Source organism: Sminthopsis crassicaudata, chromosome 2 (assembly GCF_048593235.1).
Source record: "Sminthopsis crassicaudata isolate SCR6 chromosome 2, ASM4859323v1, whole genome shotgun sequence".
NCBI lineage: Eukaryota > Metazoa > Chordata > Mammalia > Dasyuromorphia > Dasyuridae > Sminthopsis > Sminthopsis crassicaudata.
The window spans coordinates 147930737-148001999 of record NC_133618.1 but is presented as its reverse complement, the minus strand read 5'-3'; the positions used below and the strand labels follow the sequence as shown (position 1 = coordinate 148001999).

Sequence of the window (71263 nt, the reverse complement as noted above, 5' to 3'; positions counted from 1 at the left end):
CATTTATCCTGCACATATCTTAGACTTACATGGTTGTCTACATATTGTCTCCCTCATTAAAATGTGAGTGCCTTGAAAACAGGGACCATGTTTTTGCTTCTCTTTATAGTCTCAGTGTTTAGTGGAGTGCCTGGCATATATCATGTTCAATTCAATTAAATAAACATTTAGTAAACACATACTATGTGTCAAGTACTGTGTTAAGTGCAAGGGATACAGAAAGAGGCAAGTGAAAGTCCCTGCCCTCAAGGGGCTTACAATTTTAATAAATCTTTGTTGGCTGAATGTGAGATAAAGAAGAAAGTATTGTTAGTCCCCTGTTCTTGACTGAGAAAGAATGGCCCACTGAGGGATTTGTTCAGTGTCATAAGCCTAAAGCACAATGACAATTCAGAATCCCTGATTTCCAGTCTGATGCTCAAGTCACTCTACCTATTTAATTGATAGTCCCAAGACATGAGGGTCTATTTAAAGTCATATATTCATCTTTCAAGGCCCAAGTCAAAACACCTCCTACAATGGAGCCTGATTTAATTAAGCTCAAGAACCTCTGAGTACTGATAATATTTATAATATATACCACAATTTGCCATTTTCATAAATTTATCTTTCATTGTTTTCCATTGGTATGTGGCCTTTTCTTCTATACTCCAAGCTCTTAAAGACAAGGGTTATAACCTCATACTTTTATGGATTTAGATCTCAGAAGTCACCTAAGAGGGGGAAAAGCATTTACATTGTACCTACCATGTGCCAAACACTATGTTAAGTGCCTTACAAATATATTTTAATTTATTCCTCACAACAACCCTGTGAGTAGATGTATACCCCATTTCACAGTGAAGAAATTGAGGTGGAATGAGGTTATGTAATCTGCCCATGGTTACACAATCTTCTATCAGAGAAGAAGCTTATAGCTAACAAATGTATGTGGATTGGAACTCAGATCTTCCTAACTCCAGGCCCAATACTCAATCCATTGCACCACTTAATTGTCACTCAGAGTCAGAGGAAGGAGCATTGGATTTGGAAGTGGTTCAAATTCTGTTTCCGTTACTTTCTATCTTTGGTGAAAATCTCACCTTCCTTGGCCTCAGGTTCCATATTGTAATATTAAGAGGTCTGCACTAGATAAACTTTAAGGTCCCTCCAAGCATTGGATTATGCAGTCACCTTGGTCTTACCTCTTCCAATCCATTTTAATATACTCCAACAAGCATTTATTAAATGCCTACAGTGTTGCATCTCAGCTTCAGAGGCTGCATTGAATGCAAACAAAAAATCACGCACCAACACTCTTTCTACTTTAGTTTTGCTTTGTAGCTTATTCAAATTGAAGAATTTACCATCAATTCAGTAGCTGACTTTGATGCCATGTTCATTCTCATCAAAGACATTTAACATCATGGCTAAAAACATTATGCTAAATAGGATGGGAGCAAGCACCCAGCCTTGTTGCCCTTCACTGGTGACTGGGAATTTTGAGAGCATTGTCCATTGCCCAGAACCCCGGCAAGCGTGCCATCTTGAAATGGACCACTATACTGTTGAACTTCTCTAGGCAATGAAATTTTGACATAATTTCCCATAAGCCCTTTCCTTAGTGCTAGAAACACAAAGGCAATAATGTTAAACAGTCTATGCCCTTTATCAAGGAACTTATCTTCTAGTAGAGAATACAAATATAAACACAGGCAAATACTAGATAATTTGAGGAAGAAGAAACACATACCATCAGAGGGAATGAAGGCAGGCTTGCCCTGTGAATTGGCTTCCAAGTTACATCTTAAATGAAACTAAGTGCATTAATATGTAAAGATGAGGAAGGGGTGCGTTCCTAGGCAGTAGAGGCAGTTTGTGGGAGACATGGCAGTAGGAGATATAAAATTCAGAGCTAAGTAAATTGGTTGATTTGTCTAGAATACTGAATGTAAATAGTAACAGCAAAAGATAAATATTGAAAAATAATCTAGAGACAGAGTAAGAAGGGGGCTTTAAATGTGAGACAATAGGGAGCCATGAAAAATTCTTGAACAGCAAAGCATAACTAACATTTTCAGCACATGGGGCCAGCAGCATAAATTAGGAGAAGCAGAATTAAAGGAATTCTCAAATCAACTTTGTATTTTTTAATACAAGTTATTAAGACAATATCAGTTGAATGGGCTGAAGAATTACTCTAGTGATTTAGGATGAATCTACAAGTTGAAAAGGATCTTGGAAGGCATCTAACCCAGTCCTTGGCTTTTGGATCCCATGGGCTTTCATCATGTTCCTTTAAAATCAATTTTACTCACATCTTTTGGTTTTTACATCACAGTCACTTTAGAATATATCATGCCTTTCCTCCCCAATACCTTTCTTGAATCAAAGATAAACAGTCAAAGAATAGCAATTAATTGTTTGGTATTGTGCTTCATTGTCTTCTGCCTCTCTGCTTTGAGAAAGGAAATGTCTTTATTTTTTTTATTTATTCCTCAAAGTTGGCTTTATTTTAGTCATCTTTTCATTAATATTGTCATAATCATTATGCATGCTGTTCTGGTTTTGCTTATTTTATTTTACATGGTTTTAAAAACTATAGATATATTTCTCTGAATACCTCAGATTAATTATTTTCCATCATATTTAGATATCACTATTTGTTCTGCTATTCTCTAAGGATCAGCTACTTTGTTTCCATGTCTTTACTACCACAAAACAAATGCTACAAATATTTTTCTCGTATATTGGAACTTTCCATTGTTGCTATTGTTTTCTTGTTGTTTTTTAAATTTAAACTTCTTTGTGTCATATAAGCAGTAGTCCTCTGGACTTACTTCATTTAGGGGACATGAACATTTCATTATACAAAATAGAACAAAATGAGATTTGCATATGAAGTTGTGAATCTTTATTAATAACTTATTTTAAGAATTTATATTACATTTAAGATGATAACAAAACTGCACTGCTTTTGTGTCCTTCTGAATTTCTTTCTACTTTGTTTAGGTGGTTTTTAAATAAATGTTTCATGGATGTTTCTTCCTTTGCTGTTTTTACTTTACCAGAGAGAGCATGGCTAGAGTCTCTAAAATATAGCACTTAGGAGGGAAGCTATCATAGGATTGCTTACCTTATTTAGTTCATAGAGAAGTATCACTGTTTACAAAAGAATGGGAAAGAGAACTGCCTGTTGCCAAAGGTAAGTCCTGAGGAAGAGGCAAGTGAATGAAGGAAAAAGAAGGGTATAAACTGTCTGTTCTTGACACTGACACCCAGAACTCTAAACTCCTCTGTCCTGTTCCTCACATGAACTTACACTCCCCTTATCTTCCACTCTGCTGGAGGAGTGCAAAAGATAAATTTCTGGACTCTCAAGTTTGTGTCATTTAATTTCTTAGGGCAAAACCCCAGTTATCTGCATTAGTTATATCTCTGTTGAATAGGAGAGTGATGTGTGCTTTCAGAAGATCATTTTGGCAGCTGTATGGAGGATGGACATGAGAAGGGAGAAACTGGGAGACAATTTAGGAGGCTATTATTGCAGCAGTTCAAGCAAGAGGTGTTGAAACCTTAAGATGGAATGATTGTAATATTGTTCAAGAGGATATAGCTGTGAGATGTTATGAAGGAAGAAATGAAAAGACATTACAACTGACTGCTTTGGCAGGGAGAAGTGAAAGAGAATGCAGAATCTAGGATCAACTAGTCAGTCAACAAGCATTTAAGCATTATAAAGACAGTCATTCCCAGTTATAAACTTGGGTGAATGGAAGAATGATGGTACTCTTAACAGAAATGTGAAAGGGCAGAAGAGAAGTAGGTTAGGGGAGGGGAAGATAATGAACTCACTTTTGGATGTATTGAATTTAAAATGTCTACGAGCTAGTCATTGGTATTTCCAGTAGAAAGTTGGTGACTGGAACTGGTCATTGAACTGAGGGAACTGAGATTATTTTATCAAGAGAGATTGTGTAGAGAGAATAGAGGGGCCTAAATAGATCCTGGGGTACACCCAGAGTTAGAGAGTGAGATCAATGAAAAGTGAAGATCAATCAAAAGAAGGTAAGGAGTGCTCAGATCAGGAGAGCAGCAGCATGAAAACTCAGTAATGAAAGGCTTTGCAAAGGAAAGGGTAGTCATAGTCAGCAGCTTCAAAAGTACAGCAAAGTCAAGTTCTATCCTATTTAATAATTAAAATATCATGGAGAGAGCAATTTCCATTGAATGGTGAAATGAGAAACCAGATTATAAGGGCTGGAGAAGTAAGAGGTGACAAAATGGAGACAATAAATATAAATGGCTTTTTCTATGACTTTGATGAGGAAAGAGAAGTGGAAGAAGATATCAAAGTCAAGCTTGTTTTTAAATCTAGAATGATCCTAGACTTGCTTATAAGCAGCAAGGAAGCAACCAGATAGGAAGAAATTTTTATCATTTCAGTTCCTTATGATACACAAATAATGAGAAGTGTCTGTCTTTCCTGAGTAACAGCTCATCCCTCTACTCAATTGGGTTATCATGTAAACATTAGTGTCTGAAAGTTGGCAATAGTAGAGTCCATAAGCTCCTACTTAAAGCACATCCAACAAAAGAAAAACAAAGAAGAAAAGCTAGATGTTAATCTGTCAAATATATAGAAAACTCAAAGGAAAAAGGCTATACATAGTAGTTTGAATGCTATTCTTAAAATGAGTTGATGCTCTTTTTAAGATTATATCATAAACTTAAAGCTCTATATAATAACAATAACAATTATTATTATTATTAATCCTTGGTAGTGGAATTGCGAACTTATCTCATTAGAGATCAATTGGTGGTACCCAGTAAAACATTGTGTCAAAAAAAAAAATGAACATACCATTTGACCCAATAATTTTATTGTTGGAAATGTTAGTGTTATGTGTTAGTGAGGGAAAGATAGAGGAAGGGAGAAAGAAGAGAGATTTGTACAAAGATTTTAACAGCATTATGGATAATTGCAATAAACTAGAAACAAATTCCCAAAATAAGAAACAGTTAAATATATATTGGTACTTTAATGTAATGGAATACTAACCAATTCTGACAGGTAGAAGGACCAGAAAGTAAGTATCAAAGTGCCATGTGAAATAAAGGAAAGTGAAAAGGCAGAACTAGACAAATGGTGTATGCATTAATTAAGACACTAACCTAAGAGAATGAGAATAGACAAAAAAATTTTATGAGAACTTAGTGACAATGACTTGAAACATAGTTATAATACTTTATATATTGAAATTAATTTAAACATAATCATTAAGGAAGTTTAGTTGGTGGTACTAATGTTCAAAGTAAATATGTTAAGAAAGAATTTTTAAAAGGTCAAGGATTTTGTGAATATTTTCAGCAATGGGTGCTTGACAAATATGCTTACCGAATATAAAAATAACTATTGTTTGTGTAATGCTTTGCAATACACACCCATTTCATTTGATCCTGACAATAACTGAGGTATTATTTCCATTTAATAAATGATGAAACTTCTGAAAGGGTTACACAAGCTTACACAGCTGTTAAATGTTTGAGACATTTAATATCTTCAGATTATAAACCATACTCTATCCACAGAGCAGAAACAACCCCAATACTATTCTTGTGAATAGAGCGATGGTGGGAGGCTTGGAGTATATCACAGATATCATTAAGTATCTATACATATCATAGACAGGAATAATTATAGATAGCATTTTACAGTTTTAGAAGCATTTAAAAATATCTCATTTTCTCTTTGCACAAATCCTAGGAGGTAGGAGCTATTATTATCATATTTATTTTATGAATGAAGAAACTGAGGCATAAATTTGAACTTGAATCTTTCTGACTCCAAATCTACTATTCTACTCTAGCTGAAAAAAAAAAAAAGAAAAAAAAGCTCAGAATATTAAATAAATCCTTTTTGCCCCTTTGTTACAACACAATGTTATCAATAAATAGTCATCTTTAAGTATATGAAGGATTGTCATTTTCTCTAGGAACAGGTAGGTGGTGCAGTGTACAGAGCACTGGGTGTCTGGAGTCAAATGAAGCCTCAGATACTAGCTATGTAACCCTGGTTAAATCACTACACCCTATGTGCCTCAGTTTTTTCATCTGTAAAATGAGGAGAAGGAAATGGCAAATCTTTCCAGTATCTTTACCAGGAAAACCCCCAGAAGGATCATAAAGAGTCGAACACAACTGAAAACAACTAACCAACAAAAACATATTCTAAAGGGATATAAAGGTGAGAGGTTATTAAATTATTAGGTTTATTTTAAAATCCAACCTCTAGGCTTAACTGTAGAAGTACTGGGTGAAAGCTGCAGGAGTAGATTTCAGTTCAATATAAAGAAAAATATTCTAATTAGAGTTGTCAAAAAAACAAACGAACAGACAGAAGAGGCTGCCTCAGAGGATACTAGGTTTTCTATCATTAGAGATTTTTAAGTGGAAGCTGAAAGATTATTAGGCATGTTGGAGTGAGAATTCTTATTGAGGTAAAAATTAATCTGGACTTGATTTTGAAATATTTAAGTATCTACTTTATGCAAGATACAATGTTGGAGCTATAAAGTCAGGCTTCATGCTCTTGAAGAATTTACAATTCATTTGGGGATTCAAGTTGCCTGTATTTGAAAAGATTTCCAACAATAATACAAGGCGGCATATGACTGACCAAATTAAAGCTATAGGAATTCAGATGAAGGTGAAACTTGCTTTAACCTGGAAAGTTTTTGGGAAGGTGAGGCTTGAGCTTGGCTTTAAAGCATGGGTGGGATTTGGACAAGGCAAGAGGAGAGGGCAGCTGGTGAGAGACAAGAGATGGAAGGAAAAGAGGTACCTAAGAACTTTAGTCCAGTTTGGCTGGAGTGAGAGAAAAAAGCATGGGAAAATAGGAAAGGGTCAGGTAGTGCAGGGATCTGAATATCATGCTAAGGGATTTGGACCACATGATGCAGTGGAAAGAGCCCTGGAGAAGCATCAGATGGCCTGGGTTTCACATCAGCTCTCTGTGTGATCATAGGTGAGTCACTTTCCACTTGTCTAAATTCCTCATTTATAAAGCACAAAGTTTGGACTAGATGCACGCAGAGAGCCATTCCAATTCTAAATCTGTGATCCCATGAGATTTGAGAAAAATTAAATATCTTATTCAATATCACATAGTTCCCAGTTTCAAATCCAGCCTGATCTCCTCAACCATAGTCCAGAGAAGCTGCTCATTATCCCTTCCACTACCCTCTACCAACTACCACTGCCAAGGCAGGAATAGCAGAAGCACCAGGGTACCCTGAAGGAAAAATAGGAGACAATATGTTCCAAAGGAGTCAAACTGCCTTGACCACCATATCTCCTCAGAGCTTGCTGGGAATGGCCTAGCATCTGAGTCCAAGAATCCCAGGAAAAGAAATAACCCCATTTCCCACTTGTTCTGCTTCCAACCTGACCCTTGCAGCTATCCTCATGGGGAATAGATCTTGCAGATCAAGGTCCTTCACCAATACCAACCACTGACCAACTTCCACTAATGGACAAATAAACCCAAGAGCTAGGTCCCCGAGACCACCAGACCTGTTTCCAGGCTGGGCCTCTCCTACTTCCCAACATACACAGAGCCATAAGCCATCGAAGAGTAATTTCTTGCAGAGTCACCAGCTGTTGAATGTTTCCACAGGTATTGTGGGCCCCATCTCCTCAGCAGCCATGTCTGCTTAAGTCTGAGAAATAAAACTTTTCATCACTCAAATCCTTAATACCATCAGATTGTTCAATATCAGAAATCATATGATTTTATTAATGGAAATGATGTTAAAGAAGATGAATTATCACTTATTTTGCTGCTATATTCTTAGAACCATGGGGTCATTCCATGTGATTTTCAGAGGTGAATGAATGAAATTCCTCTATGTGTTCTGCTACTAAAATGTGAGTTCCATGAGATCCAAGTCTGTCTTGCTTCTCTATTTGTATTCCCAGTGCTTTGCACTTTATTTTTTTTTTTTATTCACACACATATTCATTCTGTTGCCAAATTTAGTGTAGTGGAAAGTGGAAAGAACATTGTCTCTCTTGACAAAGTTGACTAACTCTTGTAGGAACCAGAACCATAATTCATCAGAATCAACAGAGGACTATAATAAGCACTTAAAATATTTATACCTAATTTAATTAGATGCTATATCTATATATCTTACCTATACCCAGCTAATCATGTAGCAAGAGCTATTAACTGATATCTGATGGATGGTAGGCTGTCAGTATGTACATAAACATTAAGAGAAGTACAGGAAGGCCCTGAGTATTATGAGTTTTGTGGTGGTTTCATGAGTGGATATGAATAAATGTTATATAGGATGGGTATCTTGGGAGGCAGTACCTGTATTAAGAAGACAACAGGTTCAATGACATCTTAGTAATAAATACCTAAATATCATGTCAAACAGAACTGATACATTTTCCATTTCAGAGATTTAGAATTGGACATCAAAAGTCAGTCTAACTTGCTCATTTTACATGTGAGAAAACTGAGGCGCAGAGAAGACTTATGGGATGGTTAGATCAGAATTTGAAGCCGGGTCCTTCAGCAACAAACAAATCTAGCATTTGTTCTATTGCAGTTTGGGTGTGAGACAAACATCTTTTTAAAAAAGCCAACTTCAGTTTTTGCTATGACATCAACTGTTTGTAATGGCTAAGGCTTTTTTGTGTTGTTGCTTTTTTCTGTATACATTTGCTTACAGCACAATATATGTAAAAAGCTATATGAAGTTCTAGGATCCAGGTTGTCGATCTTTGGTATATGATGTGAAATAAATACTCCTTAAATTACTACTATTACTTATTGAGTTTCCTATTCTTACTCAAACTCATAATTCATTCAACAAAAATTTGTTGAATACTCAATTTGAGGATGCTCAAGGATAAGATTCTGGGAAGAAATCTTCCTTTAGCAATTTGAAGTGGGGTTCGGCATCGAGTATCTGCTTTTGTACCAAGAAAACTTTTCAACCCATGATTCACTCTAGTCCCATCTCCTGGTCTCATCCATTTTTGAGAGATCCAATTTATGCTCTTGCCTCCAGCCAAAATTATGTCCTAATCTTGCCTCCAAAAGATGTTTATTTTGAAATCACCAGATATAATAGCAAATCTTCCCTGTAATTTGTCTTGAATTGTCTAGTGCTCTGAACACCAACATGAATAAATGATTGTTGAATTGTTTCAAACATTCCCCTGGCCTGTCCTTAGTGGAAATCAAGATGAGAATTATGATCAGAGGATCATAGTCTGTTTAAGCAGGATGGAACCATAAGAGATCTTCTAGTTCAACTCCTTTTACAGTTGAGGACACAGAGTTTCAGAAAAGTTGTGATTTTCTCAGGGCCACATGGCTAAATAATGCTAATTCTGTCCACTGTACACTGAAGGATTTCCATTTCATTTTCATCCCAGTCTTTTGTAAACAAGTACTTTAAGCAGTTCTGAGCTGCCTAATCTTTTCATCATTTTCTGATGCTGTTTTCTATACCTTAAATTCTCTCCATACACCTAAAGTTGTGTACTACTATAGTGATCCATTTTTAGGTAAGATTAAATAAAGTTTCTGAGGCAGAAAAATTACAAATTTCATGGGTGACATTACATGGTGTTGAATTTCAATAGATCCAACTGTCTCAGATGATATGTACGATGGAGTAGTTGGAGTTTCTAAATAAATGAAAGCCACTTCCCTGTCTGGCCTCTGAAACCTCACTGGCTTTGGTTATGAATTGGAATTCCTGTTCCACTAATTACTATCTTTATGACTGAACTAGTCACTTAACACCTCTAGGCTACTTTTCCTCTCTGAAATGACTTACCCACCTCAAAGAACTATTTAAGGATCAGGTGAGATAAACTATTATTATTGGCCTCATCAATCTTCATTAAAATGCAAACATGTAGACAATCCCCAAATCTCTATTTTCAGTACTCTCTCCTCTAGATCTACAGCTGCCTTTGGATCATCTCTACCTGGATGTTCCACTAGTATCTCAAACATCCCCAACAGCTTATTTCCCACTAAAACTGCCTTTTCTTTTTAACTATAATTATCTCTTACTATGATATCACCAGTCACCTAAACTCTCCCATCTACAAAATTTTTGACTATTCCTTCTTACCACTGATATCTAAATGACTATCAAGGCCAACTTGCAGGATCTTCCACATTCATCTACATGTCTATTACCACTGCCAACTCCTTAGGGCAAGCCTTCATAGTACTACTAGCCTAGATTTTGGTTAAAAGCCCTAGTTTCCTTCACTCTCTGGCTTTCCTTTGGAATAATCTTGTGTGTGTGTGTGTGTGCGTGCGTGCGCGTGTATGATTATGCCATTCCTTTGTTCAAAAATGATTTGTTTCTTCACAAATTACTATTTAACTGAGGAGTTTGCATTCATGTGGCAGACACAGTGTGTCTGCATTTGCTGTGGCTGCAAATACTAGCAGCTGATAGCTAAAGTGTGAAGTCTATCCCAGGGGAGGAAGAAGCAGACATGATAAATGACTTTTAAGCTTTAAAAAAAGAGATTATTTGCTACTACTAAGTTCCAAATGTTCAGTTCATTTGTTTATTTTTGGTGACAAGACTCCTACCTAACAGCAATGGGCCAAGTATAAACATTGTTCCATTGTTTAAAGAATTTAATTTTTCAGAGGTCTCATCATATATAATTACTGCATTATGCCAAAATGAGACCAGGACAGTAAACTTGCCTTCACCAAGTTATTAGTGAAGAGACCAAATCAAGCAGCTGCAAAGTGGCTTGGGAAGGCTGCATTTGGAGCCAGAAACCTGACTTTACCTCTGCCTCAGCAAGTCATCTTAGATTACTATCTTCTGCAAATTGGATGCAGTAACAGCATCCCTCATAGGGATGTGTCAAGATCAAATGAGACAAAATGTAGTGATTAATAAACCTTAAAATAAATGTAACTGCTACCTATTGCTATATATGTAGGAAAACAAAATGGATCATTAAGAATTCAAAATGTTGGTACGAGAAAACTGGTTTAAGTGCTAAGATTCTGGTGCTCATTTTCAAATTTATTCTCTGCCAAAAGTTTTTCTTCTTAATTGTAGGCATGAATGCAGTAAATAGTCATTCCTATGCTCTTTCCTTACTTATTGCCAAGTTCCCACACCTCAAACCCTAATTTAAAGCATACAAAGAATGGGAGATTGGGGCTATGCAGTATGCTAAACATCAAATTCTTAATACTGCATTTCAAAAACTTGTAAAATTCTCTATACTTACTTCAAGAATTCATAAATATGCATACATGTAGGTATGGTCCTAGAGACAGTCTGTGGGGGGTATTAATTGAAAACATTATTACCCCAGTTAGTTACCTTAAGAAAACTGGACTGCACAAGATTGCACATCATAGATCTCCAATCTCTGGGTTGTGGCAACACAGTAGTGCCACTTGGGGTCAGAGGACCTGAGTTTGAATACTAACTCTGTTTACTAGTAGTCTAATTTTGGCCATGTCACAAGCTCTCTAAACCCAAGTTTTTTCATCTATAAAATGTGGAGCTTGGATGTCCAGGGTTCTCAGAAGAAAAATTGCATTGAAGGGGGTGCTTCAACAACTCCAAAATGGGCTTTCTGGCCTAATGACAAGCATTAAATCTTAGCACTTGCTCTGAATTCTATCCCAGTCAAGGACCCCCATGCTAGGCCTGATCACTGAGATTACATTTAGCTCTGACATGCATTCAATAGTTCTGCCTCTCCTGTTGGGCATTTCACCTTGTGGTTTCAAAAGAAAATTAGACTTCTTTTAAAAAGTTCAAAGAACATGTCTCTATCCTGTGAACATAAATCTCCTTTGTATTGAGCTTCATACGGGACTCTCTTAACTCCTATCAGTGATTTACAGATTCTTCAGAAATGGGGAACAGACAAAATTTGGAAAACAAATCATGAAAATATGGGGGTACCTTTTAACATTCTTGTTTGATTTTTTTTTTATTTTTCTTTAGAAAAAAAAAAAACATGGGAGGAATTTACATGGCAAACCATCAGTATTGGGTATCAGAGTAAGAAGAATGAGAATGCATGGAAAATTAATAAAAAGTGGACCACAGAGAAGATTCTATGAGGTTCATGCCCAAGATCTTAGGCATACTGATGCTATCTACACCAGATTTCCTAGGCTTCCTTCTCTAAAATGGTCATAGAAAGTTGGCCACACTCCAGAAATGTGCCAACAACAATGAAAGTACTTGACAGAAATACAACACTTAATACAGTTCCTCTGTTTTATGCACAGGCTATTTATATTTAACTTTTTCTTTCATAAAAAAGTCCAATGGAGTGTGAGAGTCACCACTGCAATTACAATTGAACACCAGACTAAGAAACTCTAGGCAGCTGGAAAGCCTGGATGTAGGACATGATCTTCATCATCAAAACAAGTTCTGATTAGCCTGCCCTCAGTTCATTCCAGGCCGAGGGGACACCCAATGCTGGAACGGGCTGGCATTCCTTTTGCAACCAAACACCGAGTAAAGCTGGACGTTCCCAAAATCCTTTGCTCTGAACTACCCCAAGCCTTAGGCAAGGAAGAGGCAGGCAGACGGCAATCTGAATGTTTCCCTTTTAGGACAAGATCTAGACACTGATTCCAGAGATGCCAATATATTAAAGAAAATAACTTGGTAATCCACTCTGAAAGCTGCCTTCATTATCCTCCTGACAAGCTGGGCTGTAAGGAAGAAACACTTGAGTTTTCCCCATTTCATGCTTTGGCTTTCTGGATACTAAATTCAGCCAGAGCCAAAGACATATGTGTGACCAGCAGTGGCCAAAAGTAAGGGGCAGAGCAAGAAAACCAGTTGTATAATGCAAAACTAGTGGTACATTCAAGAAGGGGTGAAGAGTGGGCATGCAGCAAGCTGTAGTGCCTCCACCCCAAATTGTAGTTCCGGTAGCCATATGTGACCCCGAAGGATTTTAGCTATCAGCTCCTTCATTGGCCTGGTCTTCCACAAGGTAGTTCTGCAACTTTATGGTCTCCCACTGGTTTCAGTTCCTATGTGTAACGTGGTGGGGGAGAGTCTGGTGGCCTTCTGATGTCATTGTTCCTGATGTGAGGCTGAGTTAAACCTCACGGAGTCACGAGGAGCACCATGGCCAGGTCCCTGCAGCTGCTTAGTCCTTGGCAACCCGCAAGGAAGGCAGAGTATCTTATGTCACCTAGTAATAACTCAACCTCCTCAAAATAGGTGAAACAATAACAGAGAGGGTGGAAGGGTGGGTGTTGATGTGAAAGATTACAGGAAGAAGGAACATGAACTTACAAGGGGAATCAGGCCTGAAACACTGTTGAGGCCAGAGGGACCTGGATAAAAATCTGAAAATTTTCAATTTTCTTGTCCCTACTTAAAAAGATAGTTTCCCCACTCCCTGCTTAAAATCACCACATTTTAAAAGGTAGGAGAGACTTGGTCCAACTGGCTCTTATTCTCATAAGAGGCAGACTCCCATCAGTTACATCATTGATTCTGCTCTCATCTGCTCAGCTCCTGCACCTCTGTACTAAAAGGTACAGAAGGACTCTTATGTTTCCTGCTACTGTCTCACCTTCCTCACCAAATGCAGTCAAAAAGGAGGAGGAAACCCAAAGACTAAAGTGCAAAGATCTCCATCATAGTGTGCATTATAGATTGGGGTAGATCAAAGGAAGGAAGAAATTTGGGTGGGTTGACAGATAAGAGTTGATCCCAAAGCTACAGCTGTGGGATGGGGAAAAATATTTGTAGCGAGCATGTCTGTTGAATGCATTCATCTTTGCTCAGGGGTTACTGAGCACATTCTCTCTTTTCATAGAGGATCTCAGGGGCAAATGCTGGGAGCCACATGAGGAATATCTCAGTCCTGCAAATGTGACCCAAAAGGGGAGAAAACTGGCATAATCACACCAGTGGTAGTGGCTATGGTGAGTAGAGAAGGCTTGGATTTGGAAGGGGAAGGGAGAAAAAGAGGACAAGATTTCAAATGAATGAGTTTGTTTTCAAGAGTAGAGACTGATGAAAAGTCTTAGATGTAGTATCTCTCATTAAGAGGAGATGGTGAAGACTCTCAGGACATCAGAACTAAGTGCTATAAGAAGGGAGTTCCTCTGTTTATAGGGGGAAGTAAAGATATGGGATCAGAGAAATAGGGTGCTGGAGAGAGAACCCCAGCCAACTGCATTATGGTGTGTAGGCAGGGGGTGGTTGGAACTGATTGATGACTTCATACTCGGCCGGATATGGCTCATTCTCTTCCATCTCTGAGAGTAGCTCCAATGCCTGCTCCTCTTCTTCAGTGGGATAATGACGCAGAAGGTTGGCAGCAGTGGCCAGGATGGAGGCCCCTCCGGCTCCTGCCACCAGATAGAAGCTGACAGCAAAGGTAACATAGACCTGGGAGCCATGGTACTTCTTGTGCTGCTGCTGCTGAGCCAGGATGAGCTCTGAAGCCCAATAGCAGAAGCCAATCACTGTGGCACACTGAAGGACTAGATAGGAAGAGAAAAGAAAATGTAAATGTTAATGCCCATCCTGGAGCTGGTAACAACTGAGATCTGAGCTGCTGACTAACAATAATACCATGTGAGAAGACAGTATAGTATGTGACCTGGTGACCAGCACTGGCATTCACTCATTAAGAGAGGCAGTAGGTATGGAAAGCTCTTGATCTCTGCCATTCAATTACTCCAGGCACCATTCAGTTCATCATCTGATTTTTTTTTTTCCTCTGAGGCAATTGTGGTTAAGTGACTTGCCCAGGATCACATAGCCAGGAAGTGTTAAGTGTCTGAGGCCAGATTTGACCTCAGGTCCTTCTGACTTCAAAGATGGTCCTCTATCCACTGCACCCCCTCACTGCCCCACTTTGTTCATGTTTTGTTAGCTCCCTAGTCCCTTCTTCTGTCAAGCAATAGAGTTACCTGTGAGGATGTGGGCAAAGGCATAGCGGCGAGTAATCTTCAGAGCAGGGTGCTTAGGCCCAAAGACATCAAGAAGAAAGGCAGAGAGGCTGCACAGGATCCCCAAGAAGCAAAAGGCAGCAATGACACGGAGTAGTAGCACCGTTTGGGGATTCATGCAGAAATCTGTATAGGGAGAAAAGTGATTTGAGAATCAAACCCTTACCTCTAGGTTCCCTCTTTAACTTCTCTGTAAAATTTTTTAAAGTTTTTTTCTTTATGATCTGGTTATTGTATTTTCTTTGGCTGGCATGCTCCCCATCCTTTTCTCCACCTCTTCATCACATTTTCTATAGGAATTCTTTTCTGATCTTTCTTAATTTTAGTACCTTCCCTGTGTTGATTATTCCCAATTTATCTGGTACATAGCTTGTCTGTACAGGACTGTTTGCATGCTGTCTCTCCCGTTAGACTGTAAGTTCCTTGAGGACAGGTATGTCTTTTGCCTTTCTTTGTATTCCCAATGCTTAATGTGCTTGGCACACAGTGTATGCTTAATACATGCTTACTGACTCACTGAATTGAAATCATTTTCCTGGTTTTGCTTACATCATCTGTTGTCAATTCATGCATGGCTTCCCAGGTTTCTATGGAACTATCCCTTCCAGTATTTCTTACATCATGATAAGCTGATAGGTGTACAGTAGCTCAGATCTTTCTCAGAAGACTTCCTGTTCATTCTTTGCCCATCAACTCCATCTTTTACCCATTTAAGAAACTGAGGCCCAGACCCATATAGGTAGCAAGCGGTAGAGGTAATAAACAAGTACAAGTATATAATTGTAATGTACACAAAGTTAACTTCAAGAGAAAGAGAATGAAAAGGATGGGAAGCTTCCTTCATCCTGTCTCTGAGCCTATGCTCTGTTCTGAGAACCTCCACCTGGCCCAGGCTATCCTTTCTGTTGATAATTTGCACTCCTACTGCTTAGTACTGTGCCTGGCACATAGTAAGCGCTTAATAAATCCTTGCTGACTTAACCTGAGCTGGGCTTTGAGCCATGTATTCTATCAGGAAGAGGTAACAAGTATAACAAGGTATAAGAGTATAACAGATATGACAAGAGGGACCCCCTATGCAAAGATAAAGGTTGGAGATGGAACATCATCAACAGTGGACAGCTAGATGGACAGTTTGGATGAAATGGAGAATACAGGAAGGAAAGCAAAACAAAGACAGGACTGAAAAGGTAGATAAAAGCCTGACTGTAGAGAGCTTGAAATGCCATACTGAAGGCTTTAATTTTATTCTTGACAAAACAATCAAATTAGTTTAGGAATATCAATTTGAATTTGTCCTAATGGTCTCTAATTTCTCATCTTTCATCCATGTGATAACAACTCTGCAGAAGCTTTGAGTTAGCATTTTATTCTTTCAAAATCTTCTTTTCTCTAGGCTAAACAGAGAGAACTCCGTCCAAGAGATATGGAGGACAAAGGTCAGTTTCTAACTGGCCTTGCTAATAAGCTTGATCTAAATATTCCAGCAGAGAATCTTTAAAATAATAAGCAGTCCAGGTGTCCATAATCTGAAATACATGTGATCTTTTCAAATGAGGGGACTTACAATAAGTGGATACTACCCAGCAAACACAGCAATTCAATATATAAACAAATCAGCAAATCCTTTAAAGCAACTTGAAAAGTTGTGTGAAATTTAGTAATTGTTAATTTAATCCATTTTTTCATGAAATTTACTTTACAACTACAGAAATGAATTTTTAAAAGTGGCTATACTCTTTACTTATAGGTGGCTTTATAATGCTTTGGTCAAGCTTTATTGTCCTTTCTCTTTCAAATAATTAATAATTATAAAGAGGATGGGGAATAATATCTAAGTGTATTAGAAAAGAATCAGAATCTCTGGGTAAAATTCTTATCCTTTTAAAAATGTGACTACTTTTGAACAGATGTAGTTTGTAAATTCAAATTTTGAATTAATTTTCCTTAAAGCAGAATATTCCCATGGACCAAGTGTGAGTAGGCTAGCTTCCGTTGAACTACGAATGGTTTTTGCATTTTAAATTAAGTTTTGTTGTAATTAAAAACTCAAAAAAACCCAAACAAACCCCAAACCCTCAACATTTTGTTCTAGCTGTACAAAAATAGGCAGCAGGCCAAACTTGATCCTATAGGTGAAATTTGCTGACCCTTATTTTATATATTTTTCCACATTGTGGGCCTGTTCTAAGAGGCTGAATTAACCTGGAGTGTTATACTTTAACTCAATTGGCAGTCTCCAGGTGGTGTAATAGCTTAAAATGCTAAGCCTGGAGAGAAGGAGACCTGATATTTACTACCTGTATGATTCTTCACAAGTTACTTAACCCTGTTTGTTTATCTTTGGGGGTTGCTGTGAGGATCAAATAAGATAGTCTCTCTCACATAGGAAGTGGAATATAAATGTTAGCTATTATTAATATCATCCAAGATGCTTGCATGCAACTTATTCTGTTCAGATTAACATGACCTGTCATAGTGACATTTCAAATTCAAAAAAAAAAAAAAAAAAAAGAATGAACTTATGCACAAGGTGGTAAAAATAGTTCTTTGATATTGACTTATATGTTACATTTTATGTTGAGCCGACTTTCTTCCTTTAATGAAGTGTCCTCAACCGAGTAAGTTTGTCAATTGGGTAGCTGAAGAGAAAATCTTTAAGAATATAGAATGACAAAGATTTGTTTTTAAGAGGGTTTGGAGAGGCTAAATTGTCAGGAGGGCAAATAGATGTAACTTTTATTGCTGCTGAAGAGGAAAAATTAATTTCCTAGACCAAATATTTTTAACAAGACGTTAAAGAAGAGTTTGGTATGTCAGCAATCTAGCTAGCATTAAAAAAAATACATCTTCCCTCCCCCAACAAAACAAACAACTTTTTGTTCTCAAGGAGTGAACAATCTAATGGAGGAAACAAAATCAAACAACTTTGTACCAACCAGCTCTAAATGGTGATCTAGAAGTGTTCTCAAAAGGAAGACACTAAAATTAAGGAAGTTTGAAAAAGTCTTCTTGCAAAAGAGGGGACTTTAGCTCTAATACGAAGAAAAGCAGGGAAGCTAAAGAGGTGGAAAGGAGAAAGAATATCCCAAGTATGAGACAGCCAGAGAAAAAGCTCAGGCTCAAGAGATGATAAAGGCCAGTGTCATTGGAGAGTAGAGTACATGGAATGACAAAATGTTAAGAATATAAAGGCAGGAAGGGACCAGATTAGAATAGATTTTGAAACCCAAACAAAAGATTTTATTTTTGATCCTGGAGGTGACAGACAGCCATTAGTTTATTGAAGGGGGGGTGGAGGAGATGAGGGATGTGTATGTCACAGGACAGACCTTCAGATCTATTCTTTGGGAAAATTGCTTTGGCAGCTGAGTTGGGGATGGAGTGAGGGATCAAGAGATCTGAGGCACAAAAGATGAACCAGAAGGTTATAGCATTAGTGCAGAGGTAAGGTGATAAAATCCCACACAACAGAATAGTGGCAGAGTCAGAAAGTGGAATATATGAGAGATGTGAAGGAGGCAGAAATGACAGGAGCTGACAACTGGTTGGATGGGGGTGAACTGTGACAGTGAGGGGCCGATGGTAATGTCTCAGTTTCAATTGTGACTCGCTACAAAGACTGTGGTCCCTTTGGCAGTATTAGGGTGTAGTGAGCTGTTGTCTCTAGAAGTTGCTGGATCGCTCTCTGGGAAGAGATCTGCTGTGTCTTCTACTCAAATCTCTCCGACAGATTCTTCTTCCTGTAATGAACCGTTGTCTCCAGGCAGTTGCTGTTAACTCTTGTCCAAAGAAGTGACTTCCCTTCCTGCAGAGAGCCCCGTCAAGCCTGATGCAATTCAGAGTCTTCTTCTTTCTCTGAGAGTCCTCTCTTTTATTCTCCCAGAGAATGGGTGTGGGATAATGCAAGGGCTTCTGGGAAGAACCACCCCAGCCAATGAGCTTGCCCCCTCTATCAAGTCAACCTGAGTTCTCACCTTGTAATTGTCCAGAAAACCTGAATTCTCACCTTGTCACTGTCCAGACAACCTCAGTTCTCACTTAGTAATCCTAACATTAGGGAAACTCAGAAGGGAAGTAATTTGATGGGAAAGTTCCTGAGTTGTGTTTTGAATATGTTGGGGTTAAGATGTCTTGGGAACATTTATTTTGAAATGACTAATAGGCAACTGAAGAAGAAAAGGTCTGGAATAGTTGTGGTGATTTTTCATAACTTGGAGATAGCTAGCCTAAATTTATAGTGGACTCAGTTACCAGTTGTTTTTTTTAATTTCTTTTAGCTCTATTCTGTAGCAAATGAACAGACACAGAAGAGATAGTCAGTGGGAGTAAGCAATCTAAAGTTCAGATCTGGAAGGGAGTAATTGGTAAAAGGACAAGGAAGTGAGAAACACAAGAGCAAAAGATAAAGTTAAACTGGTTCATTAAGGGCTAGAGATTGGGAAGGGAGGACCATGTGGCCAGAGCAGGGGATATAGCCTGGGATGGAGTGACTGGATATCATGATAGAAGGAGTGAGGCAGAGGAAAAGCTGGAAAAATAAAAGAGGATCAGATTAAGGAAATTCAGAGTTCCCTGACATGGAGGATGAATTGTGGATGATCACAGTCAAGGAGATGCTGCTGTGTATAGCTACAGTGAAGTAGAACAGGTAATGGAAGCTGAGGAGCCTGACAAACTGAGAAGTGAGGGTAAGGGAGGAAACATTAACGAGCATGATGAAGTTCCCTAAAACAGGGAAAGGAGTTGGGGTAGAGAGGAAGACAGCAAGCCTGCAAATGAACTAAGAAGAGAGGGAAAATGTCCTCGGCATATGCAGTAGGTAATAGCTACTTGAATCTGGATTGAATAAACCTCAAAAGAAGAAAAATTCTGTTTCTTAAAAGTTGTGTGACCTTGAACAAAGAACTGCTACTGCTTCATGGAATTAATCTCTGACCTATTAGTGATACAACAAAATCAATTTAATTAAAATTTGAAAGGAAAGAATTAACTGGGAAAAAAAAAATCTTTGTAGCAAGTTTCTTTGATAAAGGTCTGATGTCAAAGATCCATAAGACACTAATTCAAATGTGTAAGAATGATAGTCATTCCCCAACAAATAAATGACCAAAGGATATATAATCAGTTCTTAGAAGAAAAAAATCCAAGCTATCAACATCCATATGAAAAAATACTACAATTCCCTAATAATTAAAGAAATGCAAATTATAACAACTTTGTGGTTCCAGCTCATACCTATCAGATTGGCTTTGAAGTCTACAAGGGAAAATGACAAAGGTCTTTGGGGGAATAGATACACTAACATGCTGTTCATATAACTGTGAATTGCTCCAACCATTCTCTAAAGTTATTCAAAACCATGTCCTAAATGCATTTTGTACTGTATACACTCTTTGATTTAGCTTATTATAACTCTAAAGTCTGTATCCCAAGGATATTAAAGAGAAAAAAGACCCATATGTATGAAAATATTTACAGCGGTTCTTTTTGTTGCAGCAAAGAACTAGAAACAAAGTAGGTGCCAATCAATCAGAAAATAGTTTACCAAAATATAATATGTAAACATAATATAACATTATGGTTTTAGAGAATGTGGGAAGACTTGTATAAATTGATACAAAGTAAGCAGAACCCAGAAAATAATTTATACAATAAAAACGTAATAAAGAAAAACAACTTTGAAAAACTTAAAAACAGCTGGGACACAGTGGATAAAGCATCCACTCTGGAGTGAGAAAGACCTGGGTTCAAATCCAGCTTCAGACACTTATTGGTTGTGTGACCCTGGGCTTCACCCTGTATGTCTCAGTTTCCTCATCTATAAAATGAGATGGAGAAGAAAATGGCAAACAACTCCAATATCTTTTGCAACAACAACAAAAAATCCCAAATAGGGTCACAAATAATTGGAGAGGATTGAACAACAAATAGTCAGCCTGATAGGTGTAAGGTGGTATCTCTAAGTTGTTTTAATTTTCATTTCTCTATTAGTGGTGTAGAGCATTTTTCACATAACTATTGGTTTTATTTTTTCCTCTGAAAAGTACCTATTTATATCCTTTGACCATTTTATTATATGTTTTTAGAGAATAAGCTGTATATAATACATATTGGCATCTTTACATATACCCCCCTCTCTGTTTTGTATATGGAAATATTATTTTTTGGCTTTTGTTAAATTCAGAACAAAAGTATTGTAAAGAGCTGTTTGGGATTAAAATAAACTCATGAATGTGAAAATATTATGAAAATGTAAGACAGCATATTACTGTAAAGTCCATTCCTCTCAGAAAAGGACAAAATTAGGACAAAAGATTACTTTAGAAGGGGAGAAAAAAGAAGAAATAAAAATTTGATTTTAAAAAGGAGAGAAGTGGGGATTTAAGGAGGCCTTTTTATTTTCATTTAAACTAATTGTTTTATTCCACTTTACTCTGACAGAGAGACAAGTTCCTAGTGAATGTCATCAGATTTTGTTTTTAAATTCTTTAAGTTGGTGGGTATAACTAGACTGCCACCTCTGGCCACACAAAAAGGTCTGTTGTCATCTGTAACAGGATCCTGGGGAATTGACTTTGCCCAAGGTCACTGATGAGTCACCAATCTGGCCTTGTTTTGAAAGCTCTGGCTCTTCCTGTCTGCCTGCTCATCACTCCAACCACTGCCCTACTCAAGACAGGCTGCGTGCTAAATGCCTAACTTTGCTTCAGAGTGGTTCCCTTTTCTCCCCTGTCTTATTGAAGCCTGTCAATTCCAGGTTACTTTCTGACAGATGGGAAAAGCTTCTGGCAGACCCAATCCCTATTAGCACTACCAAGACCCACCTGCTTAGTGTTTTTTCTCCACCTTGGTTTGTCTGATTCCATGACAGGCAACTGCCATCTGATCCTAATAGTTCTCTGGAGGAGGCAGTCACCATAGTAACCAAAAAGCCAAAGGGAAATGTATATACTGGATCCTGAATGAACTAAAGACACCTGGAAAGATCGAGCTACACATACGCCAACTAAACCTCAGATGCACTATCAAATCCCTGGAAGATACTTGAAATTCCCATGATTGTTCAACAATGATTCATCAAGCACCAAATCTTAACCTTCCACATTCCTAAAAGATGATGTTCCTGGAGCTGCTATACTATATCCATACAGACATGGAAATTTTAAAAAGGTTTTTACACTTGAGAGTTATCATCACTTTAGTCTTTCTTTGAAGGAAACCATAACCCTTTCAGAATACAGGAAAGCTGAAAATATCCTTTGAGCTGTCCTAACCTTGATTTCTCTAAACAAAGCAAGCCTTGTGACCTGAATGAGATCAAGCTAGCTTGTATTTGCTAGTCTCCAAAACTGCCTGCACCATTGCTAAAAGCTGAATACTTCTCCCCCTAAAATACTAAGCCTCAAAATCAAAGTATTAAAGAATGATAAGGAATACAATCATGGCTGGCTCTGGAAGGTACTAAACTTAAAAAAGAAAAACTTTGGACAGCTCTAATTTAATGAAGAATTCCCTTTTGACTCAATTCTCAGGCTATAACTGTCCACATCTCTCCCCAATCATCTACAAAGATTTCCTGGGGTATCTTCCTCCTTCAATTAAATGAAAATAAACTTTCAACCAGAGGCTTTAATAATCGTGCTTTTTGTTGGTATATTCTGGATCTCTAGGATATATCAGGATAAATTTTCAGAATCCACAAAATAGATGGAAACAAGGCTAGATTATACGGTCATTAATCCAATTCTCCTATTGGTTATACAGCCCCAGAGTAGAAAGGAAAAGGAAAACAAAGAATGGGTACACACATTGCCAGATATTCATCCCTTCTGGCTCCCTTCCTTTTTTTCCCCCTAGTGTCTATGAGAGGATATACGGATATTCCCAATGTCAAATTTATTAACCGACGTAGGCCTTGAATGATTATACCATAAAGAAGATAAAGAGGTGGCCATATTTACCAAGTTAATATATAGAGAAACTATAATAAAAGAGAAGTTTACGGCATTGGTCTTTAATATTGCTGTTCAATATTGAACCAATTTTAAACTGATAGTCAATACTGAATTTGTCTTCAATATTTCAATAAATTTGTAATATCAACACTGCAGGAAGCAATACAACCACACTTTTTATCCTGTGGGACTAGCATTTATGACCTCATATATATCTTTCATAGAAAATCTACCTAATGTACTGAAGGCCTTTTTATGTCTACATCTCTTAACATACTGCTGGGATCGATGAAGCCTGGAGGCTCTCCATTCATGATTTTTATTATCCAGATGTAAGTGAACCACTCCTTTTTATGAAATCATACTTGTATTATATATTTCTTTTTTGAGGAGACAAACATGCAAACAAGGGAAAATGTATATATCCAATAGAACTTCGGAATATATGTGACAAGGATCCACAACCACACTGAATTACCATGGAATTATTGGCAATAGGAACACTTTGCTTTTGGCAGGGGACACTTAAAAAATAATGAGAAATGGATTAAGAAATGTAAAAAAAGAGGACATAAGATACCATAGTATAAGAAATACTGGAGTCAAAAGACCTAGAGGTTCTATTCCAGTCCTAATTATATAATTTCTCTTGGTCTAAGTTTCCTCATTTGTAAAATGAAAAGCCAGGATTAAAGTATTCACATCACTTTTACCTAATATCTAATGTCACTTCTGGTACTAAAATTTTCTTCCATAATTCTCTCTTAAATCATGGTATACATGGTATAGACACTAAAATTTCTCAATTAATGAAATATAAAACAATAAACTACAGGAAAATATCACAAATCTGGAAAAAATGGCAAATTATTTTTAATGTGGAACAATTATACAAAACATGCTTACACTTTTAGTTTCTGATCTGAACTATCAGATAGGATCCAGGAAAGAAATCTAGGTGCTATCATAAAACTGCTTCCTGAACATATCACCCCAATGAGCCAATGCAGAGCTGGCTATGACCAGGAAGAAAAACTAATCCTGTTATGCAGCATATGTAGAAAATCATAATATGTCTGCACTTGCACAATCATATGAATTATGGGCTTCCTAAATATAGGGGGAAAGAACCAAAGCTGGGGAAAGAACCAAACTAAAAGAGAACCAAGAAAACTGAAATATGGTGGCAAAAGGAAAGATTCTTCAGGTTTATAAGGAAAAACAAGGGCAAAGGACAGGGCAACATACAAAAATATACAAAGACTAGCAGAAAAACTCATATATATGCTTCTCAAAATAGAGGAAACAGCTCCTTGAATTTGAAAGAATCAGATTTCTAATGTATTGTGGAATAATATAAAAACAAGAAAGTTTAAGATAGTTTAAAAAATTTATGGACATTATGTCTATGAAGTGTTAAAAGCTGGGGACGTTAAGGATCATAATAACTTTTTAAGATTAAAGCCGAAGAGATCCATGATTCCAAACCAAACAATGCTTAATGCCACTGGTAGAGAAAATGATGGTCAGAACAGCCTGTTAGCATAATCCAAGAAAACATCTGTTATGTTCTTAGAGTTTGTATGTGGATACTTTGTAAGCACCAGGGGGACGACTGTCTATCCTGAAAGTTTCAGATTGTTATTGTCAAGGAATCATTTTTACAGGTCTGGCTTCTAGCATTTGAGTGAAAAGCAGAATACCCAAATTCCATTCATGACTGTCAGAGGAGAGCTCTCTCTCTCTCTCTCACACACACACACACACACACACACACACACACACACACACACACACACACACACACACAGAGCCTGGGGGGGGGGGGGCTTGTTTTCTTCTATTAACAAAATGAGAACAATCTCTTTTCTTCTATCTTACAAGAAAGGTTAAAGAGTGAAATGAATCAATCAATTGAGCTTGTTAGGCACAATGTAATATTTCCAAGAACAACAACATTCTGACTGAATTTAGGGGGGCTAGAGTGGAAAATGATCCCTAGAGAAGAAGAAAATGACATTTCATTCAGAGACAAATAACTGAGGTACAGACACCTTAAGCACTCCTCCCTCACTATCAGATTACCATCAAGAAGCTTTCCTGTCCCTGGCAAGTTCTGAATTACATTTAAGGAGGAACCCACTTATTATCTTTCTCTTGTTGAACATGAACACCGTAGGAAGAATCCCAATTAATCAGAATCTTGGGAGCCGGAAGCGTCCTCGGAGGTCGCCTCGCCTAAACTGTACTTCACAGAAGCCTGAAGAAGTGGTCACTTGGGGACATCTCCGGGGTGGGGAGCCCACCAAGAAGCCCAAGTCACTTTCTGACTCCTAAAAAGTTAATTCTGAATTTGTAAGGATTTCCTTGGATGGAGCCAAAATCTGCATCTCCCAATCTGGCATGGAGTCCGCCATAGGGGTTAGCTGGATGGAATTAAAATTAATGAATTGGGACATCTCAAACAGAGCCACCTGGTGGGCATGAGCACCGAGAAGGGAGGGACGAAGAGGCTGCCCATCCTCAGACCCCAGAAGCTCGGGCTGTTCCTCTCCCGCCCCGCCCCGCCCCGCCCCCCAATCGGCAGGTGCCGAGGCAGCACCGGGACCCCCCGGAGTATCCTTACCTTTCAGCAGGTCGGGGTCCACATAGCCCAGCACGTCGGCCACTCCCAGCTCCTGGCGGGAGCAGGTGCCCCCGTGGATGTGCAGCCAGGCCGGCTCGGCCAGCGCGGTGCACAGGGCGGTGATGGAGAGGGCGCCCGGCAGCGCCGAGGCCAGGCTGCGCTCCGGCTGCTTGGGCAGGGCGCTGCCCCCTGGGCCTCTCCGCCGGCGCCCGCCGGGCAGCCCTGCGCCTCCCGGGGCGTACATGCCGGGGAGCCCGCCGGGCTGGGCCCGATCCTCTGGGGCGGCTTGCTCACTGCTAGCCCGCTGCCTACCTTGGGCTGACCGAAAGCCTGGAAGGAAAGAGAGAAGGAGGGCGCTGCTGGGCCGGGCTGCCAGTCTCGTACCCCGGCACAGCGGGGGGCGGAGACCGGCGCTCAGGGAGAAGGGGGCTGGGGGCCGTCCCTCCGGGGGGAGGGGATACAACCGGCAGTCTCAGGGCAGCCCCCACCTCCCAGCCTATCAGACACTTAACCATCTATCCCTCCGCGGCTCACCTTCAGTCGGGGCTGGCGCTACGCAGCTCCGGGCCCGTCACCTCCGCTCCCCGCCCCGGGCCCGCCCGCCAGGTTTCCTGGCTGAGCGATCCCGGAGCCGAACCCGCAACGCCCGGACTCGGCCAGAGCCCGGTCCACTTCCGGCTTCCTCTCTCCGCTCCCCCCTCCCGCCTCCACCCCTCCCTCTCCCCGTTTACTCGTCATGACGCCGAATGCGTGCTTCGTAAGCATCCTCCCCTCTTTTCCTCCCCCCATCCCGCCTCTGCTGGCACTGTATTCCCTCCAGAGACTAATGGGGGTCGGCCAGATCCCGTCCGGGACAGGGTCGGCCTCGCCTCGAACCGGCGGCGCAACGGGAGCGGCTCGCGAGGCAGTGGAAGAATCGACCGTGCTTCCGAGACCCAGGCAATGACTACAACTCCCAGAAGGCAGCGCGGCAGCCGGAGTCTGCGGGGACTACACTTCCCAAGAGATGTAGAGGCTCAAGAGCGGAAGCGGCGGGGACCCGGAGGCAGCCGCGGGAGTCTGCAGCTGAGTTTCTGCTCGTGTCGGGACCGGACTTTGACTCGGCCTCGCAGGGTCTGGGGACCTGGGGTCCCGTAGAGCCTAAGCGCCGCCATGAAGGACTCTCTGGTGCTCTTGGCCCGCGTGCCGGCCCACCCAGACTCCCGCTGCTGGTTCTTGGCATGGAACCCCACCGGGACCTTGCTGGCCTCGTGCGGCGGCGACCGCAGCATTCGTATTTGGGGCAAGGAGGGTAAGGGTCCGGCCGCCCCGTACCCCTGCCGTTGGGGACCTTGGTTTAGACGCGCTCCCTGGTCCCCCCCCCCCCCTTCGATGCCATCCCACGTCGGGTGCTTTGGGTAGTTGCAGTAATCGACAGCGTTTCAGAGTTATGAACCGCTCTGTATTCCTTACCCAGTCGGATGCCAGAGGATTGCCGAGAGGATTGCCGGTGTGAAGCCGTCATTTTTGTGTGTGTAGAACGGCGACTTGCCTTAGCTGCCTGGTATCAGAATTCGAACCCAGGTCCTCCCCTCCCCCCCGTTTTTGCCGTTTCATGCTACCGTTCTCCATTCACCACCCAAGTATTGTTCTCAGATTCCTCACTCCCTTCCCCCTCCCCGAGACGAGTCACCCCCTTACCCCCAAGCCCCGAGAGAAGCTAAAGCGGTAAGCCGGGTACTTTCGCCCAGACTGCAAGTCTGGCCGGGGTGCGCCTCCCTGCCCCCTCCCCACGTCGGGCAGGGGCCGGGCCGGCTGCGAACAGCACCCTCTTTTGTCTCTAGGTGATGGCTGGGTGTGCAAGTCGGTTCTGGCCGAGGGTCACCAGCGCACCGTGAGGAAGGTGGCCTGGTCCCCATGCGGGAACTACCTGGCATCCGCAAGTTTTGATGCCACCACCTGCATCTGGAAGAAGAGCCAGGATGACTTCGAGGTAACTGGGCTGCCCAGGTGTGCAGCATTCTTCCAGCTTTCTGGCCCTGAGCTCACCGGGCTGGGCGCTTTTCACTTTCATTAAGCAGTTACTGGTATCCAACAAGTATTTGTCCTTATTACTAATTGGGTGCTAGGCTGTCTGCTACAGGCATAAGACCAAAAGGGGGCTCTCCATGAGTTTGGAATGTAAATTCAGGGTAAATGCAAAATAAATACAAGTGATTATCTAGGCAGTGATGGAGGGGAAAGGGCACCCTGGCCCCTCTCCTTTCATTGACCTTTATCTTCACATACTTTGCACAGTGTGTAACCACCCTTGAAGGTCATGAAAATGAAGTCAAGTCAGTGGCTTGGGCCCCATCTGGCAGCCTTTTGGCTACCTGCAGCCGTGACAAGAGTGTCTGGGTCTGGGAAGGTGAGTAGAAAGGCTTGGGGGAAAGGAGCCAAGAAAGCAGGTGGATTGTATCCTTGTCAGTGTCGCCATCGTGGGTTTGGCTGTTGGGCTTATGGTTCCCTTTCTCCCTGTAGTTGATGAAGAGGATGAATATGAATGTGTCAGTGTTTTGAATTCACATACACAGGATGTTAAACATGTGATATGGCACCCTAACCAAGAGGTAAGAATCTAGAATAGGGGCAACTCATGGCACTGGGAATGGGAGCATCTCTGATGTTAGTCTTAATTCTGTCTCTTCTGAGTGTTGAACCTAAAGTTGTTATGTATTGCAAATTGAAAGCAAATTGGCTTTTCTTTTAGAAACAGACCTAATAAAATTCTTCTAGAGCTACAAGAGCATGTAGGGATATTGGAGAGTGGGATTGCTCCATAACACCATAACACAGGCTGCTAGGTGATAGTGAATAGACTTAGGAGTCAGAAAGACCTGAGTTCAAAGCTGTCTCTGACAATAGCTGTGTGATCTGCCTTAGTTTTCATATCTGTAAAATAGGGCAGTGATATCCGTTGAGATCAAAAGTTACGCATGAGATATTTGCAAACTTGCAGGCACTATACAAATGTTAGCCGTCATCTTCTCTAGTAGTGTTGATGTGTCCTGTGGATTCTCCTAGCTATTGGCATCAGCCAGCTATGATGACACGGTAAAGCTATACAGGGAGGAAGAGGATGACTGGGTGTGCTATGCCACCCTTGAGGGCCACGAGTCCACAGTGTGGAGCTTGTCCTTTGACTCCAGCGGCCAACGTCTGGCATCTTGCAGTGATGACCGCACTGTGCGCATTTGGCGCCAGTACCTACCAGGCAATGAGCAAGGTGAGTTGCTAGAAACTAAGGCAGAAAATGGCTTTTCTTTAGACTTGTGTCATTCTTCTGGAGAACATCTGTTACAAGAAGCAATCTGGATGTTTTTCAAACTAATTGTTAACTTTTGGTAATAGGAGTGGTCTGCAACGGCTCTGATCCTACCTGGAAGTGTATCTGTACCTTATCTGGCTTCCATTCTAGAACTGTCTATGATGTTTCTTGGTAAGTCACATTCATTCATAAAACTGGTACGCAAATATCCTGCACTGACTTCTGCTCGTTGGGATTGAGTTAGATTGTTGATCTTGCCAGATCTGACTAGTACCAGGCTTCTGATGTAATAAGAACACAGTAGCTTCTGGTTTGAGAGTATTTACAGAGAAAATGAGTAAGCAGGGAGATCAGTTTGATTTGGACTATGATGATATGAACACTATTTTTCTGCTTATGTAGTATCATTATCAGGAAATATTTGGGTGTCTGTGTCTAATATATTTTCTCCTTATGAAGTATAAAACAGGTTTCTGAATTTTTTTCCATTTGTGACCCCCATTTGCCAAATAAATTTTTACATGACCCTGCATATATAGGTACATAAATCAACCATTTACTGGAAATCATAATTTTATGATTCCCATGTTGAGGTATGAGATCCCATGATTTAAGAAGCTGGGACTTATCAGACTTTTTCATCCATCTCTGTTATCTGCCAAGCCAAAGCTACTTCTGAAATTGATTCAGTGTGCTCAGAGATATGGAAATGTCAGGATTATGTGAGTTGGTCCCTAGTTCCTTAAACAGAACTTGAGTAAAACTTGTTGCTGAATTCTGAAGGGAGACTGGACTTTTGAGTAAATCACGATTCCAGTTCTTGGACTTGACCTATATATTGAAAAACTTTACATTCTTCCTAGGTGTCATCTGACAGGAGCTCTGGCCACAGCTTGTGGTGATGATGCTATCCGGGTATTTGAAGAAGACTCCAGCTCAGATCCTCAACAGCCATCTTTCTCCCTAACAGCTCACCTACCCCAGGCTCACTCCCAGGATGTGAACTGTGTAGCTTGGAATCCCAAGGAGCCCGGACTATTAGCCTCATGCAGTGATGATGGCGAGATGGCTTTCTGGAAATACCAGCAACCAGAAATTCTCTAAGGTCCTTGTACCATATGCAGTCCCTGGAGTGGACCTTCTAGCAAAGGGATAATATATATTTTTCCCTGGAGAGGGGAAAATCATGAGAATCAGTTTAGACAGTCTACATAAAAAGCCTGAAGGAATACAGTGCTAGCTTTACTTTTTTCATGTCTGAACTTAATCTCTACTCAATTTGTCAGAACCTGGTCACAAGATTTAAGTTACAGAATCACTAAAAGTTCTTCCACCCTGTGACTTGAGCCCCCTAATTCAGTAATGCAAAATAAATGTTTTAAAAATTTTATTCTCAACTTTTGTTTGCATCAAGGTAGGTATGGAGTGTTAATTATTTAAATATCTATACTGTGTATACATCCCACTTCATGGATTTCATTTTGAGAAACTCCCATCAAGATGTGTGAATTAGTACTATTTTAGAAATAGTGATAATACTGGATACTAGAAATACCCTTCAGTACCCTTCTAATCACATCTCCTTTTTGATTCTGTAACTCAGTTTCCCAAGTTATTTTTGCTAGTCTTATGACCTCTCTAACAATCATGATCCACAGAAAAATTCCTAGAGATTTACATGGAAGTATGGAATGAACCACTCAGTTGAGCTGGTCCTGGTCAGATTTAGTAATATTCTTATTAGCACTCACATCCATTTATCTCTATATACAAACAAGTTATAGACATAAATTTATTCTGAGATGCTTTCAGAGGGAAGATATTAAACACTGAGGACTAGGAAAGGTAGATAGAGTCAAAACTAAAATTTGCCTTACATTCCACAATCTATTTTAATTGGAACCCAGTTATGACTTCCTATTAAAAAATGCTCTAACATGCTTTCGAAGTAACAGAAGACAGCAATTCAAGGTATTCCAGATTTAGCACATGTAATTCTAGCTTGTCAAGCCTAACTAGATCACATACTTAAAATTATACTGTACATCTGATCTGAGAAGAAATGAAGGAAGCAGTGTGTTATTTTCTGGAATAACAGCTGACCACTTTACAGCTCATTTGGCAATTTATGCTGCCCTCTGGTGCCCAGAAACTATAGGACAGTCAGGCCAAGGAAGTTTGGTACTACTGGTCAATGTTAGCCTGATTTGAATTAGCCACCCCTGTGTTATGCCCTAAACCATGAATTTAGTTTCTGACATTACCTCCTTTCAGTTAACTAAGATAAGTGTGAGAACTTAAACCTTGACCAAAAATATCTGGAGGGATTTCCTAAGAGTAGCAATTGGCCTCACAAAGCAGTTACTTTGCTGTACTAAAGAGTTACATCTGGCCAACAGAGAAAGATGGAAGACCTACCTTAGCCAAAAGGCTGTTCATGAACCTTTACTATTAAATAGAATCAATTCAAATAGGAAAGGCAGTTGAGCCAGGGAGTCTTCAAATGATTTTACTAGAATATTTGAAACTCAAAAAAGGCCTACACATTAAAAAATACTGTACAAGTTCTATCTTCAGCATCACCAACAAAAACCAGCAGACAAATCTCTAAGGGAACTTAAACAGAATGCAAGGTGAAAGTCAATATTGGCATGATTCCCTCCCATACTGGGTATCTGAAGATACAGGGTCTCATGCAACTGTACATTTCAAACTCTAGTCTTCAAACAAACACCCGGGGATTCAGTCAGAATCACTATCACTTTCTGCTTCCTTCACATCCACACTGAATTTGTATTCCTGGTCACAACCCATGTAGGCATCACTCATAAAGTACAGAGTGTAATTATGGGCACCAGTGGCTGGAGCCACAAAATCAAGCTTCACCTAGAAGAGAAAAAGAAGCAAGAATAAAAATGAGCAGATTTATGATTCAGAGAATTTAGTCTTGTCCCACTCCACCACACCATTCTTCTGCCCCTTCCCCACCAGGTAAAGCATAAATAATTCACTTACTTTGGCCTTCTGCTGCAGTGTCAACCTTTTGATGGAGATGAGACTATTGGATTTGGAGTCTCCAATCACTACCCACCAGCCCTCCTCACGTTTCTATAAAAATGAACAAGGCTCTTAATAAAAAAAAAAAAAAAAATCTGTATCCAATACTTGTTATAATGAAATCATTTTATATCTACTAACCATAACTAGACAAGTTACTTCATGTCTCTTAAATTTGAGTATGTCTATATAAAAGGTAGAAAGTACTTGTACTACTCACCTCACAAGATTGTAAAGGTAAGCTATTACATAGCTCTTTAAAGTGTTATATAAATGAGGGCTATTGACTATGTTGGAGAGAAAGCAGGAATTTGCCTGAGCTCTCACCAAATTCCCTAGAAACGACTTTCAATCAAGCTTCACAATGAATTCTGAAGCGACAGGCCTCTCCCTCCCCCCACCCCAGCCCTAAAAAGGACAGTGAAAAAAATTTCTAGCTCAAGATAACTTAGAAAGACTGCAGGAAAGGTATGTCTCATGTGGATAGAAGAGCCCAGCCCAGTCCAGGTGACACCTAAGCAAGCCAGCAGGAACCGAAGCCCTGGCAGCTCTAGCACCAGTGCAGCAGGTGAGTTGATAGCTCTTGAACAACCTCTGAGAAAACATACACACACACACACACACACGCGTGAAGAACACACACCAACACAACTCAACTTTAATAAATAAGTTGGAATATGAGTAATCCCACTGCCACGCCAAAAAGCCTTGACCACAGAAAACTATTGTGGTGACAGGAAGATCAAAAGACCAACATACAACACCTCAAAGAGAAACAAAAATTGATCTCAGGCCGAAAAAGTCCTCCTGAAAGAACACAAAAAAAGATTTAAAAAATTAAACAAGAGTTAGGGGCAGCTAGGTGGCACAGTGGATAGATAGAGCACCAGCCCTGAATTCAGGAGGTCCTGAGTTCAAATCTGGTCTCAGACACTTAACACTTCCTAGCTGTGTGACCCTGGGGCAAGTAACTTAACCTTAGCCTCAGGGGAAAAAAAATTAAACAAGAGGTAGAAGAAAACTTGGGGAAAATGAGGGTTCTGCAAGAGAATCAAGAAAAGGCAACAGCTTGGTAAAGAAAGCACAAAAAAATAGAAAAAGATATACAAAAATTCATTGAAGAAAATGACTCCCCCTAAACTACAGAATTGGCCAAATTGGGGGGGGGAGGGAAAGAAACTTGAAGAAAATAATTTCTTAAAAATCAGAATTAGTCAAATAGAAGCTAATCAAGAGATATTAAGAATCAATCAAACAAAAACAGATTAAAAAAAAAAATGTGAAATATCTCAATGGAAAAACAGCTGATATGGAAAATAGATCCAGGAGAGAAAACTTAAGAATTATTGGACCACCTGAAGGAAAACTGCCTTGATATCCTAGGACAAGAGGGTAAAATAATACTTGAAAAAACCCATCAATCACTTGCTGAAAGAGATCCCCAAATGAAAATTCTTAGGAATATTATAACCAAATTCCAAAACTCAGGTCAAGCACACAATACTGCAAGCAGCCAGAAAGAAACAATTCAAATATTGAAAAGTCACAATTAGGATTACACAGGATTTAGCAGTTTCTACATTAAAGGATTAGAGGTCTTGGAATATGAAATTTCACATGGCAAAGGAGCTTGGATTACAACCAAAAAATCAACTATCCAGAAAAACTGAACATAATCTTTCAAAGAGAAAAATGGAAATTCAATGAAATAGAGTTCTTGAATTTCAAATACTCCTGATAGAAAGATCAGAGCTGAACAGAAAATAGGATTTTAAAATACAAGACTGAAGAGAAACATAAAAAGGTAAACAAGAAAAGTAAAAACACAAGTTTTCAATAAGTTTAAACTGTATCCCTGAATGGGAAGATGATGCCTATTAACACTTAACTATATCTCTTATTAGGACAGTTAGAAAAATTATACATTAAAAAGAAATTTAAGGGTAAGAAATAGGACTGTACTAGAAGAATAAAGAGAAACAGAATGGGGTAAATTATATCAAATAAAGAAGTATGAAAGATCTATTACAGTGAAGGAAAATGAGAGTGGAATGGACAATAAACTTTCATTGGATTTGTCTCAAAAAGGGAATAAAATACACACTCAGTTGGATATAGAAATCTAAATGAGGGCTATTATGGTCTTCCACTCAAGTTCTACTCTAGTGACTCAAAAGATATAAATAATTGGATTCTCAAAGGCTAAAAAAATTGGCACTGAAGCTGGAAATGACTTCAGACATGGGTATAACAATGGACTGGGTGTACTAAGTGTTAGTTTAAATAAATTCAAAGAACATAATTAAGAGTAACGTGGTCATCAAGGGAAGAATTATTTTGGCCACAAAAACTTTAAGAGTCTAACAAAGTGTGAAGCCGTTGAGATCCAACATATCTCAATAGCTCCTAAGAATCTATGTATATTACAGCAAAGTATAACATTTATAATGAACCACAAGTCATCAAGGAAGGAAAGTGTGCAAATCTTTTTTTGAAAATCACTTCCAAACTTTGATCAAAAACAATTAAAAAAATTTTTGATGCCTAAAAGAGAGAACTCCAATTTCTAGCACAATGCCTTTCAAAATTTGATGTCTGAATCACACATCCCAATTACATTTTAATTGGATTCCACTGGTATTCTAACTGTATAGAAAGGTCCCTCCCAGGAGGTTGAAGGAGAAAAGGAAGGCATCAGTCTTGCCTGCAACATTCACTAAGCAGGAAGATGGCTTCAAGTTCCTCAGTGCCCTTAATGTAATACCAGTCCTACTATACTTTCCATAATTTCCCCCATTCAGAATTTGGTCCTAAAACCAGCTCTAGAAATGTGGGTGAAGGAAGAATAGAAGAAAAATGAAACTGCTTCCTCATTTTTCCTTAGACAAGCCCCAGCTGTAAAAGACAGAATAAAACTGTGGGGTGGGGTTTGCAAAGGCTCCACAGGACTTCTAGCAATATAAATCTGTATTTTAAAAATTTGTCTGGAATTTTTAGTAAGAAAAATCCTCTGCCAACACAGATTGGTACCTATTTTCTTATTTGCAGTTTTATAAATTATTGACTTACACAAGGTCACACAACATGTTAAAAGTGAGACCTGAACCCAAACTAATATCCTGGATTTAAGGAGAGCTCTCTAACTACTATGCAGTTTTGCTTTTTACAGGAATATTAGTAAGTCTAAATGTCCTCTTCCTTAGTGATATGTTTGGAAGCTAGTTAGTGAAAAAGGGATTTAAATCTGTATGTTAGCAAAATCAGAAAAGCTTACTTGTGGGAAAAGGGGAGCAATGACAGGGCCTGTGACTTCCTCTTCTCTTTCCAGCTGCACCAGCACGACAACTGGCCCACCACTGCAAGAAAGAAATAAAGCATCATTATCCATGCAATGGGCTCAGAGCAAATTGCAAAGCTGTCTCCCATCCACCTGGGACTGTGTATTCCTTCTTGGTGTTTCTGGGGCCACCCAACTCACCTGCGGATGCTCTCTTTTTCCACCACTTCATAAGACAACTCAATATTGGGATAGCGATTACAAAAGCGGGCTACATCAGCAATCTGATTGTCTGACAGCTGAAGCAATGTGTTGCGTTCTTCATCTTCCATCTCCATAATGTCAAAGACACTCTCCACTCCCTGGAAGGCAACAATGAAGGTTCAGAGATAGCAGGGGAAAAGGAGGAAAAATACCAACGAAAAGGAAAAACTTGCTGTAGGAAACTCATTAATTTTACTAATAGTACTAGGTCTAAATAGAGGAAACACTTCCCACCTTCCCCACTAGAAGATGATATGTTACCCTCTTTAAGACCTTAATGTGTGGCACCTTCATTGTCAAATGAGTACCCGGGATTTTCTCAGATTATAGCTGGGTTCCCTCTGCCCCTGGGTAAAGCTTAAGCTCCCAAAAGTCACCTAAGATATTAGGTCTTTCCTCCTCAGGTATCTCCCCAATACTTCCGGTCTGAGAATCAGATTACCTTGTCTGTGCACCGTTTGATGTGGTCAGAGGTAAAGTGTGGCAGCTGCTTCAGGTAAGAATCTTTGGACCACATGGCTTGGGTAACCATCTGAGCCAGTTCCATGGCTGCCAGAGCAGGGCTCAGCCAACCATTGCTAGAGAGGACATCAACACAGGCTTGGATGAGTCTGATTGCCTAAAGATGGAGAAACAAAAGTACATTAGGCACAGACACTACTGCTTTACTTCCCTCTATTCCCAAATGCCCACATCACACAGTACCTTACTCAGGATCTCCTCAGTGTCAGACTGCAATTCAGCACTTAGCTGCATGCGGGATAGATGGGCCTGAAGCAACAAGTTGGTCTTAACATGGGGGTCATTGAACTTAGGATTGTTCAGCTTATGAGGCACCTTCTGAGCCAACTGGTAAGAGAGAGAAAGAAATACTGTGAGGTTTAAGGATCACTGCTCCAAGCAGCCACATGGAAACACTCAGGGCTACTGGGAACTTGAGGTACTCAGTCTGAACACTCTCAGAACCATGATTAGTGTCCTCTATCTCCTTACCTGTCGTAGCAGGTTGTCCTCATGATGTCGGATCGGAATGTTCTCATACTCTGCTGCATTGGAAATGATTTCAATGAGCCCACGCACCTTGGTCTTAGCATTTAGAGACATACTGAAGAGCTCTGGGGAGAGAAAGGGTTAGCAGAAAGTCAAGGATGGCTGGAGAAAGGAAGAGAAATGCCCAACACCATGAAAGTACAATGACATTTCACAGATTTCATCCTGTCTTGGGTAAGCCACCTGTGGCCATCCCTTTTTTCCTTAGCTAAGGTTCTTCCTGCACAACTTTCACTCAGATGACTAGGATCCCTTACCAATAGTGGTATAGTTGATGTAGTAGTAGGCAGCAATCATGCCCAGGTTCAGGGGTGCCACATCCATCTCATCCTCGATACTGATGCACTTGGACTGTTCCAGATCACTTAGTGTCTGCTCTACCAGTTCCGACAAGTGATCTGACAAGTGACGATGGGAGATGCCTAAAGATTCAAGACAACAGTTGAAATCAATTCTAGAGGGATGTTGGTCAAAGTTATACTAACATATTCCTAATGGACCTGTGAATAGGTAAAGCCATTCTGAGAAGCAATTGGAATTACCCCAAAAAAGTGGCAAAAGTGTTTGTATCCTTTGAGAAGAAATTGCATGCTAGGTATTTATATCTCAAGGAGGTTACTCATTTAAAAAAAAAAGAAAGAAAAGAAAAAGGCTCCATAAATACCAAAGTATTTATAGTATTTTTTTTCACAGTAGCAAAGAAGTGAAGACAAATCAGAGACCCATCAATTGGAGAATGGCTAAACAAACTGTGAAGCATGAATATAATATAGAATATTACTCTGCTATTAAAAAATGACTACAGAGAAGCACAGAATGACTTAAAATGAATGCCAAATGAAGTTCGTAGAGACAGAAAAGCAATAAATACCATAACTACAAGTAAACAGAAAAGAATCATTACCAAACAATGGAAACTAAATACTATAAGTTAGTTAAGTATTCAGAAATATGAATAAATAGTTCTCAGAAGAACTGAAAATTACTACCAACCACATGAAAGAATGCTCCAAATCACTTATAAGAGAAATGCAAATCAAGACAATCTTGAGATTACACCTCCAAACTGTCAAAGGTGATAAAAGGTGGAAATAATAAATGTTAAAAAAAAAAAAAATTGTGTGAAGACAGGCATACTGGTGCATTGTTGGCATAACTGTGAATCACTAAAACCATTCTGGAAAGCAATTTGAGATTATGCACATAAAGTGAGGAAAATATCCATGCTTTTTGACTCAGAGATTCCACTACTAGGCTTATACTAAAAGGAGGCCATTCTTAAGAAAATCCTCCTGTAAATCATAATATTTACAACATTTGCAACAAAATATTTACAACATTTACAACAGCATTTTTTATGAAAGCAAAGAATTAGAAATAAAGTATATGCCCATTGATCAGGGAATGACAAAACAAATTAGGGTCCGGGAATGTAATGGAGTATTACTGTGCTATAAAAGAAATGATGAATATAGAAAAATATGGAAAAGAACGAACTGATACAGACCAAAATAAGCAAGGCCAAGAAAACAATAAACATGCTTACAATGTAAACAGAAAGAACTAAAGACATTAAAAATCAAAATCAAAAGATGGCAAAATTTTAAAAAACAAGTGTGGCTCAAAGAAATACAGAAAGATACCGCAACATTTTTGTAGAGGTGGGAGGACAAATGTTGATCATTCTACATAGTTTTAGTTTTTTTTTTTTAAATGTATTCATTAGGTAAACTGATTTTCCTCTTTACTTTTTTGTTTTGTCTTTTAAAACCATTTGTTATATAGGATAGCTTTCTGGGATGGAAAACAGAATGGATACTAAGGAAAATTATGGTGAATAAAGGAACAAAAGATATGAATAAAAACTTATTTGAAATGATTATTACAAAATTGTAAACAACAAGTGTGGCTCCAGAGAAGAGGCATAATAAAATACCCCTTCCTCCCTTCACAGAAACGATACCATAGGTATGGAATATTGAATCTGATGTCAGATTTCCTCAATGTACTGATCAGTTTTGTTGAATTTCTCATTTTCACTTTTTAAATTCCATCATATAAGATGGTTTTGGAGGACAAGTGAGGACAGTTATTGGTGGAAATTATATATATAATATAATATATTATAATATATAATAATAATATAATATATTATATATATATTAATAATATATATATATAATAATAAAAGATAAATGAATTTTAAAAGATGTAGGGAAATGCTAAGGAGCTAGATGCCCAGAACCAACAATAGAAATGTCAAGGTGAAGAAGGCTTCAAAACAATGAGCTCACCCTGTAGGTTGTAGTAGTTGGGGTTCTGGGTCATGCGCCGGTATAAGAAAGTCCAGGTGAGGTAATCTACTGCATCCTGCTTGTTCTCAATCGTTTTGGTGACAATCTCAGCATTGAAGTGGTCATGCATGCAGTGATCCAGATGAGACTCTACTGGTAATGGCTCGTATAGAAATTTCTTAAAAAAGTCCTAAGAGAAAAGGCAAGAGTTGAATGAAAAATAAGAACCCTACTTTAATTATGAGACACTGATTGAAACTAGAAGAAGCTCAAGTTTTAAGGAGCAATCACTGATCCCCAGTCATCTCCTTATTGAAGAAAGCAACATCACTTAAAAACACTGAGAAAGAAATGACATGGGACAGAACCAGCCAGAATCAACTAGAGGTAAGAGTCAAAAATTAGAAACACTAAATAGCACCAGGAAACACACAAGACGCAAGAATTCAATTTCTTGCTCTGATCTCATAGAAATGAACTCAAAAGGAGTTTAGGAAGTAAGACAGTAGCAGAGATATTTAGGATGTGACTGAGACCATCATCTAGAAAAGAACAAAGTAACTGGACATTTTGAAGCCTAATTCTCCTGAGCTCTTCATATCCCCAGGACTTACTTTTTTGGAGCCCTGACACATGATAACACATCGTCCTTCATCATCCTGCAGAGGTCGATTGGCATGACCCACCATTTGTAGTACATCATAAATGGGATAATCCACATAACTAACATGAGAGATGGCAAGAAGGGAAATAAGACAGTATGTAAACATAAGGATAATGTGAAAATGAATACATCCTGATAATTTAAAATGTTCCCATAGTAGGCTAAGTTACAGGTAAAATATATTATTTGTGAATTTTATGTTTACAGTTTCTCTGCATATAATTTATTTTTGTAATTTTCAATTTAAGGATAAAAAATTTAGTGACTTCACATCGTCATGGATTAGGGCCCTCAGGGAGAGTTCAACAAAAGCTGCAAAAAGTAGCCAAACCCAAAACTGGCAAAACTCCCTTTAAAGGTCTCCACAAACAGTCTTGACATTTTGGATAGCCATTTCTAAGGACTCACTAGACACACCATTCTTTTATCCAATGATAATTTTCCATTCTCAGCAACCTCAAAACCCTGGAGTAATATCCATCAACTATTTTCTCTACTGTTCTTAGGCCTCTGTAGATCTTTTGAATAAGTTTAAAAAACTGTATTATGTAGCCCAATTTATATGCAAATGAAAAGGCTATGTTAAGTGTAGGTTTAGCAATCTAACTCCCTATCTCATTCTTCCTAGTAACTATCTTACATCCTGTCCCCTGAAATCTCTCACCTCTCACTCACAAAGTAACCAAGCCTATTTGACTTAAAAAACAAAAGCTTTATAAAAAGAACTAGTTCATCTTCCAACATCCACAAAAAGTTCTCCCAATCTTTGTGTCCTCTTCCGCTTGTCTCAAAAGATATTCTTACTACCTGCTGAAGCTAATCCTTCTACCCATGTTCTTAAATCCTATCCCTTCTTGACTCCTCTTAAGATCTTTTTTCAGTCTTCATTCTTTTCTCTGTCTTGCACCATTTTTTTAGTTGAACTAAAGAGATCCATTTTCAATATCTCTTTTCCCTAGGTCCATATTAGCCTACAAATGTGTTCTGGTTGTCCCCCAAAAAATCATGCCCTCATATTTTCTGTCCTATTTTTCCCTCTAAAAAAAAAAAAAAAAAAAAAAAAAAAATCTGTATTATCTCTATAATCCTCTATCTCAGCATTTCTTTATGTCTTAATCTTGTCCATATGCAATAATTCTACAGTTCCCTAAAGACCAAACCCACAAGTTTAGAACCATAATAAGATAGCCCATTTTCTAAATCTAACATTTTATGATTCTATATTCTCCAATTTGCCAAAATGTAAAGAGAAGTGCTATCACTCAAAGTTGACTAAAAGAGCTGCATTTTTACTTCACTAATTACTAATTTTGATCTTTATTTATCTGGTTACTGATTCTGTAATCTCTTTGCTTTGCTAGAAGTAAAGCCCCATGTGGAAAAGTGCTGTACTCACGCATGGATCTTGCCATTATAGTACTGTGTGTCCATGATGATCACCAGATGGGCAGCCACATTCATGCCCCAGCATAGGCTTCGGGAGGCCACAACCACCTGGATGGCACCTGAGCAGTATAGAAAGAAGAGAGATGAGTCCAAACATTTCCTTGAAGTAGGATCTATGGTCTTCCATGTTAGGTTATGACATGTAGGATCTAGAGATAGCAAGGCGGACTTGTCACACATTACATCTTACTCTTCGACAAACTGGCCACTGATTCAGTGTGCCTAGCACAACAGAAATTTACTTCAAAGATAGCCATGCCCTGGTTTGGTAGAGAGAAAAGAAGAAAAAGGAAGAAATTTCATAACTTAATAGGGAGACCTGCAATAGATTCCAAAGACAAGGAAAAGGGAAGAGGCTGCTTCCTAAAATTCTGCAATGCTATTGTGAAGAACAAATAATAAGAACTATAGATGGAGAATCAAGTAAGAAAAACAAATGATAAGCCAAAGTCAGCAATGAAATGAAAATGAAAAAGTGAAAAAAGACAAGGTTAAGGAGAGGCTGATGAAGTTCTAAGATGGTTGCTGTGGTGATTTCTGCCTGTTGTGTACCTGAGCTGAAGAGTTGCTCCACCAAGCGTCGCTCTGCAGGACTGAGCCCCTCATGCAGGTAGCCTACACCATTCAGCAATGTCTCCTTGAGTGTGCTGTCACTCAGCTTCTCCAGATATGGGATTAGATCTTTCTCTGTGCAATGCAAAAACCTGCTCAGAAGAACATTGAGAAAAGAAGTCAAAGATTTCTCAGGCATGAAGCATTCATGTTCTTTGCCTCTGGGGGTGGGTCCGTACTTCTACTTTTGCCCAGCGCCATGAAAGGAATGCAAGGTGAGCCTACAGCTCTACAAGACCTACCTAGGAACACAAAACTTTCCTGGGAATATGGGGATTTTGTAGAACTTGACATCATTGCACCAAGATGGGAATATAAATCTGGCTCCCCAGCAAGGTGGTGGAAACAACCTCTGCCTGCCAGAGTTCTGCTACACAAGCAACATACCTTTGCCGCTGAATATCTGCTGCACAGGTGGTAAGAATGTCAATGGCAGTCAAACGAGTCTGTTTGCGAGATGGGACAAAAACAATGACGGGTTTCTTGGGAGAATGCTTTGTAATGGCATGGTATACTGGTTTGGCCATAGATAGTAGGCGAGTCTGTGTATGGCTAATGTTGAAGCCCTAAGAATCAAAAGAAAAAGGGAAAAGATGAATGTCATGAAGTCAGCTGCTCCCTAGATATAGAAGGGCAAGTATTGGATGATAGTAAGTCCTTACCTGAATATGTAGTTCCAAGGGGACAGGACGTACATTGGGGTGAAAATTAAAAGTGGAAGTGGCACTACAGCCTAACCAATGGGCAACATCCTTAGCATTAGAAAGGGAGGAACTAAGTGCGACAATGCGGATGGGTCGCTCTATCTGGGAAGAGATGTAGCGCATACGAGAGCAGATTACTTCAAGTACAGGCTGTAAGAGAAATAAGGAAATGAATTTAGAAAAAGGCAGTATGTTACGTTAGTTAATCCTCTAAAAATACAGTTATTTCATTTCCAAAAGCTTCAAGTCCATCCATAATGGGGAAAAAAAGCAATGGATCCAAAAGTTGCAAAATTCTAGATTTGAGTCTTGACTCCACCATTACTAGCTTATGCAACCTAAAGCAAATTATAACCCAAGTCCCAGTTTTTCATCTGCAAAAGAAATCTATCAATAGCTAAATGCTAATCACAGGTTTGAATGAATATATAATTCAAAAAGCTTTTAAGTCAATAAATGCTACAATTACTATTAATCAAAACTAAGGGTCTCTTTTTTTCTACCACTTACCTCCAAAAGCAGCCATTCCTTACAAGGAAAATGTTCCAAGTCATTTTCCATAACCTCTACAAAAAGCATTTAGAACTTCTCTCCACTGAATTTTTAAGAAAGTAAATGATTTTCCTAAGTGAAAGTTATCAGATGAGGAAAATTGTCCCCATTCCTGTGTTGGCATTCCCAAACCACAATGTCCTAGTAAGATGTACTAGCTTCTCATTTTTTTATTAACAGACTATATACATACCCCATTCTCACCCCCAATGAGGTGGACCTCATCCACCACAAAGAGATTGACATTCTGGACATTCTTGCGCTGCTTCCAGCGGCGGGAGAGGATATCCCACTTTTCAGGAGTGCTGATAATGATATTGCCTTTGCCCAAAAGCTTCAGGTCTGTGCTGGTCTCTCCCGTCAGCAGTACTACCTTCTTGTTGAGTCGCTCCTGGAATTTCTCATACCAATCCATATATACCTGGAAAGGGAAAAGCAGAAGAACTAAGACATCACTTCAATTATTTTGAGAGAAAGTTCAGAAGACAGGGCACAAAACTACCTTTTTAGATACAGGTGTCTAAGTACAAACATTTCTTGATTTACTAAAGAATCTCTTCTCCCAAATGAAGAAAATGAAACATAAAAGGGGAAAACTATCAGCTGAAAGTTTTAGAAGGGAACTTTTATGTGGATTAACAAGGGAAAAATCTCAGAGTAATAGAATGATTGGATTTGGAGTCTGAGGATCTGGTTTCAAACCCAACACTGATACTTATTAATCCTACTACCATGATTCAGTCTTGTCTGAGTATTTATCTAAATGAAGTTCAGAGGCTGGTCTCCAGGGCCCTTTTCTGATCCTATGAATAGTTTCTGGGAAGGGCATGACCAGAGAAAGGCTGGCAGTATTTTTACCTGTTCTGCTAGAGCCTCCATGGGGGTGATATAGACACAGCGACCTTCAGAGTTCTGCAACAGCATCCTTAAAATGGCAAATTCAGCACAGATGGTCTTCCCGCTGCCCGTGGGGGCCCCCACAAATACGTTGTCATCACTATTGTACACAGTATTAAACACTACAAGCCAAAAGAATGGCAGTGTCAAGGCCAAAAGAGGAGAATGAAGGACCAGACAAACTACTGGCCATAAAAGTTGTACAAAAACATGCTCTTGTAAGACAAGTAGTAGCTTTTTCATCACTGGTATTATAGCAATTATTTCATTCATTCAACAAGTTACTAAGTTCTCATTTCACACACAAAAGCAGTAAGAGCAACTTGTCAATAGAAATCTCAGTGTCAGGTAGTAATGGTAACTGAAAATCATCTACCTATTTGTAAGGGCTAGAATGCATATATAGTGCTGGACTCAGAAGACCTGGATTTCAATGATGCATTAGGAACTTTAGCTATATTACAGGGGCAAGTCACATGCTTTTCAGTGCCTTAATTTCCTCATCTGTAAACTAAGAGCAATAATAACAACTACTTCATAGGGGTGATTATCAACTGAGAAAACATGTAAAATGTTTTACAAATCTTAAAGAGCTGTTATTTTTGTTGAAATTTAAAAAAGCAAAGACAATTCAAGTAACTAGGAACACAATGAATGGGAATGAGAAATAGCTCATGATCAAAGGAGAGTTTCTGCCATTTTAACAATAAATGACAAAGCAAGTTTTAAAAAAATAAACCTATTTTCTATACTGTTTTTCTGATTCTGTTTTTAGCCCAAAGATCACTGACTAAAAGATAATTTCTTAAAGTCACATACCTTGCTCTGGTCAACAGAAATATTTCTAAGTTTCCAGGTCATTTATAATGGTTGTGGGGACCATGGAAAGGGACGTAGGAAACCTTCAGTGACCCTACAGGAATAAACTGGGCTTGTGATCAAGCACTAACTTTGATGAATATTATATGTGTCTTTAGCATTAGCTATGAGAACCAAAGAAATAACAAGCATGTGAAAAAAAGTTGGATCCACTATAATAAATCCAAGAAAGCAGCAAAAGTTTGAGGGCTCTGAGATGGCAAAACTTTTGAAACTCTAAATTTTGATGATGGGTTTAAGTGCTGCCATAAAAGAAAATTTACTAGGTCTTTCCAATAGCTAGCTTTTCTGAATAGCAAGTCTCGAAAAGAAATGTGACTAATTTTTGGCATGGATATATTCATTTCAGAATTAATCTCAAGACGGGATTCAAATGGGCGGGAGGAGGGAGAGAGACAGACTGGTGATTTGATACCTTGAGTTTGGATGGGATTGAAGAATGGGAATTTGTCCTGGTAGAGACTTTCAAAGGCACTGTTCCTCAGAGCAGACACAGGCAATGGCTGTAAGTCTAGAAGTTCTGTGGGAGGTGGGTACTTCTCAGGTAAGATCAAATGACGGAAGGAGACAGGCAACTGGGTTTCACAAGCTGCCATGTAAGAAATCAGGAGTTAGAATTCTTATCAATCTCTAATATATACATATTCTTTCAAAGCTAGCAGTTAGCAGAAGGAACTCAAGCTCTGTAATTCTGTACTATTTCTGTAGTTCTATAGTATCACAATATATAATACCATGCCCTCCCCAGAACAGTACTACTAGTTTGAGAGTGTGTGTGTGAGAGAGAGAGAGAAAAAAAGAGAAAGAGAGAGAGAGAGAAAGAAGGAGGAGGAGTAGGATACTGTAAGATTAGGAGTCATAAGGGAAGATATTTTTGTTGAAGGAGCTGGTTTTCAGTACTCACATAGCCAACGGTCTGATACCACACGAATAAAATACTGTGGAGGAAGTGGCTCAAACACAGGAACAAAGAATGTAATGAGATGCTCATCTTGTGCATATTTGGCCTTGAGCAGGAAATACTCATGGTGTAGAATCACTTCACTGTCAACATCTTCTACTAAAATCCAGAATGCCTCAGATGAACCATGAACCTTACAATAAAAGGACACATGGTTAGCAGAAAGGAATGCTTTCCCATCCAGTTATTACTCTAGTAAATTGAAATTTACCTTTAAATTGTGCTCCTTGAGCAAACACGGCCTAGATCCTTTGTATCCCCATACAGTATCTAGCACAGAGTCAGCACTTAATAAATGCTTGATGATAAGACCTATACCTTCATCATATGCCCTGCCACTGTTTGTACACACACACACAAACATCCATACCTTTTTCTGGCTTCTTGCACCAAGTGCACTAATCAAATTAATAGTAACACTATTACTAGAAAGAGCATGGCAACTAACAGCCTATGGCTCTATTCATAAACTTTGTGATTCTCCAGCTCAAAATTTTGCTCTATATCTCTCTCCTCCAATAGAACACAAACTGTAACTATAAGGGCAGGGACTGACTCACTCTTGTAACTATAAAAGGCTTCTCAAAAATTCTAGTGCAGTTCTAAGCTTTTTATAACTGCATAAGGACTTTTGGGAAACTATTTCTAGAGCCTAGAAAAGTGAATGGTACATAAGTACTTAACCTAACTTATTCATTCCATCTAAGAATATTTACTCAAAATAAAACCTCACCTTTTCATCCCACTGGAAATCAGGAGTTATGGTCAGCTCTACTTTCAGGGTAGAACGAGTGATGGGCTGCAAATGAACTGAGAGTTCCAATTTGGGGAAGAGATGGACATACTTGTGGATGGTTTTCCCCATCTTGGGCATGCGGATAAGCTCACCTATATAAATAAGAGGAAGTTCAATGGCTGAAACCCTAGCCAATCTAATATAGCATATAAGTAAGTAATACTCTAGATTATGTTTATGTGTTGATTGGCAGTTTTTTTGATCACAATACAAATTGCACTTCAATCACTTAAAAGATCAGACAAATTGAGAGGTAGATTAACATGTAGGTGAGAGTGTAGGATGGGCTTAAATATAAAAAAAATTTAAAAAACAAAAAAAAAAAATTAGTTTCCATTTCAACTCAAACTTCTTGCCAATGTGGCAAGAAAGACCAGAGTTCCACAAACCTATCTCATTGTGATTCAGGTCATACAGTCGCTCAAAAGGGAAGTTTTTCTTCTCAATCTTCTTTACCACTTCCTCAGGGAGCTTCCGGAATTGGCGCAGGGGACACATAGACTGCCACCTATCCAGGAAGGAGATGAAAGTCACTGGGTCACATTCCCAAAAGACAAGGAGAGATTATAGAAGACATACAGAAACAACAACAACAAAAAATCTAAGCAGTGCCAAATGCACTTGTTACCCAACAGTCAATCCTAATTCACAAACTCCAATGAGCCCAGGGAAGCCAAACATGGTATAAACTATGCTGCTTCACATCCATTCCAAGCAACAGATATCATATTCATAGATTAAAATCATAATTGGTATCCTCAGATTCTTTACTGTAACCCATGATAATTAATTTTCCAGCCCTCCAACTCCTTACATGCGTTTGTCAATCATCTTGCATAGATTCAGGGTCTTGTCAGTCAGCTGGGCCCAACCTCGATTTAAGACGATTTCAAAGATGGCACGCATTAACCTACCAGCCGACTAGGAAAAGAAAATCAGTTAATTCTCATTAGTGCCAGACCTAACTGGTTAGCTAACTGAGTATATGAGGTCATATTCTGATTAAAGCACCCTTGTATGCTCACCAAAAACCTCACTTCTTTCCTCTTTCTGAGTTATAACACAGCTTCATTCCTTTCTCTTTTCCATGCTTACTGGTACTGAAAAGGATAGCTTTCAGTAACAGTTGATCCAAAATACCTTAAGTAGAGTAATTTAAGATTCACTGCCCAATATAACAAAAGCTGTTTCTTGCCAGTAGCCTGAGGCTAATTAATGACTTTAATAGATGGGAACAATAAAACTGGAAAGGCTTTCAGTCATCCTTTGATCATTAACAAATGCTACAGCATTGGGGGCAGCTAGGTGGTGCAGTGGATAGAGCACCAGCCCTGAATTCAGGAGGACCCGAGTTCAAATCTGGTCTCAGACACTTAACACTTCCTAGCTGTGTGACCCTGGGCAAGTCACTTAACCCCAGCCTCAGGAAAAAAACCAACAACAACAACAACAACAAATGCTACAGCATTAGCAAGAAGGACCTGCTCTTGACTCATGAGGCAGAGTTATATGACTACTTTCCCAACTTTCCCCACCACTACCAGCCCCTCCAGCAACCTCACCCTTTCATGAAGCTTAGGGTTAATAAAGCACCATGGCAGCAAATGAACTATAACACAACACAAGAAATTAGGAAATTAGAAATTGTTTAAGTCTACTTGTAATTGCCAAACTGCAACTTTGAACCTACCTGTGTGACATATACCATGTCTGCCATCAGTGCAAACCCCTCCAGTTTAAGTTGCGAAATAAAAGCCTGGAGAAGCACATTGATCTGTAAAAGGGAAAAGTAGGGGAAAGCAATATAATTCAAACATTCTCATGTACAATATCAAGTGAATTATATTCCTACTCTGGAAATCCCTCCTAAAATTAAACAGTATTTACTTTGTACAACAGGGACAGATATTTTAGGTTAGAAGTCAGATTAACCAAAACAGTTAACTTAGGGCTTAACATTTCTTTTGGGAATTATATAAAACACGTGATCCTAATCCTTTGGGCATATGTCCTAGTTTAAGTGGTAAGAGGCTTACCTTTGCACTGGGTTCCTCAATGCTCTCCTTCACAGGAATAGGAACTCTCTCTAATAATTTCTGAAGCTCTAGCTTCTCTTCCTGTCATGAGCCAAAAATTGAATTAGAAAGAATGTTGAAAGAAAATAATCTTCTAGGCCCCAATGCACAATCAAATCCTAATCCAAATCCTTCTGGAGACTCACCTCTCTCACTGTGATGTTTTTGAATTCTGAAGAGAGTGAAAACACTCTAAAGAGCTCAATTTCACTCAAAGTTGGTTTCAACAGCTGATTATAGGTCTGCACTGTGTCATTGGTGATATAATAGTGACTGGCAATTCGGCCAAGTTCTGTCACCTTTAGGAAAGAAAGTTCAATTTAATGTTGGCAAAAAGTTCAAACCCCTTTTTGTGACAGGTTCATTTCAGAGTGTCACAGGCACTGTAAATTCAGCAGTGTGTGCCTGAGCTATCTCAATGAAGTAGGTACATTTCTAGTGCTCATAGTGAAAAGACAGACAAGCTCTACATATCAAGTCAACTGATATAAAAAGAAAGATTTTCAGGAGTCTTTATAATGAGATCAGGACATTCTGAATCCAATGAAACAACTACTTTACTGAGATCCTCTTTTGTACTTTACCATACTTTCTATATTTTTGTGTGGGAATTGGATATAACCAAAGTTAAAATCTGTGTTGAATAAAAGAAAATTTCCCTAGGTCTGGAATCTCTCCCCAAGACATTAAGCCTAAGAACCATCCTACTCACTTGAAAGTTGCCAGTCTTCTTATCATATTTGACCAAATTGTTTTTGTCCAGCATGAGAGCAGCTGTGTGTACCAAATCTAGCCGGCGCTGATCCAGCAAGGGATCCCCCTTAAGGTCATCATGAGAAATGCCATAGAGGGTTGGGGAACGGAGCATTCGGATGTATAAATAGGCATAACCCAACCAATTTACTGCATCCTGCAAAGAGAAGAGCATTGACTTTAGGAAGAGGAGAAGTTGTTGATTAACAAGGTAACCTGCAAGATCTTAGTAATACAGAGAACTGGTAGCCTCAAAACCTTCTAAGTGAGCACTTATTAAAAAAAAAGAAAAGAAACAGGTGTTAAGGATAAAGTATTACTGGATGCTGAGTGATCAGTAGCATCAAGATTAAAAGTGCTAGCTTACTTATTCTTCTCAATACTTTGGTTTCAGGATAGAGATAAGAAAGTGGAATCTAGTGGACAGAGCAATTCCTACCTACCTTTGCATTCTGGACATTTCCCAGAACAATCTCAGCATTGAGCATGTCAGGCAGCTTTGATACCATCTGGCTCTCAATAGGTAGCTGCTGATTGAGTAGGGACAAATAGTACTGCAGCTCCCCATGAGATGTAATGAGGATGCCTTCTCCTTTTGTGTCATACTGTGGTCTTCCAGCACGACCCAGCATCTAGACCAATTAGGAAAAAAAAAATCAAGTTGAGGATAGTAAGAAAGCTTCTTTCTTTGGCTTAGGGATTTCAAACTTTGGGCTTTTTTCTTTCCTGTCACCTCTTAATATCCTTGTATAAAGTATTTGTTTCCAACATAAGTACTAAATTAAAAGTCTAGTACCTGCAGAATGTCCAATGCTCCCAATTCTGTCCAGCGCCCCTTTTCTGGGCTATACACCTGTGTGCCTTTAATGATGACTGTATGTGCAGGGAGATTTACACCCCAAGCCAGAGTTGCTGTAGAGACGAGAACCTACAGGGGGACAAGACAAGGTTTTAAAGATAATCAAAGGTTGTTCTGTTAGTGACAAGCAGCAACATTAAATGGCAAGTAGCTCATGACTTCTCTAGATATCTGGGAACTGGCTCTAGGAAAGGGTTGATCACATCAAGTTTCATACTGGGGTCACATTTACACAGTGCTTTAAGGTTTACAAAGCCCTATCTTCACAACATCCCTGTGAAATAATTAAAGTTAAGCAACTTGCCTACAGCTTCACAACTATTAGTGGTAGAATAGAGCTTTACATTGCATAGAGCAGGCCAGGTTTCAGCAGCTGCTTGAACAATGCTAGGGAAGCTATAAAAGAAACACTTTTCTGGCATCTCACATACCCTACAAATGTCCAGGTAATAAATGTTCTGGAACTAGAGCAATCAGGTCTTCAGTTAAAATGAAATTGTGAGATACTTAAAAAAAAAAAATGACTACCCTTTCCCCTGCAAATAAGATAGGGTCTTGCAAAGTAACTGCCTTGGTTACTAATGAGATATGTATGTCAGCCATACTTTCCCTCACCTGAATGTGTTTGTCAGCAAAAAGATCTTCCACAAGTGTCCGGTCAACTCTGGTCATACCAGCATGATGAATGGCAAAGCCATAAGGTAAGAGATCCTTCAATTCTAAATTCTGTGGCACAAAAAAAGACATTTAATAGATTTGTTCCACCTTCCTGACTTGGTGATTAGAAATCATAACCCTTCCATGTCACTAAAATGTCTTTGCAACCTCCAAACACACATACTACACATAGATGGGGGCAAAGTTTTTTACTGAGTCTTCATGATCCAATCAACACAGTAACTCCACAACTGAAAAGAACAATACTTGGAGCAAGATCCCCAGCAGAAGTGAGACAGGATCACCACTTCAACAAGTTTTTAGGGCACGACATGGAATACCTGCTGACTTTGCTGTCTGCAGTCAGGCTTTGAGTTAGCAGCTTACAACCCCTAAATGGAGCCTGGTCTTTCCCTTCTCACCTTGCACTGCTCGGCTTCTGTCCGAAGGACCTCAGTGGAAGCAGAGCCCTCTCGAAGGAATAGGCCCAGAGTATCCTTCTCTAGACACATATCTCGAATGGCCCTGGCCGTCTTTCCTGTCTCCTTTCGAGAATGGACAAATACTAGCACCTGAAAGAAAATTACATATCATCATGAAGAGATTCAGCACCAAGAGCCATCTTTATCACCTCCAGAAAACTGAAAAGCACAGTAAGCACAGAATATCCAAAACTGTAAAAGATCAAGAAGTCAAGGTTTTCTAAGAAGGATTAGCTAAGGAAAGGAAATGTTATTTTGTCTTCTGAGAACAACTAGTAAGTATCTGATGCCTGATTTTGAATTCAAGTCTTTCTGACCTGCAGGCTTAGCATTTTATCTACTGAATCTTAGCTGCCTTTCACTATCCTGGTAGCTTCCCAGATGAATGAATGAATGAGTTGCCCCTAAAATGTGGCAAGGTCAGAAATCTAGGACTTAAGAAGATTAAAAGCATCTCAATACTCTATAACTATTAACAGCTCTGCAGTAAACCCAAAGGGCTTAAAATACCTAAGACAATGGAAATCAAATGAGGAACATAAAACTGACCTGGTTCTTCCCAGCATGTTCCATAATCTTCTCATAAACTATCTCATTCATGATCTGGAAACGTTTAATTGCCTTTTTCTCTGTGATGCCCACATATGTCTGTTCAAGAGGCACTGGTCGGAAGCTTAAAAAACAATAGTGCAGACAGTTTCTTAGAAAAAGACTCATCTCAAATATATAAATTTGACAAAGTTGTCTGTAAGATTGAGTCATTCTCTAATTGATAAATGGACAAAGAATACTAATAGGTTGTTTTTAAATGAAGAAATCAAAACTATAGTCATATAAAAATATACTCTCAATCATTGATTATAGAGACAAATTAAAGCAACTTTTGAGATATTTTCTCACACCTATCATATTGGCTAAGGGATAGAAGGAGAAAATGACAAATGTTGAAGGGCATTTTGAAAATTTTGGTCACCAGTTGGTGGAACTTTGAAGTGATCCAACCATTTTGGAAAGTAATCTGGAATCATGACCCAAGAGTTATAAAACTCTGGACATCCTTTAATTCAGCAATACCATTAATTAGGTCTGTTTTACAAGATCAGGGAAAAAGGAAAAGAACCTGTATATTTTAAATTATTTATAGCGGCTCTCTATAGTAGCAAAGAACTGGAAATTAAGAAGATGCCTGTCAACTGGGGAATAGCTAAACAAGTTGTAGTATATAATCATGATATAATATTATTATTCTATAAGAAATGATGAATTGGTTGATTTTAGAAAAATATGGAAAAACTTGCATAAAATAATGAGTAAAATGAACAGAACCAAGAGAATGTTTTATACAGTAAAAGCAATATTGTTCAGAGAACAACCTGTGAGCATTATACTCAAATCAACTATAAAGTATTCATGAAGAAAGATGTTAACCACCTACAGAGAAAGAAAGAACTCATAAGCAGAACTATGCATAGGATTGTTTTACATATATACATACACATATACACATCTGTTGACAGGAAAAGATAATGATGAATGTTGGAGGGGATGTGGGAAAATGGACACTAATGCATCGTTGGTTAGAATTGTGAAATGATACAATTATCCTGGAGAAAAATTTGGAATTGCCCAAGAGCTATAAAACTGTGCATACTATGTTTAACCTATATTGGATTGCTTGCTATCTTGGAGAGAGGGGAGGGAGATAAATCTGGAACACAAGGGTATATACCCTTTAGCCCAGTAGTGTCTCTATTGGGTCTGTGTCCCAGAGATCATAAAAGAGGGAAAAGGAACTGGAAATTAAGTGGATGCCCATCAGTTGGAGAATGGCTGAATAAGTTATGGTATATTATTGTTCTATAAGAAATGATCAGCAGGATGATTTCAGAGAGACCTGGAGAGATTTATAGAAATTGATGCTGATTTAAGTGAGCACTACCAAGAGAAAATTATACACAGCAACACAATTATGTGATAATTAACTGTGATGGACTTGTCTCTTTTCAAAAACGAGGTGGGGTTCAAGGCAATTCCAATAGACTTGTGATGGAAAGTGCCATCCACATTCAGAGGGAAAATTAGGAGACTGTGAATCAAAGCATAGTATTTTCACTTTTTGTTATTGTTCCCCTTCCCTGCCCCCCTCCCCCAGCTGATTTTTTTTTTTTTTTTTTTTTTTTTTTAGGTGCAGCATATGAAATATATCTAGAATTCCACATGTTAACCTATATTGGATTGTCTTGGAAAGGGAAAAGGGGAAAAGAGAAGGAAAAAATCTGGACTACAAGGTTTTGCAAAAGTGAATGTTGAAAACTATCTTTGCATGTTTTTGAAAAAATAAAATAACTATCTAAAAAAAACCCCTAAACACATCTGTGTCAAATGTTGGCCTTTGCTAGTGTGGAGTGGAAATGGAAGGAAGGGAAACAGGAACCTAAAATATAACAAACAAAAAAAGCAATACTGAAACAAGTGTTTTGTGTTTTTTTTTTTTTTTTGTGCTGTTTGGGGGAGTGGAAAAAAGGAAAAGTAAAGTTCTTTCCCCTCATTCTAAGAAAACAAATTTAAACTCTACTTCCCAAAATGGTTTCAATGTTTACTTCACAACTCCTCCCAAAATTTTTTCCCCTAGATACAATCCAAACACTGATTATAGAGTAATATGGTAGAGGGGAAAATCTTGGCTAATAGCCTCAAGGTCTTCTCCCATCCTATACCTGTTGTCAAAGTAAAAAAGGCCCTTGGCAGGATCTACACGAAGGAAAGTAGCAACATCCTCATAATTTGGGAGGGTGGCACTGAGCCCAATGAGCCGAACACGTTCTTGGGTCATCTCAATGTTTCGGATAGCCCTAGCTACCAAAGCTTCCAGGACAGGACCTCTGTCATCATGGAGAAGATGGATTTCATCCTGGAGATGAGATGTAAATGAAAGTTAACCTCATTACAAGAGAAATAATCCCTTGGACTAATTTTTTCCCTTTTAACAATCATGTTATACCTACTAACTAATTGTTTATAATGCCTATATTATGGAGAAAGGGGGCATCTTAATTTCCCACTAAAAGGCAGAAGGAATCAATCATTATGTAATATCACAGGGACTTCTGCACTTTGATCTCGAGGGAAAATGTACATAGTACGTAGCACAAGATCTTGCACAAAATCTGTACTTCACATACATTTGTTGAATCAAAGAGAACAAAAGCTAGAAGGGGCACAGATGAAGCTACTACTTGAAAACTTCCCAAGAGATTTCTTAATTTAATTAAAAAGATAAATTTCTTAACTGGAGATATGGTATCAAACAAAGGTTTTTTTGTTTCTTCAAATGTTTCTCCTTTTAGAGTTAGCATTTCTAAAGATAAACAATGCTGACTCATCAAAAGCAAAAGGTTTATCCAGAACAATTCCCTCAGTTTTCTAACAATGGAACACTTCTGAAGGGAATGGCTTTCTCTATTCTGAGCTCTCCAAGCAAAGGCTGGATGATCCCTTGTCAAGAGAAGCTGAAAAGATTCTGGTTCAAGAATGGCTAGCCAGAGGGGTCCCTTCCAAGTCAGACACCTCATTTTGAATTATTTTCCTGAACTTGAATATCTATAAAGCTACTTTTAGCTCAAGATTTTCCCTCAGCCTCAGTAGCACTAAATAAAACTTATCAGCTAAATATTAGTCTCAATTAACTTTCTCTGAATAAAGATTGCTTCTTGTTCCTTTAAAACTAATAAAAGTAGGCAGGTCCAGAAGGGGTTCTCCACTCACCAGGATGATGAGGCGTACTAGCTGGGTGTAGGTACGCTCCCCACCCTTCCGGGTAATGATGTCCCACTTCTCGGGGGTGCAGACAATGATCTGGGTGGCATTAATTTCTTCCTTGCACAGTTGGTGATCACCTGTCAGCTCAGCCACATTAATACCATATGTTGCAAGGCGCTAAAGAAATAAGAATCAAAAGAAATCTCAGACAGCAAAGAGGTAATTTATCTTATATGCTTTACGACCCAGAGCAAATCTTGTTTCAGAACATAGGTAGCACACAATCTATCCATTGACTAAGCTGTCAGTTAAAGCAGATTCCCTCTAACTTTATGTCCCAGGCCTCTATAAGGTTTTCCTGACATGGAAATTGCCTCTACCAATGATGAATAATTCAAGGTTAAGTGAGCTGTCCATAGTCACAAAGCTAGCAAAGGATATGAACTACATTTTTCTGATACTATCCATACTCTCACACTGTTAAATCTATATCTATATATGGCAAATTTAAAGTTAAGATAAGGCACCTCTGGAAACACTATGTATTTCAATCAAAAAGAGAAAAAAAAAAATTGAAGACTTATAAATAGCTTAGATAACAGATATGAGCTTTTAATAAATACGGTTTTGACAATATTTAACTAATAAAGAAAAAAAAGGACTAAGAATGAGAAGGTGGAAATTTTGGCAAAAGACAATCACAAAGCAATTTTCATTGCTGATATCCAAAAATTTCCAAGCAAGAATCCATATCACAAGACACCAAACTTTTGGTGCCTTTCTAAGAGCCACAAACAAGAATCTAAGTGTTCAAAACTAATTTCTAACAAATTTACTTCATAACCTATCCCATCTACTCCAATGACTGTGAAACAGAGTTAATAATACTAAATTACATCTCACTATTATTAGCAAATAAAAAAATTAGGTCGCTCTGAAAGTTTAAAATTGATAGCTATCTTAACAAAAATGATCTTGGGAGAGCCCAGAGCAGAGTTAACTTTTTATAAACTCTATACTTTTTAAAGAGGGGGCCACTGTCCCTCAGACTGTTGGAGGACCGGACTATAGTAAAAACAAAACCTCACACTCTGTCTCCGCCCCTCAGCCCATTTGCCATAACCTGGCGGGCCTCATAAACGTCCTCAGCAAGCTGCATCTGGCCCGCGGGCCATAGTTTGAGAACCCCTGCTCTATACGATTACCTTTCCAAAGCTGCCCACCATCTCCTGTACTAGAGACCGCATGGGAGCAATGTAGATGATCTTGAAGTTATCCACATTGATGGTACCATCCACATTAATGTGCTTCCCAATCTCCCGGAGCATACACATCAATGCCACATTAGTTTTGCCAGCACCCTAGGACAAATAGCAATAGATGTGAGATGAGCTAAGAAAGCAAAGTAAAATAAATTCATTTCTTGTCCTAGTCTCATAACTACTTTGTGAGTCTTCTACTTTGTCTTTTGCTGTTCAATTGTTTCAGTCATGACTCATTCAATGTCTGACTTTGTGACCTTATTTAGTTTTCTTGACAAAGATACTGCAGTGGTTTGTCATTTCCTTCTACAAATAATTTTGTAGATGGAGAATAAGTTACTTGTCCAGGATCACACAGCTATTAAGTGTCTAAGGCTGGATTTGAATTCAGGTCTTCCTGACTCCAGGACTGGAGTATCTACAACACCACCGAGCTACTCATTCTTTTTTGGGTTCAAAATCTCTCTACTGACAAAATGCAGATAACATTTTGATAAAACTGTAGAGCTCAAAAGAAAAAGGAAAAATATGTGGGGTTCATACCGTGGGAGCACACAGCAACAGATTCTCATCAGTATCCAAGGCAGCACGGTAGAGTTTGCTCTGTATCCGATTAAGTGTTTTAAATCCCTCAAACCCAGCCTGGGCATATTTCTGTAACTTTTCCACTGGCAGCAGTTGCTAAAAAGACAAAATAGGTCATACATCATGTTGAAAGAATCTGAAACAATTGGTAGTCTTGTTTGCTAAAGAGAACCTGACTGTAGAATATCAGAATTTCCTGGAACCACTGGTTTCCAGAAAGACAGTATTCATTTGTTGAAATGGAGCAAATATAGCAAAGAGATAAGGCATTTTAATGTTTCAATTTCAAATGACTTCACAACTATCAAAGCATAAACATTAATAAGCCAAAGCAAGTAAAATGTAGTATCACTATGGATAAGTCCTAACAATGCCCTCAATTCAGTATATACTGATCTGAACCCTGAGCAGAAAAGGCATCAGTTTTTTCAACTCTAGTACAAAAATTAAGAGGAAGCCCCACCCGGATTTCCAGAAAGGGCGCAAATACTCAAAACCGAAAAATTAATGAGAGGCTGGACAAGATAACAACTTATTAATAAAGGAACTTACCTCTTCAGGGCCAAAGGGTTTGGGCTTCAGAGCAGGTACATGTACCTCTTCATAGCCCTTGCGCTGGCGGCGGAAAGAGCCATCAGGAAGTTGACAGCGTTTATTGGCCATGAAATGGCTCCCCTGGGTGAAGACCAGATCTTCCAAGTCCAGAACCTGCCTAGGGGCCAGTGCCTGGGGGGATCAAAGAAAAGCACAACTCACCAAGGAACTTTCTTCAACCTTTAAAATACACTACTTGCATTGCATCAGCTAGTTGAAAAAGCCTTCCTTCTCACTGCTCACCTACCTCACCACTCTGATCTAGATCCATGGTTTCCAGATCTGTGTCCATTCGGGACTGACGGACACGCTCCCTCCGGGACCGCTCCTCCTAGAGTAAATAAAAGACAAATATCACCTTCAAACTTAAGTTCTTTATGATGCACCTATTTAAACTTAACTTGGAAAGAGTCAATCCTAACAATTCAAAATTAGAAAGATCTTTATTTTAGACACTTGTCAGTGTGCCCACAAAAGCATCAGAGAAAAGTGGACAGCCTCTATCCTATAAAAACATCAGAGGATATAGACAGTCTCTAGCCAACATGGCAATCTGGAGTAAAAGGAACCATATGGTGTTAGTAAAGCACTTGTGGTCTTTCCATTATGCTTATTTAAACTTACAAATTCTAATATGAACCCATTAACATGTACTCAAGTGGCCCATAATAACATTTTACTCCACATTTCAGCACAATCTAATTCTATCAAAGACAATCACCAAAGACAGAAAGCAAATGAAAAATTACAGGTCAAACCTTACCCGGATCAGATCCTCCTTTTCAGTTTCATGGAGCTGGTAGAGGAATTTGGAGAGTTCTGGATCAGACTCCATCTTTCCCATGATCCTCTCCTTTTCAGCTTCACTTTGTGCACTAGCCAGCAAAGTGCAATATAATACTGCCAAACAGAAAAAATGATGAAATATAATGGGACAAAAAAATGAATAACAGGGTAACAGGGAATCCAAGTTATCATATTATAGGAACCACAGAGATGAAAACATTATTCTCAAACCCACATACAAAATAAAGACAAGCCCTCATGCATACTCACTCATCATCCTATGTTGTCTCAGCACTTTAATAAAATCAAATGTGTTGAAACCCAGGAGCAGAACCAGCTGGTTTTCACATTCTCGATCATCGCTGGCTGTCTACATAAACACCAGGTATGATTAGAATCAACATAGTTTGCTTCACACATTACTTTCTCTATGCTGTTATTTTGGCCTTCCACTGACATCATAGGCTGATGTCCTGAGTTGCACACGAACTGGATTTAAGTGAGGCACAGATGCACAAAGTCATCAACCTCACTCTCTTCCAGACCATCATCCCAGACCAATGATGTCTGGCCAAGCTCTACGCACCCCCAGCGCCTGCTTCATCTGTCTTCATGGATACTGTTCTCATTCACCTACTCCACCAGGTAAAGACTTCATATGTTTAGGATAGATATGCCCCTAACTGACAGTTACCCTCAACCTGGTTTAGCCCACTACCAAGACCTTCACCAGAGTGGAGTCACTGAGCACATGACAGCTTCTTGGAACTACAGGCCAGAGTTGGGTGAATCAAGTGGATAACAAAGGTAGATAAATAGCCCTGGAAAGGGCTAGCAAACCTTCACCAAAGAGATTCTAGTCTTCCCAGAACATCATCTACATTTTCCCTGTGTAGTAATGCCAGGGAATATAGACATGACTGACCTGGCAGCCACTTACCTAAAGGAATGGTACTATCCCTAAACTACCCCCAACATACCTTCAAGATCTCAAGTACTTCATCTGCCTTCTTCTGAGATACGATGGCATCATCGTAGAAACGGCTAAGTTGTCTCTGTAGCCAAAAGGCATCGATGTCCCGAGGATGCAAATCCTTTTTCTTGGAGCTCATCAGCTCACCTGAGGCTACAAGCTATAAAAATAAATTTGATCATTAACTCAACACTTTTTTAATATATCTCAACTACTTTCACCTATGTTTGAAATCAAGCCATATTCCCAACCACAAAGCCAACTTTGTCCACTGATATCATTTTAAAACCAGTTATGTAATTTTCCCTATTGGCCAACTGAAATAGAAGTTCATCAATCCCAGGCTCCAGACAATCCTGAAATATGAGAATAAACACCTACCTTTGGGCTCACTATGAAAGTGCACTATCATTACAAGTTTACCTTTATAACCTAGGGGGTTAGGATTTGGGTTGGTATGCTACACTAAGAAATAAACGGTCATCAGCTCTACTTTCCATTTATTGTGGAAAGTATAGGGAGGCTGTACTCACATTGGCTGAGAGGGTGCAACGCACAACAGCTTCATCCCCTTCCATATCATCATCAGATGCTTCTTCTCTCACCTCCCCATACACATCCTCATCACCTTCCTAAGGATATATTTAATGGGTCAGAATAGATCTTTGTAGTTCTATAAAAACATGTCAGTTCTAAATGACTCAAATTAGCTTCTTACAGCAGAATAATTAGGATGAAAAAGCCTCCTGAAAGGTAGATTTCACCATATCCTCCAAAACTTTACTGAATGAACCAAGAAAACTATATTGAGCACAGAAGATAAGAGTCATATGAATTCACTAATTTTATTTTTCATCTCTTTCTTACTCTCTACCAAGAACTTAATCCATAGGTTATCATTTGTCAGAGATAATAATTTCAAAGAGATATAAGACACAAAAGCCAAAGTCCCTAATATCCTGGTTTCTATCATTAAAATTTTGAACTAATGAAGCTTTTTAGAATAAGCAGGTAATATGAGATGAAAGTTATACAATAATATATTTGGAAAAGCAAAACAACCAGTGACTACTAGGTATATATCCCAAAGACATCCCCTTACCCTCCAAAAAAAGGAACAAGACCTATTTATGTAAAAATATTTATAGCAACTTTTTGTGGAAAAGGATACCCATCAACTGGAGAGTGGCTGATCAAGCTGTGATATATGAATGTAATAGAATATTACTGTGCTATGAGAAATAACAAGCAGGATGATTTCAGAAAAACCTGAACTTATAGGAATCAGATACACAGTGAAGTGAACAGAACCAGACCAGTGTATATAATCAAAGCAATATTGTATATGAATGATTGAGATATTCTCAACAATACAATGATACAAGATAATCCCAAAGGACTAATGAAACATACTATCCACCTCCATAGAAAAAACTGGTATCGTTTGAATACAGACTGAAACATACTATTTCTCACTTTCTTTCCTTTTTTCTTCTTTACAAAATGACTAATATGGAAACGTTTTACATAACTGCAAAAAGATGACTTTGTTTGAAGAGCTTGAGTAGCACCTAACCAAAGCATTAAAGAGGTAGATATCTCCTCAAAGGTATGTGAGTGTCATGGAATATTTCAAGTGAAAAATACAAAGTAGAAGATATCTTATAAATGGTGAGTTACCCAATATTCTTTTTTGCAGATAACAATATGCTAATTGCACTGAATTCTAGAACACCATCAATACTCCTTTAATGAGATTCATGGTCACTCAAAAGACACTGGTTGAGCAATCCACAGAAAAATGTATTGTCCAGATGATAATGTGGTAGATTAAGAAACACATGAATTATCCTGTAAGAACATGTATTTGGACAAAGAACAACAAACTACATAGAGAGAAGATAAGAAGGAGATGGACTGACTGCATTTGGGAAAGTCAACCAATCAACAGCACAGTGTCCTAGTGATTGCAAGCTGCTCCATACCATAAAATCCCATCTTTTTAATAACAATTTTCTCCTGGCACTACTTAAGGCTGTAAATCAGGGAATTCCATGATCTCAGGACTCGGAAATTTCAGGTGAATCAGGGAAATGTTAAGACACACAAGTATAAAGATAGGTGATTATTAAACAACTAAGTGCTTGCATTGTGTCAAGTACTGGATACATACAAAGAAAGACAAAGACAATCCCTACTCTACTCAAAGTCTAATAAGAGAGACAACACGCAAACTACTATGTACAAACAAGATATATGCGGAATAAATTAGAGATAATTAACAGAGGGAAGACATTAGCATTAAGGGAGATCAGGAAAGTGACATTTTAGCTGGAACTTAAATAAAGCCAGAAAAGCCAGGAGGCAGAGATAAAAAATGATAGCCATTCCAGGAGCAAATAACAGTCAGTGAAAATGTACAGAATTGGGAGATGGAGGGTCTTGAGCAAGGAACAGCAAGAAAGCAAGTGTTATATAGGATTGCAGAGTACACTGGAGAAGTAAGATCTAAGAAAACTAGAAACATGGGAGGGAGGTATTTTATGAAAAAACTTTGAATGCCAAACAGATTATTTTTTATTAGATTCTGGAGGAAATAAGGAGTCAATGAAATTTATTGAAAGGGTCAGCATGATGAAGTTAGTTTGCCACCTTGGGAGATCAAATTAAAAGATGAATGGAGGATAAACTGGAGTAGGGAAGACCTGAGACTGAAAAATCACAGAAGCTTGTTACAATAATGCAGATGTGAGGGATAGTGGTCTGAAAGTGTCAGAGGAAAAAAGAGGGTACATATGGAAAATGTAAAAGTAAAATTGACAGGGATTGGCAAAAATTGGTATAAAAAAGGAGAAAGTGAGGATGACTAGGGTAACTAGGAGGATAATGGCATCCTCCAAAGTAATAGGAAAGAGAGGAAAGGAAAGGCTAGGGAATAAGAGTAGGAAGGGGAAAAAGATAATGAGTTTAGTTTTAGACATGTTGAGTTTTAAGTTATCTATGAGATTCTAGTTCACGATATCTAAGAGGTAGATGGAAATATGAATCCAGAAGTCAAGAGAAAGATTAAGGTTGCATATTAAGTCGATCTGAGAATCATTAATTTAGAGATGATAGAATCCAAGAAAACACACCAGATCACCAAGAAAAATGGAACAGGAGAAAAAAAAGGGGGACAGAGAGGGGCCCAGGACCAAACCTTGGGGGACAACCAGAATAGACAAGCATGATCTGGATGAAGATCTATCAAAGGAGACTTGAAAAATGGTCTGACAAGTAGGAAAACTAAGATAGCAACACAAAAACCTAGAAAATAAAATATCAAGGAGATGAGGGATTGACAGGGATTCGCTGCAGAAAAGACAAGAAACAGAAGAACTGAGAAAAGACCACATGATCTGTCAGTGAAGAAATCACTGGTAACTTTAGAGAGAGAAATTTTAGTTGAATCATGATGTTGGAAGTCAAAGGATAATTTAAGAAGAGGGTGAGAGAAGAAAAAGTAGAGATATCAAGGATAGATGGCCTTCTTAAGGAGTTTAAACACAAAAAGCAAGAGAGAGAAGGATGATACCTAGGTGATAAGAGCAAATGAGGATTTTTGAGGCATATTTGTTGGCAGTAAAAAGACAGCCTGAAATTTTAAAAACCTTAAAGTGCTGTATAAATTCTAACAGCAATAATAGCAGCTAGAATTTATACAGCACTTTAAGCATTGTAAAGTGATTTACAAATATGGTCTCACCTTATTCTCACAACTCTAAGTAGGTCCTAATAGCTCCATTTTGCAGATGAGAAAACTGAGGCAGATAAAAGTCTTCATTCATGCCTCTGGGTTCAGTGCCGCTGCATTTCCCAGCTACCCCATTAAACTAATACCATCAAAGACCAGAATTATTGTTACACAGTTTCAAAGCTTATCACTTACCTCTTCATCTGACTCAAACTGCACATTTACACCATATGTCTCATCAATGTTATCATCTAAAAAAGAAAATTAAACAATTAAGAATGAATAAACAAAGACAGGGAGTGAAGGAAGGAATTATCTGCCTTCCCCAGAACTCCTAATTATTTTCAGGAATACTACAACAGTTGGGAATTCATCACTATGTATCACTTCACGTTAAAGCACTTCAATACTATAGATACTGGAAAGAAAAGTCACCAAGCTTTATCAAAGAACAGAATCATAAAATGCCATAAATGTTAATAAAAATTTACATTTACATACCAGGTTAAAGTTTCTAAAATACCTTACATTCCTTATTTCATGTAACTTTTACAAGTACTCTTGAGGCAAAGATTACAGGTTTAACTGTCTCAATTTTGCAGTAAGAAAAACTTCAAGAGGTTAGGTGACTTACTTTTACTAAATGGTGAATGTGGGACTGATCTTGTATTTAGGGATTCTTAACCTGCAATTAATAACTTGCTTTTAAAAATATTTTAATAACTGCATTTTAATATAGTTTCTTTTCTAATGCTATGTACTTTATTTTGCATTTAAAATATTATTCTGAGAAAGTTTTTGTCTGTCTGCCAAAGAGGTCCAAGACACAAGAAGAGCTAAGAACTACTGACTTAAAGAGACCTAGAAGGTTAGGTAGTCTCACCCAAACCTGAATAAGAATACTCTCTACAACAGACTTAATAAGAGATTATGTTATCTTTGCCTGAAGATATCTAATGAAGAGGAACTCATGAATTTCCAATTAGCACTAATTCCTAAGCAAGAAATGCTTTTTATTACTCTAAAGTGAAATTTGTCTTTCTGCAATTTCTACCCAGAGTTCCTAGGTCTAGGACCAAGCAGAATAAGTCTTTCACATATCAGGGTTCCAAACAGTTGAAAACAGCAATGGCATTCCACTTAAGCAAGCCTTCTTTTATGCCCAATACTTCTCTTCCAACTAGACAAGAGTCATCCAATGGATTCTTTTTCTTTTTTTTTAGCTTTTAAGTTCTGTTTTCTTAACTATCTGAACTATATTGGAAGTTTTAATTACACTAAAACTTCAGGACAATAAACAAGTCAACGATTTTGTAATACAGATGAATCACAAAAACAACCAGATTAAAGAATCATTACTAGATTCTAGGAAAATATGTGACCTCAGGAATGTAGTTAACAGGGTTAGCAAGCAAATTAACCAATAAGATTGGAACAAAGGATTTAAAAAGTTTTATTACCCATATTCTGGATTTCCTTGTCTCCACCATAATCTGTGATCTTTTTGCCCAAATTCACCAACACATGGTATCGAGTATCATCTGTCTGGCCCAGCAGCAGGTCAATCTCCTTTCTTCTTTCCTTGTCCCGTAGTTTCTCATTTTTCAAGACTGCTAAGACTTCATCTGCTGCACCACAAAGGATATCTCGTGGCTGACAGAAGAAAAAGAAACATGTTTTGGAGACATGATATTTAAGTTTAGCCATCAAATCACAACAAATTAACTTAAACTATAGCCATTAAAACCTTTACATTTCTCTATTAGATTTCATGGGATTATACAGCAATTGTGGTTCTTTTGGTTAAAGACGTAAATATGCAGTTCCAAAAATCACACAAACATGACTACCAGTCTTTTAAAGGGACACACAAACTGATTTTAGAAGAGAAAAGATAAGTGCTTGGCAAGCTGGATAGAAGCTTCCTCTAATCAATTCATTCTATGTCTTCAGAGGATTAAGTATACTTAGTCCCCAGAAAACTCCAAAGCACTTATTACCAATTATTTTATCACATGCTTTGATGGATTATTTTAAAGACATATGAGGACTCCTAACCTAAACAATTAATATGTAAACAACAATCATATCAGAAAATAGGGAATTTCAGATGCCTTGACTCTCATCAAAAAATGGTATCTTTCCTTAGCTGCTTTGTCTAGTAACTTACCTGATCCCCCAGTGCTGCCTGGATAAAGCTGAGTAGCACCTCATAAGTTTCACGGGTCTCCTTGGTTTTGGGTTTATAGATGATGCCCACCATCTCATCAATGCCTTCTGACAGCAGCGTATAGCCTTTCATTTTATTGATGTCATGCCTGTCCTCATCACGCTTTCTTCGTCTGAGTAAACCAAGAAAGACAATTGATCAAGACCTATCCCTACCACTTCTCACCCACATGATAAGACTAATTAAAAACACACCCTTTTCCTTTTCAGGTTCTTTTTGTGGAAATAACAAAATTTGTCTTCCCAAAGTGAATCCATCCTCATTTAACTTCAGGAATCATTCTCCTGTTATTATAAACAAGCAGAAATTTCCCATGCCAGCTTTTCATCAAATGCCTTAAAATTTTTAAGGATTCAACACTTGATCATGACTCCTATTGTTTTGATTCCTTTCCCCAAGGACATGAAGGATTTTATTTTGACCAGTTTTTCCCTATATAAGTGAAGAATTTGCTTTTTATACTCAGAGAACTTGAGAGCAATAAAATAAAATAAATGATCTAGTATGTCTCTTTGGGAAGAGATAAAGCCTGAAGATACTGTGCTAGGAAAAAAGAATCAGTTCTACAAAAGAAACAGATATTAATGTTAACAAAACAAAACAAAACAATGAAACATTACTGTTTTCTGTTGGAATATTTGCTTTATGAAGGAACTATTCTATCTCCATTTACAAAAAATCATTTTACCACCAAAATTGAAGTAGCAAAAAGCAGGGATAAATAATCTAATATCAGCTTTGTTATCAAGTACTTTCCTCTCTATGAGCAAGTCACTACATCATTTACATCTTTGAGATGAAAAGACTCGTGGGTAAATCAGAGAGACAATTTGAATTTATTCACAAATTCATGTTTATTACTACAAAAAAGGCTATCCTTCTATTCTTCCCTAATTGGTTCCCTATTTCACTTATCATAGAAACCATTCCAAATATTCTTCTCATAAACCTCTTATATTCCCTCCTCCCCAATCCATCATTTTACTAAGCAAATTGGTTATTTGATGTAAGCTCCCATTTCTCTCCTTTTCAAAGCCTTCTGACATACCCAACTCTCTACTCCATTTCTCCAATTTGACAATAAGATGGTCCTTTTTCTTGACAAAGCCAACCCCTCTGGATTTGTTCTTGACTGGAGGATTCCTTCCCATCTTCTCCAAAAAACTGCAATCTCAATCACATCCCCACTCTCTCAAATCTTCAATCTTTTTATCTATTGGTTTCTTCACTACTGCTTTCAAGCAGTGCTAAGTCTCTATAATCCTTAAAAATTCCAATCTCCCTCTTCCCGAGAGTAAATAAAAAAACTCTATACACTCCCTATACTTCTATTTCCTTTCTCAATCACTCCTTAATTCTTTGTAATTTAAAAAAGCTGAGAAACAATTTTTACAGACAGTGTTTCTGATAGAGGCTTTACTTCTAAAATATACAGAGAAATGGCTCAAATTTACAAGAATACAAGTCATTCCCCAATTAATAAATGGTCAAAGATTATGAACAATTTTTAAATGAAGAAATTAAAGCCATCTAAGGTCATTTTAAAATATGGTCTAAATCACTATTGATTAGAAAAATGCATATCAGGACATCTCAGAGGTACCACCTCATGTGAGACTCTCCATTGTTTAAAAACAAAAATCCTTTGCAATTTGGATCCTCTAATGGCTCAACTGAAATTGCTCCCTGCAAATTGCCAAATCTTGATAGTTTTTTTTCCACTCTCTTGATCCTTCTCCATCTCTCAAATGCTTGACAGTACCATTCTCTGTCCCCAAATACTCTCCCCCCTGGGTTTTTGTGACACTACTTTCTTCTAGTTTCCTTACTGTTTAGGCATTTGTTCTAAGTCTATTTCACTGGCTCCTAGCACTGTCCTTAAATGTGGGTGTTCCTCAAGGCTCTGTCCTGGGCCATCTTTTCTTTTCTCCTTGTATGTTCAGATACAATCTCTGCTCTGACCTTCAAGTCTTTTAGTATAGTTTTTAATGGATGTTAAAAAGTGTATATCCTGGAGATAAGTCATACTAAACATATTCAAAACTATACTCTTCACAATACTTCCCTCTTCTAAACTTCCCTATTTCTGTAGAAGACACTACCATTCTTCTAGTCTCTTAGGTTCTTAATAGGTATCATACTGGATGACTTTCTCTATCACTCTGTATATCTAACTAGTTGTCAAATCTGATATTTCTAGCTGCACAACATCTTTTAATGTCCTTTTCTCTACTTACTAGATGTCACTTTAATTCACCCTCATCACCTCAGGGAAATTATTCCAAGAGCCTTCTCAAATCTCTTTTAATTGCAGTCCATCCTCTATTCTGCTGGCAGTTCAGCACAAACCTGATCACATAACTCACCTACTCAACCATTTCTTGTAGTTCCTCACTGTCTCTAGATTCAAATATAAAAAAATTCTGTTTAGTTTTTAAAGCCCTTTACAAAGTAGCCTTAACTTATCTTTCTGGACTATCTAACGGGACTTTACTCCCTTTTCTGAATTTTAAAATCCAACCAAAACTATCTTCTCTGTTTTTCACAAGACATTACATTACCCTTCTCTTGGTACCCACTATTCTCTTCCCTGGAACTCATCCACTCCTGACTTCACAAAATTTTTCTTCAAGATGTAGCTCAACTCCCACTTTCCACATTAAACTACTAGTGTACTTTCCCAAGCTACCTGTATTTAATTAATTCCTATTTATTATCTTTATTCTGTATATACTTATATAAATACTTGTATCATCAATCCGATTATAAAATTAGTAGAGATTCTCTCTTCTTTTGTATTTATATCCCCAGTGAATAAATAAGTGAATTTTAAGAAGCATTTATTAAAGGATTACTATATTCCAAGCACCATAAAAAGTGCTGGAGATACAAACTGCTCCCTAAAAATAAAGGAAATGACCCACAAAGTTTCAGCTTCGAATCAAATGGAAAGGTCCCATGGTGTTTTGGGTACAACAGAAACGCACTTAACTAATGTCTCCTCTTTAAAACCATTTCTACCAATAAAATCACATTAGTTTCAACTGTTAAATCATTTGATAATGTCAAGGACTTTGGTAGCAAGATCTTTCTTTTTGGGGTCTTCAGTAGTTGCACATATAGTACCTGCAGAAAAGACCTATTATAGAATAGATAATAAAAGTTTGTTGATTCTGTATGATGAAGGGGATAGATCTTAAAAGTATGTTCTCTATATAGTTGCTTAAGCTTTTCAACAAAAAACTAGAAAGTGTTTGAACTTCCGTACTTTCAATTTCAGGGAAGAGGACAGAATTCTCTAGATACTCACTTGGCTCTTCTCTCCTCCTGCATCTGGGGCTTGGTCCTTTGCGCCTTGTCCCCCATGCGCGTGCCCTCAAGTTTTCCCACCAGGGAAAGAACCTCCCCTGTTGGCTCATCTCGTCTGGTCCGGTCGATGAGAGAGCGGTCAGCTTGAAGGACAAGGTTGGAGTTCTGAAATAATCACAACAGTAACCAAGCTAGAAAGAATGGCGCAGCAGACAATCCTGCAAACGCTTCCTTCACCTGCATGCTCATCCTTGGGAACAACCCGTACTGACTTCACGTATAGAAGGGTAGGACATCGCTTGTTTATCCACAGCTGGGGCAGAGTCCAGGAAAAAAGTGTGGAACTCAAAAACGATTTTTTAAAAATGTGTGTCAAAAACAGATGAGTAAAAACTTTAAAAAAAAGAGAGAGAAGAACGTATACGCTTACAGCTGAGCACTTCATAAAATACGTACGGATTTGGCACTCGGGCTAAAACACTATAATAAGCCAAGGAAGAGCATTTTCTGTACTTGGGGACGCCTCCAGAAAAGAGCCTCTCGTGTGAGTACGCAACACCTGTGTCTGGCGGCTGGAGGCGATCCTTCATCCGTGGGGGTCTCTCTCAGTCCCATCCTTCCCCATTTTCCCCAGCCCTTCAAGATGTCCGGGCGTCCCTAACAGTCCCCACGCTCGGTCTCTCGTCTCAGGGACTCCCTGTCCCAACTCTCTGGTGCGCGGCCCCCTCCCAGCCCTCCTCCCTGCTCCGGTGGTCCGAGTCCCGGAGGGATTTCTCCCCGCCCCCCACCTCTGGCCGAGCCGGGCCCGACACTCACAGCCTTGTATTCGTACTGCAGGCTCCGGGCAGTCACATCCGCCATGGCGGCGCCTGCTCAAGCGCCCGACTGAGGCCCCGGGGTTCGAATCTGCCTTCTCAGAGCCCTGTTTCCCTTCTACTGCGCTCTTCCAGTACAACGCACACACCACGGAAACGCTGGATAGAAGCAGGGGAGGAAGGAAGGAAGGAGCCGAAGCTGCTCCCTTCCGCTTCCAGGTTACTCGACCTCCTCAGAGGGAAGGGGAGGGGGAAAGAAAATGCGCATGTGCACAAAATCCCAGGTCGGAGAAGGGAAAAACCGGGTTTCTTCTATTTCGCGCGTTAGTCACGTGTCCGGATTGTCGTCACCCTCAGTCGTTAAGTCCTGGGCGGTCGCAGCTCGGGAGCCCCGTTTATACTGGGATGAATAGTATGCCAGTACGCATGTGCAATAGAGCCTCGAAGAGGTCCTGGTAGATTAAAATGTATTGAATGCTGCTCTGTTATTTCTCCTCGGGGGTAAAACTAAAACAAACGTACAAGTAAAAACAACTTGCCCTAAAAAAGACCGACATCGTCAATTTTTCCACAAATGGAACAACTAAGGGAAAAGTAGTAGTGAGAGGAATCCTGGAATTAGGAAGATCTCAACCCGAATTCTAAATATTTTTTAAAATTCGAATTCTTTTTAAGAATTTTTTTAATTTTTTAAAGAATTTTTTGTGTAAGAATTTTTTAAGAATTGTGTCTTTTAGACACAATAAGGGCGGGATCCAGGACGAGCGAGAGCCTCTGTTCCACAGCTTCCCCTCTAAAGTGGGTGGCTGTTTAAACATTGGCTGGGTGGTCGTTTTTTAATCCTTGCGTTCGCCCCCAAGTAGCTCGCTAACGCTGGAGTGCGCGCCTGTACTATCTCGGGTGATTGCGGAGGTGCTCCCACCAGCGACGCCGCCACCGGCCCGCTACCGCGGGATCGGGATGCTGCAGCCGGCCCCGAAGTTCGGGGGTTTTCCCCGGGGCCCTCTCCAGGGGAGCCTTAGTAGTGAATGTTTTCTATGCGCTAGGTACTGCACCGAGCCCTGAGAATACAAATATAAGGAAAAGGAAACTCTACCCCATCTATTCCAGTAGAGAAGTCCCATGCACCGCAGGGGGACCGGAGGCATGGAGATAGGAACGGGGCGTGGCTTTAGCAGAGAAAGTGGTGCGAATAAAGCAGTAGTGCGAGTACATCCTGGAGAGGAATGAAGATGGATGAGTCCAGGCTTCCTCCTTAAAATGGAAATACCAGGAGGAAACAGTCTAATGGAGAGGGGGATTTGCAGGGGCAGGAGGTGCTGCGAGCTTCCAGGGGCCTCCAGTAAGTCAATGCAGGGACAATGAGGGAACCTGATGGGTCATGTTGGAAGCTCCACGACTAACCTGGTCCCTAGATACTGTGGAGAGGAGAAAGCCCCGGCTTAGGGACATAGGATTTAAATCTGGGAAGTACTCCGGGCGAAAAGGAGCCTTTCCAGCTCTCCATCTATGATCAGGTCCCCCTTTTAAGGAAAATTCACATTATACCGAATCATATTAATCTGAAATCCATTCTTCTCCCTGTTCGGTTAGGGCTGCTCATTCATCTGCGACATCTTCCTTCACCTATCCTTCCCCTGCCACGCACCAGTAAAACCCTCTCAGCAGACAGTAAACCAGACCCATTGGTACTTTAAAGGGATGTCTATGTGAACCCAGGGCAATGGGCGATGAGAATATCCTAGTCCAAAGGCCATGAAGACTGTCGAAGCAGGTGCATGGAGGCTTAGAATTTGGTCAGGCATCAGAGATGCCGAGTCATCTGCCACATCTCAGGTGATCCCTGGACTTTTGTCTTGCCGTTGGACTTCTTGACTCGAGCAGTCCCCACTTAAAATCCAGTCCCCTGCAAATCAAGAGATCCTCCACAACGTCATCAGCCATCTCTCCAAAATGCCGTCCAAGCAGTGATTCTGCCAGGAATGGTTCTGCTGCTGCTGCTGCAGAGACTGAAACTCCAGCATGGGATTATTGAGAAAATGAGATCTCCCCTGTTAC

General features: G+C 39.0%; 3 protein-coding genes and 1 long non-coding RNA gene across 4 annotated transcripts in view; 2 read left to right on the top strand and 2 right to left on the bottom strand.

Annotated features, from left to right (window-relative positions):
* Window positions 1-11984: 11984 nt before the first annotated feature.
* On the bottom strand, window positions 11985-26264 carry TMEM127 (transmembrane protein 127). The gene is made up of 4 exons (XM_074287605.1): window positions 26126-26264; window positions 25592-25921; window positions 14969-15133; window positions 11985-14536 (listed from the first exon to the last, which is right to left on the bottom strand). Exons 2-4 carry the CDS (start codon window positions 25833-25835, stop codon window positions 14229-14231), a joined length of 717 nt encoding a protein of 238 aa, XP_074143706.1. The 5' UTR covers window positions 25836-25921; window positions 26126-26264; the 3' UTR covers window positions 11985-14228.
* CIAO1 (cytosolic iron-sulfur assembly component 1) lies at window positions 26250-30270 on the top strand. Its single transcript, XM_074287604.1, has 7 exons — window positions 26250-26882; window positions 27415-27563; window positions 27869-27980; window positions 28094-28182; window positions 28637-28838; window positions 28964-29051; window positions 29744-30270. The coding sequence occupies exons 1-7, from the start codon at window positions 26744-26746 to the stop codon at window positions 29982-29984; spliced, it is 1020 nt and encodes a 339-aa protein (XP_074143705.1). The 5' UTR covers window positions 26250-26743; the 3' UTR covers window positions 29985-30270.
* Window positions 30271-31375: 1105 nt separating this feature from the next.
* On the bottom strand, window positions 31376-69384 carry SNRNP200 (small nuclear ribonucleoprotein U5 subunit 200). The gene is made up of 45 exons (XM_074287603.1): window positions 69207-69384; window positions 68392-68555; window positions 65022-65193; window positions 64312-64504; window positions 63047-63102; window positions 59652-59750; window positions 59126-59278; window positions 58416-58515; window positions 58123-58259; window positions 57607-57690; window positions 57318-57491; window positions 56724-56861; window positions 56124-56279; window positions 54925-55095; window positions 53877-54070; window positions 51709-51832; window positions 51100-51249; window positions 50636-50746; window positions 49958-50089; window positions 49605-49793; window positions 49121-49318; window positions 48555-48707; window positions 48370-48450; window positions 48024-48107; window positions 47148-47254; window positions 46723-46841; window positions 46271-46425; window positions 45481-45670; window positions 44992-45165; window positions 43659-43819; window positions 42994-43221; window positions 42207-42398; window positions 41932-42110; window positions 41485-41636; window positions 40883-40991; window positions 39437-39545; window positions 38823-39012; window positions 36786-36950; window positions 36472-36593; window positions 36184-36327; window positions 35921-36097; window positions 35416-35576; window positions 35212-35293; window positions 31896-31988; window positions 31376-31766 (listed from the first exon to the last, which is right to left on the bottom strand). Exons 1-45 carry the CDS (start codon window positions 69249-69251, stop codon window positions 31623-31625), a joined length of 6411 nt encoding a protein of 2136 aa, XP_074143704.1. The 5' UTR covers window positions 69252-69384; the 3' UTR covers window positions 31376-31622.
* A 1870-nt stretch (window positions 69385-71254) lies between these two features.
* The window catches only part of LOC141555049 (uncharacterized), a 21990-nt gene continuing 21981 nt past the window's right edge, over window positions 71255-71263 (top strand). Inside the window, exon 1 of the long non-coding RNA XR_012486057.1 lies at window positions 71255-71263. This exon is cut by the window's right edge and continues 127 nt beyond it. This is a non-coding gene — a long non-coding RNA (uncharacterized LOC141555049).

What these genes read in the sequence shown, in the direction of transcription:
- TMEM127 (XM_074287605.1), bottom strand. Translation starts at nt 25,835, where the DNA reads ATGTACGCCCCGGGAGGCGCAGGGCTGCCCGGCGGGCGCCGGCGGAGA. An exon ending in GGACCCCGACCTGCTGAAAG is followed by an intron (nt 15,134 to 25,591) that starts GTAAGGATACTC and finishes CTCCCTATACAG; the next exon opens with ATTTCTGCATGAATCCCCAA. An exon ending in CTTTGCCCACATCCTCACAG is followed by an intron (nt 14,537 to 14,968) that starts GTAACTCTATTG and finishes CTTCCTATCTAG; the next exon opens with TCCTTCAGTGTGCCACAGTG.
- CIAO1 (XM_074287604.1), top strand. Translation starts at nt 26,744, where the DNA reads ATGAAGGACTCTCTGGTGCTCTTGGCCCGCGTGCCGGCCCACCCAGAC. An exon ending in TCGTATTTGGGGCAAGGAGG is followed by an intron (nt 26,883 to 27,414) that starts GTAAGGGTCCGG and finishes TTTTGTCTCTAG; the next exon opens with GTGATGGCTGGGTGTGCAAG. An exon ending in CCTACCAGGCAATGAGCAAG is followed by an intron (nt 28,839 to 28,963) that starts GTGAGTTGCTAG and finishes TTTTGGTAATAG; the next exon opens with GAGTGGTCTGCAACGGCTCT.
- SNRNP200 (XM_074287603.1), bottom strand. Translation starts at nt 69,251, where the DNA reads ATGGCGGATGTGACTGCCCGGAGCCTGCAGTACGAATACAAGGCT. An exon ending in TGTTGCTGTGTGCTCCCACG is followed by an intron (nt 56,280 to 56,723) that starts GTATGAACCCCA and finishes TATTTGTCCTAG; the next exon opens with GGTGCTGGCAAAACTAATGT. An exon ending in CAACTACTACAACCTACAGG is followed by an intron (nt 36,951 to 38,822) that starts GTGAGCTCATTG and finishes TTGAATCTTTAG; the next exon opens with GCATCTCCCATCGTCACTTG.